Source organism: Lepidochelys olivacea (assembly GCF_965140295.1).
Source record: "Lepidochelys olivacea isolate rLepOli2 genome assembly, chromosome: 4".
Lineage (NCBI taxonomy): Eukaryota > Metazoa > Chordata > Testudines > Cheloniidae > Lepidochelys > Lepidochelys olivacea.
Genome location: NC_140414.1, coordinates 5,504,343 through 5,576,431, shown reverse-complemented (window position 1 = coordinate 5,576,431; position 72,089 = coordinate 5,504,343).

Below are 72,089 nucleotides of genomic sequence, written 5' to 3'. Positions count from 1 at the left end.
CTCAGGGGTGTGAAGAAGCCACCCCCTGAGTGAGACAAGTTACACCGACCTAAGTGCTGGTGTGGACAGTGCTATGTCGCTGGGAGAGTTTCTCCTGCCAACATGGCTACGGCTGCTGGCTGGGGGTGAAGAGCTCCCTCCCGTAGGCTTCCAGCGGCTACCCTAGAGAGCTTCCAGCGGGGCAGCTGCATGGGTGCTGCGAGGCCACTGTAAGCTCCCCAGTGCAGCCACATCCTTAGGGCAGGGACGATGCCCCCCGTGGGACTCTGGGGATACAGTCCGGGCCTGTCACCTCCAGGGCACTGGGGTTCTCTTCTGCCCAAGGCAGGAGTGAAGAGAAGTCTGTATGACGCGATGGCCATTCAGAGACTGGTAAGGAAAGAGCTGGTTTCAGGGAAGTTGATCTCAGTCCAGTTGCAAGTGGGCAGATGTCCACAGAACAAAGACCAGCAGGAACCTTGGAATCTAGTGGTCAAAGCATGGAGGCTGAGGAGTGAATTGCCCACAGGGACTGAACTCCCATCCGGTCCCCAGAGCTGGTCTCAGTCAATCGGGGCTGAAGCACATTGACGGGACACCTTGGGGAAGCTTGCCCAGCCATTGCTGGATCTGGAGCTATTCTGTGGCTGGATGCACAGAAATTCCTTCTCCCAGCCCCTCAATTCAGTGTTTCTTACTGGGAAGAAATTCAGAGTAAAATACAGCAATCAAAGAAATAATGATGAATGGGGAAAAAAATGGATTCTTTCTAGATGTGAAGAAGAGAAGTTCTAGCAACTGGAGGACACGTCTGCTGACCTGGAAATCAGACTTGGTTCTTGGTGCCAACAAAGCAGTGCTCTAAAGGAGACGCTGAGGAAAATCAAAGGTACCGAGAAGGGAGTTAGGTGGGGAAACTGAGATACGCATCTGGGACTTTTGGAAGTGACAGGTTCTGACCAATTAGTTGCAATAGATGCGAACATCAAACTGAAACAAATGAGAGTGAACCAAGAAATCATCATTCCTGACTCAGGGGAAAAGTCTGGGAGGATTTTCCAAGGTCACAACAACAAATGGTTCATAATCTGTAGTCATTTGAATGTGGTTCATTTGACCACTAACAATGATACTTGGCCCTTGCTCGAAATTCTTCCTGTATTTTCTCCATTTCACTCCCTGACTCTGTATCTCTGCCCCTTTCCCACTGTTTGTTCTTCCGAATTAGAATTAGCCCTGGTCTACACTAGGAATTTAGGTCGAATTTAGCAGCGTTAAATTGATGTAAACCTGCACCCGTCCACACGATGAAGCCCTTTTTTTCGACTTAAAGGGCTCTTAAAATCGATTTCCTTACTTCACCCCTGACAAGTGGATTAGCGCTTAAATCAGCCTTGCCAGGTCGAATTTGGGGTACTGTGGACACAATTCGGCGGTATTGGGCTCCGGGAGCTATCCCAGAGTGCTCCATTGTGACCGCTCTGGACAGCACTCTCAACTCTAGGAAAAGAACTGTGAACCTTTGAATCTCATTTCCTGTTTGGCCAGCGTGGCAAGCTGCAGGTGACCATGCAGAGCTCATCAGCAGAGGTGACCATGATGGAGTCCCAGAATCGCAAAAGAGCTCCAGCATGGACCGAACGGGAGGTACGGGATCTGATCGCTGTTTGGGGAGAGGAATCCGTGCTATCAGAACTCCGTTCCAGTTTTCGAAATGCCAAAACCTTTGTCAAAATCTCCCAGGGCATGAAGGACAGAGGCCATAACAGGGACCCAAAGCAGTACCGCGTGAAACTTAAGGAGCTGAGGCAAGCCTACCAGAAAACCAGAGAGGTGAACGGCCGCTCCGCATCAGAGCCCCAAACATGCTGCTTCTATGATGAGCTGCATGCCATTTTAGGGGGTTCAGCCACCACTACCCCAGCCATGTTGTTTGACTCCTTCAATGGAGATGGAGGCAACACGGAAGCAGGTTTTGGGGACGAAGAAGATGATGATAATGATGAGGTTGTAGATAGCTCACAGCAAGCAAGTGGAAAAACTGGTTTTCCCGACAGCCAGGAACTGTTTCTCACCCTGGACCTCGAGCCAGTACCCCCTGAACCCACCCAAGGCTGCCTCCTGGACCCGGCAGGCGGAGAAGGGACCTCCGGTGAGTGTACCTTTTAAAATACTATACATGGTTTAAAAGCAAGCATGTGAAAGGATTAATTTGCCCTGGCATTCCCGGCTCTCCTGGATGTACTCCCAAAGTCTCTGCAAAAGGTTTCTGGGGAGGGCAGCCTTATTGCGTCCTCCATGGTAGGACACTTTACCACTCCAGGCCAGCAGCACGTACTCGGGAATCATTCTACAACAGGTTTCAGAGTAACAGCCGTGTTAGTCGGTATTCGCAAAAAGAAAAGGAGGACTTGTGGCACCTTAGAGACTCACCAATTTATTTGTATGCATCCGATGAAGTGAGCTGTAGCTCACCAAAGCTCATGCTCAAATAAATTGGTTAGTCTCTAAGGTGCCACAAGTCCTCCTTTTCTTACTGTACAACAAAGCATCACAGTGTATGTTTGCTGGTGTTCAAACAACATCCGTTCTTTATCTCTCTGTGTTATCCTCAGGAGAGTGAGATATCATTCATGGTCACCTGGTTGAAATAGGGTGCTTTTCTTCAAGGGCCACTCAGAGGTGCCCGTTCCTACTGGGCTGTTTGCCTGTGGCTGAACAGAAATGTTCCCCGCTGTTAGCCACGGGGAGGGGGGAGGGCTGAGGGGGTAGCCACGCGGTGGGGGGAGGCAAAATGCGACCTTGTAACGAAAGCACATGTGCTATCTATGAAATGTTAACAGCAAGGTTTACCCTGAAAGCGTGTAGCCATTGTTCTAGAAAATGTGTCTTTTTAAATACCACTGTCCCTTTTTTTTTTCTCCACCAGCTGCATGTGTTTCAATGATCACAGGATCTTCTCCTTCCTGAGGCTAGTGAAGATTAGAAAGAAAAAAAACCGCACTCGTGATGAAATGTTCTCTGAGCTCATGCTGTCCTCCTGTTGCCGGCACCCAGTGCCGAGAGGCTGAACAACAGCTTGAGTTGGTTCGTTACCCGGTGTGCTACACCCAATAATCACAACGGGGTGGAGAAGCAGAAAAGTTTATTTGAAGCTTCAAAAAGGTACAGGGAGATTTGAATCTCAAATCCTGTACCACAGAGCAGGAAGTTACACAGGCTTTTATACATCCTTTTTCCCAGCATACTTATCCAATAGCAAGCTGCTTCAAGTATTCATATAGCCAGCCAATCCAGTTCCCAGCTAGTTCCCTGATTCTCTGTATCATTTGTTAAACTATACATAAAGCTGCTTTATTCAGCATTGTTCTTCCATATCTCCCCTGTTTGGCCTTGCTTAGTTTCAGGCAGTCTGACTCTGCAACATACTGTTGCAGATTCTCAGCATAACTGCTGTGTGTGCCTCCAGGCGGGGGGGCCAAGGACACTTGGGCCTAGTACGCAGAGCTGCTGCGAGTGCCTCCAGGCAGGAGGGGGGGCCAAGGACACCTGGGCCTAGTGCGAGGGGGCTTCATCGACACTCGTGGTCTTCCATCCCCTCGAGTTACCTAGTGGCCATGCCCCAGTGTTCCCAACACTCCCACACTGACAGAGCACAGACGAATGCGTGGAGGCAAATAATGTCAGAGTGCAAGAAAGCACAGAATGACTGGGAGGAGAGGTGGCGGGCTGAAGAGAGTAAGTGGCGGGCTGAAGAGAGTAAGTGGCGGGCTGAAGAGAGTAAGTGGCGGGCTGAAGACAGGGCTGAAGCTCCAATGTGGCGGCAGCGTGATGAAAGGAGGCAGGATTCAATGCTGAGGCTGCTGGAGGATCAAACCAATATGTTCCAGTGTATGGTTGAACTGCAGCAAAGGCAGCTGAAGCACAGACTGCCACTACAGCCCCTGTGTAACCAACCGCCCTCCTCCCCAAGTTCCATAGCCTCCACACCCAGACGCCCAAGAACGCGGTGGGGGGGCCTCCAGCCAACCAGCCACTCCACCACAGAGGATTGCCCAGAAACAGAAGGCTGGCATTCAATAAATTTAAAGTTGTAAACTTTTAAAGTGCTGTGTGGCATTTTCCTTCCCTCCTCCACCACCCCTCCTGGGCTACCTTGGTAGTCATCCCCAACAGTTATTTTCTGGTCTGGGAATAAAAGTCCCTCCTGCAGCTTTTGAAACAGACCAGAGTTCCTGAAGACGCGAGCGTTGTGTACCTTTCCCGGCCATCCCACGTTGATGTTGGTGAAACGTCCGTTGTGATCCACCAGTGCTTGCAGCACTATTGAAAAGTACACCTTGCGGTTTATGTACTCGCCGGCTTGGTGCTCCGGTGCCAAGATAGGGATACGGGTTCCGTCTACGGCCCCACCACAGTTAGGGAATCCCATTGCAGGAAAGCCATCCACTATGACCTGCACATTTCCCAGGGTCACTACCCTTGATATCAGCAGATCTTTGATTGCGTTGGCTACTTACATCACAGCAGCCCCCACAGTAGATTTGCCCACTCCAAATTGATTCCCGACTGACCGGTAGATGTCTGGCTTTGCAAGCTTCCACAGGGCTATCATCACTTGCTTCTCAACTGTGAGGGCTGCTCTCATCTTGGTATTCATGAGCTTCAGGGCAGGGGAAAGCAAGTCACAAAGTTCCATGAAAGTGCCCTTACACATGCGAAAGTTTCGCAGCCACTGGGAATCATCCCAGACCTGCCACACTATGCGGTCCCACCAGTCTGTGCTTGTTTCCTGAGCCCAGAATTGGCGTTGCACCACATGAACCTGCCCCATTAGCACCATGATGCCCACATTGCCAGGGCCCGTGCTTTGAGAGAAATCTGTGTCCATGTCCTGATCACTCACGTGACCGCGCTGACGTCGCCTCCTCGCCCGGTATCACTTTCCCAGGTTTTGGTGCTGCATATACTGCTGGAAAAAGGCGTGTGGTGTTTAATGTGCTCTTGATTGCCAAAGTGAGCTGAGCGGCCTCCAGGCTTGCCTTGGTATGGCGTCCGCACAGAAAAAAGGCACGGAATGATTGTCTGCCGTTGCTCTGACGGAGGGAGGGGTGACTGACGACATGGCTTACAGGGTTGGCTTACAGGGAATTAAAATCAACAAGGGGGGTGGCTTTACATCAAGGAATATTTCAGGCAGGACTTCACTGAGGGTTCCAATAAGAAATGGTGCATCTAAGTAATTGTTCTTATTGGAACAAGCAGGTTGGTCTGGCCGCTGATTGAGCTGCCAGTGGAAACTTGATTCAGGGAAATAGTTTACACCCTCCCCCCAAACCCCCTCATCATAACGCAAATGAATACTTTTATAAGTGTTTACCCAGTTTCCAAGAATTTCTGGCCAGTTTCCGACTCTATAAGATGTCTGATTGGAACCTCATAGGAGCTCAAAATTTGTCATATCTGCTGTTCTGATTGCCTGAATTGGTCTCCCTGTCCTGAAACCCCCTGGATTTCTGTCGTTCCGCATCTTTTCATGATTGATTTCTAACAATGTTATTTGGATGACACTGTCCAGTGGAGCAGGAACCCACCGGAGAGGTCGGAATTAGGAAACCCCGGTGATCCAATCCCCCTGGCCCGAGCTCTTTCCTTATTTAGCCTCAGGGAACCAACTTCCACAGGAGCGCGGGAGAGAGCCCCACCACAGCACCGTGCTTCACACACTGACCTGAAACATGGGGACCCTGGTTCAATCCTTCCTCCCCTGCAGACAGTGGGGGGTGATGCTGGCAGCACCAGGTCCTGCTCAGGCCTCCCTGAGCCACAGATTGAGCCCAAAGGCAGGCTTGCCTCGGTGGCAGGACAGAGCAGAGGGCCCAAGGGGAGTGTCTGGGACTCCCTCTTCAGGCTGTTGCCGTGCCTGGGGAGTTAGCTCTTGGTGGGTGAAATCAAACTATCGAGCTCCCAATCCCCATGGGGTGTGTGCCCTGGTGTGTAACACTCTGCCCTGAGGTTGGTACTCACGCCCCGAGCTACGCTAGGCAGCTGGACACAGCCCAGGTGAGTGCTGTGAGAGAAGGGTCGGGCTAGGACACCTCCCCCTCCTCAGTCTCTCCCATTCAAGGGCTTGGCTGGCTCCCTGCCCTGTGAGCTGGCTTTCGGGAGTTGTATTGTAAGGTCCCTGTGTGGCCCATGCGCCGTACGGGGAGTTTCGGCACCTAACTCCGCTGTGTGGATCCGTGTTGTTCCTGTGATTTTCTAGCTGTCTAAACCCATGGCCTGTGACGCTCAGCATTGCCACACCTCCGTCCCGTCCTGGGCTGCGCCCTGTGTCACCAGTCAGCTGTCTGCAGAGCACAGCTGAGCAATTCCTCATTGACAGGGGTGTGTCCAGGAGAAGAGACAGAGCACAGACTAGAAAGTGACACCTCTCAGCAAAGCCCAAACGATGCTCCTAGAGGCTCGCTATTCCCTGTGGGTGCTGGAGGGGGACAATGTGATGGGATCCCCCTGAGGTGCAGCCTGGGACCTAAGGGACCACTGTGCCCCCTGAACCCTCTCCAGCCTGGGCTGTCTCTCCCAATGCCCTGCTAGTGACCAGCAGCACCCCGGCCAGGTGCTGTTATCACCCAGCTTGATTGCATGAATGCTCCCCGAGCCACTCCTGAGTCACACAGGGAGGCACCAGCCGGATCCCCTCAGCTCCCAGCCCTGTATCTCAGGAGTAGGCTCTCTATCGTACGAATTGCTTCCCCACTTCAGCAGTGGAAAGTGGCTCTACGCCAGCCTTTGATGACTGAGGAATTTACCATCCACTTCAGGGAAACTCACTGGTCAAGTTAAACAGGTCAACAAGTTTATTGGCAACAAAATAGAGATTTTCAGTGGTATTAAGTGAAAGGCAAAAAATCCGAGTTAGTTACCAAAGGAAATAAACACCTAAGCGCACAGTGTGAACTCCCAACCCTCCTAGACTGAGCAACAACAAGATGAAGCCGTTTTTCTCCCCCTCCTGGATTTTGCAGTCCAGAGCACCCAGATTTCTCCCTTGAAATCTGGGCCAGTCCCCCCAGTTTCAGTCTCAAGTCTTCAGTGTCCTTCTTGCTTGCAGTGTCGGTGGGGAAAGGAGAAAGGCCAAGCATGGGCCCCAGGTTTGGGTTTGGTTTTTGCACCCTCAGCCCGTGTGCTTGGGAAGCCCCAGTCCAGGCATGTCTGGGGTGGGAACGGGGGCATTGCTCAATCTCCCAGCAAGGTGGAGCAATTCCCTTGCTGTGGCCTCAGGCAGGGGAATCATTGAATGGGAGCTTCCTTGCTGGGCAATGGCTCTTGATGGGTTGTATCACACCCCACCCGGGGGTTGCTGACCTTCCTTGCTGGTATCTCCTAATCTTTCCCCTGATACGTATAAACCATGCCGTGCAAGGCAACATCACAATTCAATACAAGATGAGGAATATGGGGGTTACAGGGCACTGAGAGGAGTAGGATTTTATGTTTTCATTTTGCATAATGAAAGAGAAGGGATAATCATGTATTAAATGGATTGATGTAGGATAGGATTTGACCATGTTCTGCCCGCCACCCTTTCTGAGAGCAGGAAGGAACGGCCTCGAGTGCCATTGGTAAAGGAGCATCAGCCAGATTCTGAGGTCTGTGAAAAGGCCTCACAAATGTCCAGATGGTCAAGAAGACGTGAGAGACTTGGAAAGAGCAGGAGACAATCAGAAAACATCCACTGTATCCGACGCTAAACATGTTAGCAGCATTGATGACCTCAGCGGCGAGGCAGGCACCCTGAATGCAAGACAAAGAAGAGCTAAGGATGGGAAGCCAACAAAACCACCAAATGAAAACAGTGGAAAACCCGGAGATTAACCCCATTTAAGGACTAACGATTGCAGAATGAGATTGCAAAATCCACAGACGAAAGTGGGAATTGACAAGTCTAAAGCTGGGTTGTTTTGCCATAAGACTCTGGGTTCAGTCCTGCAAAGCCTTGGAGCATCGGATCACGACCGACGGAGCCCAGCTCCTCGCTTGTGTTCAATCTAATATTAGATTGACAAGAGCTACAGCAAACTGGTAACTGTAAAACCATCTGCAGGATGTGTGTGTGTGTCTGTGTGATGAAATGCGTATGCTTACAGTTGTATTTTCAATAAATGCGGCGTATTGCCTTTTCCCCTGAAAAGATTCCATGTGCTTCTTATCAGCATAAGACGCTCCCCCAAGGTGTAGAGTGTCACAAACACATCTCATGACTCTGCCCCCAACAACTGGAAGTGGGACATGAATGTGGAAGAAACAAGAAGAATTGTGTAAATGGTTTATTTACAGTAACTGGAAAGCAGGAAATTAAAAGGAGCTGAGAAGGATCTTTCATAAGCACAACATATGGCAAGGAGACCCAGAGATTTTGAGAACACTTTTCTTAATGGCACTAAACTGACAGAAATGGCCAGGAAGTAACCCAGGGAATTAAGGAATTACCAGCTCACTTGAATAAATCTCTCTGTCCCACTCACTGTCTGTTCCTTCTCCTTTTGCTTTGTTGTTGGTCCAGGAGTAGCTTTTTTTTCCCCTGCTCAAGAGCATGATTGCCTGTCGGTTGCCCCATCCTCTTCTGGGAGCATTTGCAGAGAACTTAAAAAGCTTTCAAAGACTGGGCTCTTTCGCTTTTGATTTTCCTTCCACTCTCTGTCAGCCTGTGTCCTTGCTGCCCTTTTGCTGCTGCTTCCAGGTGGTCGGTTTGCGGTTCCTGGGGTCTGTGGTGTCCCGGTTTGGGTGGGTTATTGGAGGAGGGGGAGGACTAGTCTATGGCAACAGCTTGCGATTTGCCTTGCCTGCCCGGCTTGCGCTTTTGGCTTCACTTTTGGGTTTTGATTTTTTACTTCCACTATCATCAGTTCACCACGTAACTGACAAGTGCCTGGCTCGGAGCTGGAGACAGGAGGAGACAGACAAGAGAGAGATTTCAGCATCTCCAGGTAGGGATCACGGCTCCAGGAAGCCCCAACCTACACTGTGGGGTTTTTAATTCATAGATTCATAGATATTAGGGTTAGAAGGGACCATCAAGATCATCTAGTCTGACCTCCTGCACAACCCAAGCCACAGAATCTCACTTCTGCAAAAAACCTGTCACCTATGTCTGAGCCATTGAAGTCCTCAAATCAGGGTTTGAAGACCTCAAGGAGCAGAGAATCCTCCAGCAAGTGACCCGTGACCCATGCTACAGAGGAAGGCAAAAAATGTCCAGGGCCTCTTCCAATCTGCCCTGCAGGAAAATTCCTTCCCGACCCCAATTATGGCAACAGCTAAACCCTGAGCATTTGGGCAAGATTCACCAGCCAGATACCCAGGAAAGAATTCTCTGTGATAACTCAGATCCCAGCCCATCTAACATCCCATCAGAGGTCATTGGGCCTATTAACCATGAATATTTACAGATCAATTAATTGCCAAAATCATGTTATCCCATCATACCATCTCCTCCATAAACTTACCAAGTTTAATCTTGAAGCCAGATAGGTCTTTTGCCCCCACTGCTTCCCTTGGAAGGCTATTCCAAAACTTCAATCCTCTAAGACCTTGCACACTACAGATGTCGAACTAACAGGCCTGTAGTTATCCGGATCACGTTTTTTTCCCCTTTCTTAAAAATAGCAACTATGTCAGCAATTCTCCAATCGTACGGTACAACCCCTGAGTTTACAAATTCATTAAAAATTCTTGCTAATGGGCTTGCAATTTCATGTGCCAGTTCCTTTAATATTCTTGGATGAAGATTATCTGGGACCCCTGATTTAGTCCCATAAAGCTGTTCGAGTTTCGCTTCGACCTCAGATATGGTAATATCTAACTCCATCTTCTCCTTCCCATTTGTCATGCTACCATTATCCCTAAGATCCTCATTAGCCTTATTAAAGACTGAGGCAAAGTATTTGTTTCGATATTGGGCCATGCCTAGATTATCCTTGACCTCCACTCCAACCTCAGTGCTTACCGGTCCCACTTCTTCTTTCTTGGTTTTCTTCTGATTGACATGGCTATAGAACCTTTTACGATTGGTTTTAATTCTCTTTGCAAGGTCCTTCTCACTTTATCCCTTCATGTTCTGACCCCAAGAAGGTAGCTTTCCTTGCTGATCCCTCCCATCTTCTACTCCCTGTATGCTTTCTCCTTTTTCTTAATCACCTCTCCGAGATGCTTGCTTATCCAGCTTGGTCTACAACTCCTGCCTATGAATTTCCCCCCCTTTCTTGGGATGCAGGCTTCTGATAGCTTCTGCAGCTTTGATTTAAAGTAATCCTAGGCCTCCTCTGCCTCACACTCCCAAGCATGGATTGAATGCGCGTAGATAGGGTCTAACATCCAGGCAGAGACGACGCAAAGAGGGATAGGGAGGGTTTTTAGTTCGGTCTACTCACCCATTCCTGTGTCCATCATGGAGTCCCTCCCTGACGTCCAATGTCAAGAGAGCAGCAGCCGTCCATCGCTGTCCCTGCAAGAGAAGGGAGAGACAACAACAACATGACCTCCTGGGTGTAATTGTTTGGGAGACTGGAGCACTTCCAGAGTTCAAGTTTTGTTAATCCCCCACTTCTCTAGCCTAGCCTAGTCCTTTTCCCTCTCGTAAATAAAGTCTTGTTTGTGTGCTTACCACTGCCTGGCGTTATTTTCTTGTGCTAAGGCAAGCTCTGACAGACTGGCTTTACAAAGGGGACCATGTGGGAAGAATTTACTGTAAGATTCCCTGCATCTTCTGAATGGGGTTTGGGTTCTGCCCTTTTGAAAGGAAGGAAAAATCCTTCCAGGTGATCCTACGGGGCTGAAACCCACTGTGATTACTTAAAAAGAAAAGGAGTATTGTGGCCCCTTAGAGACTAACCAATTTATTTGAGCATAAGCTTTCGTGAGCTACAGCTCACTTCATTGGATGCATACTGTGGAAACTGCAGAAGACATGATATACACAGAGACCATGAAACAATACCGCCTCCCACCCCACTCTCCTGCTGGTAATAGCTTATTTAAAGTGATCACTCTCCTTACAATGTAGTGGTCACTTTGGATAAGTTATTACCAGCAGGAGAGTGAGTTTGTGTGTGTGGTTTTTGGAAGGGGGGGATGAGAAAACCTGGATTTGTGCTGGAAATGTCCCACCTTGATTATCCACATTGTAAAGAGAGTGGTCACTTTGGATGGGCTATTACCAGCAGGAGAGTGAGTTTGTGGGGGGGGGGACGGAGGGTGAGAAAACCTGGATTTGTGCTGGAAATGGCCCAACTTGATTATCATTCACATTGTAAGGAGAGTGATCACTTTAGATAAACAATTACCAGCAGGAGAGTGGGGTGGGAGGGGGTATTGTTTCATGGTCTCTGTGTATATAATGTCTTCTGCAGTTTCCACAGTATGCATCCGATGAAGTGAGCTGTAGCTCACGAAAGCTTATGCTCAAATAAATTGGTTAGTGTCTAAGGTGCCACAAGTCCTCCTTTTCTTTTTGCGAATACAGACTAACAAGGCTATTACTCTGAAATATATCTTCCTGCTGTATTTTCCCCTGCATGCATCTGATGAAGTGGGCTTTAGCCCATGAAAGCTTATGCTCAGATAAATTGGTTCGTCTCTAAGGTGCTACAAGTCCTCCTCATTCGCTTTTACTGACTGATTGTGCTGGGGGCTCTGCCTGGCTCCAGGACTCCGGTCCCTCAGCTACCAAGGCCACCTGGGAACCCTGATCGATTCCAGCTTCAAGGAGTGCTGAGATCCATCTGTCTCTTTCTGTGCCTCTGTCTCTCTCTAGGAATAGCCTCCTGACCCTGCCTCCTGTGATCAGTTATAGTTTGCTAGCCCCCCACCCCACCTCCATGGGTGTTTTTGGCTTCTCCATTCACTCTGCAGCAACGCTCCTTGTACCCAAGCTAAAGATCCCTGCAGCCCCAAAAATCCTCGGGGGTTTGCTCAGCAAGTGGGTTACTAGCAGAATGGTTGTGGGGTGAAGGCGGGGATAGGGAGGTGCTGAACCTGGGGGCAGAGGAGGGTGGCAGATGAAGGTGTTGCTCAGCCCAGCCCGCTGAGTCCAAGGACATAAGAGGGGACCAGCTTTAAATTGCTGTTCGATCCAGCCCACTGAGTCCCGGGACACATCAGGGGTCAGCTTGCGAGTGCTAATGACCCAGTCCTCTGTGACATGCTATGTTCATTTGTGTGTGCCTGTGTGTCTATTCATGTTCATCACATTTGGGGGCTGGAAGACCCCAGCCCTGGGGAACCAAGGTCCTGCAGGGTAGCTCCATTGGGAGGGAACTTGCAGAAGGAAGGAGTAGCGATCCATAGGAAAACACAAGTGACAAAAGCAGCACATTGACAGAATTGCAGAATCTCCCCCCACCAGAAGAGTAATCCTAACAAATGGGCGTACCCCAAGGTAAAGGGCAATTCTGGTAACAGCTCATTTGGGGCATGTTTGGAAGGGGGAGGGACGTCATTCTTGCGACAAGGCACCTGCTATGGCCAAAAACAATTTAGCCCTGTGTGCCCTTCCAGACAAGTCTTATGTCCCATATAGTTTGGGTCTTCCGGGATAAGTCCCCGAATAATCAAGGATCTTGACCAAAAAGGTCGTCACGTCTAAAAAGGAAGAAAGATTGTCGTTGTGTACACCATGAAACAAGCCCTGCAACTTTTGGACACGTATCCCGACAGTCCACAGGGTGCACGTCAAGGAACGTTCAAAGCGAGACGGGCGTTCTTTTTGGGGAGACTAACCCCCATTGCGCTGACCAGGAGAAGGGGGAAGCGGGAGCCTGCAGCGCCATCTAGTGGCCAAAGGAGAAATCACCGGCTTCTGGACCTGTGTGCGCCCTTGGTTCGGTTCACATGCAAAGCTGTGTCACACCAGATTGGGAAAATGGGGTTCTGCTGTACGACATCATCCTCTGGAATGACTCAACCCGAAAGGACACCTCCTACGATACACTGCTCCGAGTGACGCTCTCAAATAGGTCCCCACAGCTCCCCAGCCTCCCCTCACCGGGAGGCAGGCGTGAGAGGATTGTTCTCCCCAACTGACAGAGGGAGAAACAAAGGCTGAGAAAGGTGAAGGGCCTTGTCTTCCATCACAAAACCTGTCGGGATAGAGTTGGGAACAGGACCCGGGTGTCCTGACTTTCAAATGAACCATCAGTCTGGAGTTTCACATACTGAATGATCAGAATAAAGGGACCTGCAATGAGCTACAGACCAACAACCATTCACAGTGATTCTTCAGCAAGTGTTTTAGAAGCACGAGAACACCAGCGAGAACCAGGAACGGATCAGAGACAATCAGCAGCGAGAAGGAGAACAATTCACCAAGCAGATGATTGGTTCTGGCTTATTTGCTGGGCCTTAAAGGAGAACAACAAAGTCCTGAGTCTCCTTCCTGCCACGAGACCCCCTGCTCAGCCAATCAGCTTGGAGACTCCGGCGGTGGCTGAGGGTTCCCCAGATGGCCCAGGGATGGCTCAGGTCACCGGTGAGGATCACTCTCAGAGCACGCTTCCTGTCCCATCTCTTTGGGAGGCCTCCCACCATGAGGGCTACAGAGTACCCCCTACTTGCCAGTGGAGGGAGGGAAGCAGGAAAAGGGAAACCAAAAAAGTCAAACCCCAAGGACTCGAAGGGACAAAGGCCTAACTGGGGGAAAATTGTCCCACCTTAATCTCCTGTTTTCCGTGCCGAGAATTTGGCCAGCACCGGGTGGATCAGGCTACCTCGGTACCAAACCTCTCTGGGGCTCTTCCCTTCTCCACAGGGACGTCTGTCTTCTCGCTCAATGAGCAGTGGGAAAGGAGAAAACTCCAGAGAGGCTCCACCTCGCGCTCACATACGAGACCCTGAATTCTCTCTCAGTCCTCAAGGAGACACCTCAAGAAGGAGACTCCCTGCAGCAAAGCCCCGGGGGTCTCTGAGATCCCCCTGCCCTGCAGCCTGTCCTCCCTGGCCGTTGTCGTGGACTCTCTGTGAGGTCACCGCCTCCCAACCTCCTTTCACCAATCAGCTGAGTGCTGCAAGAGGCCCTTGTGATGTCACTGCCACCCCCACCCCTGCCCTGCAGGGCTCATGTCCGGCCCCGAGCCGGCTCCTCTGCGTGTTTGAGCTGCTCCCCCTGGGTCACCCCCACACACTCAGTGGTCGTGCAAGGGTTCACGCAGGCCACACGTGGAACCATCAGAGGATGCTCAATGTGCCGCACTCGGTTTTGCAGAGGTTTGGAGACTTGAAGGCCAGAAGAGACTGTTAGATCATCTCATCTGGCCCCCTACACATCACAGGCCTCCTGTATGGCGCAGTCGCAAGTTGTCATAAATATAAAGGGAAGGGTAAACCCCTTTAAAATCCCTCCTGGCCAGAGGAAAAATCCTCTCACCTGTAAAGGGTTAAGAAGATAAAGGTAACCTCGCTGGCACCTGACCAAAATGACCAATGAGGAGACAAGATACTTTCAAAAGCTGGGGGGAGGGAGAAAAACAAAGGGTCTGTGTCTGTCTGTATGATACTTTTGCCGGAGACAGAACAGGAATGGAGTCTTAGAACTTAGTAAGTAATCTAGCTAGATAGGTGTTAGATTATGATTTCTTTAAATGGCTGAGAAAGGAACTGTGCTGAATAGAATGACTATTCCTGTCTGTGTGTCTTTTTTGTAATTTAAGGTTTTGCATAGAGGGATTCTCTATGTTTGAATCTAATTACCCTGTAAGATATCTACCATCCTGATTTTACAGAGGTGATTCCTTTTTACTTCTATTAAAAGTCTTCTTGTAAGAAAACGGAATGCTTTTTCATTGTTCTCAGATCCAAGGGTTTGGGTCTGTGGTCACCTATGCAAATTGGTGAGGATTTTTACCAAACCTTCCCCAGGAAGTGGAGTGCAAGCGTTGGGAGGATTTGCGGGGGAAAGACGTGTCCAAACTACGTTTTCTCAGGAACCCAGATAAAGTTGTTGGTGGCAGTGGAAGTTCAGGGGCAAAAGGGTAAAATAGTTTGTACCTTGGGGAAGTTTTAACCTAAGCTGGTAAAAGTAAGCTTAGGAGGTTTTCATGCAGGTCCTCACATCTGTACCCTAGAATTCAGAGTGGGGAAGAAACCTTGACAGGAGTGTGGGAGGGGGCTGGGGCAGGGTGTTGAGGGATGTGGGGCGGCTTACCTCGGATGGGGGGGCTCCCCAGCTCCCACCAGCATAGCTCTGCAGTTCCTAGGTGGCAGAAGTGTTGGAGGGGGGTGTCTCCACACCACTCTGCCCGTGCCTGCAGGCCGTGCCCCCCGCAGCTCCCATTGGCTGAGGTTCCTGGCCAATGGGAACTGTGCCCACCCCCCAGGACCAGCAGGGGTCCCACTCCCAGGCTGCGCACTGCAGCCCCCTCCCCAGCACGAGTGGGGTCCCGGGCCTCCTCCCCCAGCACCTGGGATGCCCCAATCTGCCCCTAGTAGTACACACTTAGTAGATTTTAAGCTTTCTAATGATATGTTACATGGGGCATTTAGCATAAAGCATATTCCAGGCATGTTATATTCCTGTTCATAAGCATATTTTCATAAAGCATATGAGTGCAACGTCACAACGGCCTCACAGAGAGTAAAGTTACCATGAGCTTTGGGTTTAGGGAACCCCGGGGAGCAGACCAGGCTTCCTGCAGTGCAGGAATCACTTCATGGGGCGAGGGGAGCTGCGTGGAGTTTACAACATGGCCACTGTGGTCACTGTTGCAGGGAATGGGGTATTGCGGGACAGCTGCTGGAGGATGGTTAGGTAGATGTAGGCCAATGCCATCTGGAGAGGTGGTTTTACTGCATCACCGTAAGGGAGCAATTACATTGGCCAAAGAGAAATTTGAGTGCAGACCTGGGCACAGCGAGATGAATGCAAGGCAATGTATGCCAGCCGAACTGTGGTGTTGACAGGCCTAAGGGGCTTGGTTGCTTGAGGCACAGCTAGCCATACTATGGTGTAGAGGCCACTACCAGCTGTTCTGCCCACACTACCCTTGGGGAGGAGAGGCCTGGCCCGTCCCTCCTCTCCTCTCTGCTCCCTCAGGACCGGCAGGAAACCCAGCCAGACCCAATGGGAGGCGAGGGCAATAGAGCAATGACTGCAGCACTAGGAGAGCCTGGCAAAGAGCAGCCACCAGGGGCTGTCTCCAAGGGACCCACCGAGGGATGTCCCTGTATGGTGACAAACCCCAGAACTGCAGGGCAAATCTAGCCTTGCCAAGAGGCCCTGTCTCTCCCCCTTTCCCCCCTCCCCACACATGTCCCAGCCCCAGGCTCTGCACGGGAAGGACCTGGTCCCAGAGGAGTCAGTTATGGGGCCTCCGCGGCCAGATGGTCTCTGTCCTTATCCCATTGCTGGGCCAAGCCAGCACCTCTGCCCCCTGCCACCCTGCCCTCCCCACAACTGCTCCTGGCTGGGCTAGCTGCTGGTGGTTCCTCGGCCCCCCAGGGGCACCATCAGCCTGGCCTTGGAGATACCCAAGCTCTGGAAACTCCAGTGACAGCTCCTGAGTCTAGCTGGGACCAGGAGCCAGCCAGGAGAGCTTGGGGCCAGCTGCCCCCAGTCTGCAGAGTGGGGCTGCCCATGTCCTGGGCTCCCCTGGTCTGAGGTGCTGGCCCCAAGGGCATCACAGTTACTTTGGTAAATGCACCCTGCTGCCCTGGTAAGAGAATTTTGGGAGAAGGAGGTGATTTTGTGGGGCCCCCTCTAGGGCTTTGGGTGCCTCCCCAGCCATGTGCTGCAGGAGGAGCAGAGACCAGTGGCTGGTGCCAGGGCCTGTGCAGAGCAGCCGCTCTCTGATGGAGCGGGGAGGTGGCCTCTGCCTTCTCTGCGCCCATTTAACAGAACACTGAGGCACGGTGGGGGTCGGCCAAATCCTGTAGGGGATGAGGATGTGAGTGCTTTAAATGTCAGTGTTAGCCTCCAGGGCCTGGATCCCCACAACAGGCCCAATGGCCTCAACGATCAAACCTGGGGCCTCAAAAGAGGCAGCTCATTATGATTTTAAGGGGAGCTGAAAGGGTTGGGGTCTGCTCTGGGCCCTGCCTTAACGGGGAAGGGGGGCACTGAGTGCCCTGTATGGGCCACCCCACAGCCAGAGGTCGATTAAGTTTCCTGGGGCCCTGGGCCAGAAAAAGTGCGGGGCCCTTCCCCACCCCTTCCAACTGTGGTCCTGCCCCCATTCTGCCTCCCTGCCCATGGCCCCACCCCTTTCTGCCCCTTCCCCAGGGCCCTGCCCCTGTTCCAGACGGCCTCCCCCCACCCCCGCTTCCCCCATATTGGAGAAGCTGAGGCCGGGGCAGGCAGCAAGAGGTTTTCCAGTCCCGGGGCTGCAGCACAGGACGGGCTCAGGGGGCACTAGGGGCTTCTCCGGCCCTCCCCCCACGGCTTCCGCCAGGGAGTGGGATCAGAATGTGGGGGCTTCCCTTGCCCTGCCTGCCTGGCAACCCCCGGGCACAGGCTCAGTGGCTAATCTGCCATTGCCCCCGGCACTTCACCCTGGGTTGGGGATGAGACCTGCCCCCGGAGGTACCCGCTCTGCTGGTTCAGCCCTGGCAGGGTTTGGTCTGGGAGCGGGATCTCTGAAGAGCTGCTTGCGATGAGGGGTGCTAGGGTCTTTGTGTGAAATCAGCTGTCGGGGGGGCTCAGCCCTGCAGGATGGGCACTTGTGTCCCAGAAGCCAGCACGATGAGCGGCACCGACAGGGTCCCACAGCAAAGGGGTGAATGTGCCCCTGAGACTGAGCTCCCCTCTCCGGGGCTGCCCCGGCAGGGCACTGGATGAAGATAGAGGCTCGAGGGCAGGATAGCCCTGCCCTTGCCCTGCCAGCGCTGCCGGCCCTCGGGGCTCAGGGGATTGGCTCAGGGCTGCCAAGCCACTAAACACACACCCCACCCCTCAGTTCCTGCAGTTGTGTTTCACTAGTGTTGGGGACCCTGGGGCATGGCCACTAGGTAACTCAAGGGGATGGAAGACCACGAGTGTCGATGAAGCCCCCTCGCATGAGGTCCAGGTGTCCTTGGCCCCCTCTCCCGCCTGGAGGCACTCGCAGCAGCTCTGTGTACTAGGCCCAAGTGTCCTTGGCCCCCCGGCCCGGAGGCAATCACAGCAGTTATGCTGAGGATCTGCAACAATATGCTGCGGAGTCAGACTGCTGAAACTAAACAAGGCCAAACAGGGCAGATATGGAAGAACAATGTTGAATCAAGCAGCTTTATGTATAAGTTAACAAATGATACAGAGAACAAGGGAACTAGCTGGGAACTGGATTGGCTGGCTATATGGATACTTAGGGCAGCTTGCTATTGGATAAGTATACTGAAGAAAGGATGTATAAAAGCCTGTGTAACTTCCTGCTGTGGGTCCAGGATTGGAGATTCTATTCTCCCTGGACCTTTTTGCAGCTGCAAATAAACTTTTCTGCTTCTCCACCCCGTTGTGATGATTGGGTGAAGCACACCGTGTAGCGAACCAACCCCTGCTGTTGTTTTGCCTCTCGGCAGTGGGTGCTGGCAACAGCTTTTGGCTTCCCTGGGTGGGCGACGAGGCTGCTATTTAGCCTTGCCCGGACCCCTCCTGGAGGTCAAGGATTGCGGCGAGAACCGACGCCCAGCGCACACCGGTGAGTTCATTGGGGGCCTCGGAGGAGACGCAATTTGATCGACCCCGGAGGGCACAATGGTGCAACGCACTCATATAGTGGAGAAGCAGCTGCGGGTGACGGTGAGGAACCGATCCCTTGGATAAGGTAGGAACCTTTTGAAATCCGGATTGTATGCTCTGTTGGAACCTGGGGACGCCCAGAGTTACCCTGTAGGTATGGGACAGGGACAGAGCTCGGGGGTTAGGGCACGGTGTACGGCCCTAGAGTGCATTCTAGCAAACTTGAAGGTATTTGGTGCGGATCCGATGACTAAGAGCCAATTAAAACGATTCTGTACAGTTGACTGGCCTCAATATCAACCAGAGGACCAGGAGTGGTGGCCACCAGGAGGGTCAATTAATTACAACACGATCCCCCAATTAGTTTTGTTTTGTCAGTGAATGGGTAAATGGAATGAACATTTGTATGCACAAGCGTTTATGGCTTTAAGAAACAGAACAGAGCTGTAATTCTGCAGAGCTGTAATTTGACTCCGCCTGGTTCGGTAGTAGCTAATGTTAGTCCCCAGACCCCCACCCCTACTGTAATGGCAGAGCCAATGTCCCCTTCGGCCCCCAACCCCCACCTTATAAGGGTGGGATGCCTCGGGTTACAGAGATTGCCCCCTCAGTGGGACTCTATTCTTTGCTAACCAAGACTGTTGTGGCTTGCCCAGGGGCAGACGGACGTCAGGCTACAACTATGCAAGTTTACACCCATGTGCCATTCAATCCAATAGACCTAGCAGCTTTTAAAACACAGGCTGGGGAATTCTCAACGAACCCAAGCCAGTTTATTTCAGTCTTTGAGGGGTGCGTCAGTAGTCACAAGCCGAACTGAGATGACTGTAATATCCTCCTGAGAACCCTGTTGTCTGAGGTGAAGAGGAATCAGGTTACAGCTAAGGCAAGGGGAGCATCAGCTTTCAAGCGAAAAAAAAAAAAGAAAGAAAGGAAGCTATCTATCAAGTTCCTACCCCAAGTAATCATAAGTGGCTCAGGGCATTTCTGGGTATGGCAGGCTTTTGCAGGATATGGATCCCAGAGTCTGGACTGTGGGCTAAACCCCTGTACGACTGTGTAAAAGGAGCAGATCATGACCCCTTCTATTGGACCCTAGAGGCTGACAGGGCATTTAAAATCTTGAAAAGGAAGCTGATGGAAGCTCCAACCCTGGGTCTGCCAGATCTCTAACGAAACGGGGTGGCCCTAGGAGTGCTCACACTGCTGTTAGGAGCATGGAGACATCCCGTGGCTTATTTTTCTAAGCAACTGGATCAGGTTGCAAAGGGTTGGCCGGCATGTTTGCGGGCAGTCGCAGCTACTGCCCTAGTGCTTGAGGAAGCCGAGAAGCTAACATTGGGAGGGGTTATGCAAATCTATACTCCCTTTATGGTCCGAGCCTTATTGGATGCAAAGGGAGGGCTTTGGCTCACCCAGGCTCAGATTGCTCGGTACCAGGCTAAGCTGTTAGAGAACTCTGAAGTCACCTTACAGCCTTGCCCCTCCCTTAACCCAGCCACCCTCTTGCCAGAAACAGAGGAACAGGAACATGACTGTTTAGAGATCATAGATGCCCAGTACTCCAGCCGTCCGGATTTAAAGGATGCACCCCTCCCAAATGCAGATTATGAGTGGTACACTGATGGTAGCAGTACTGTAATAGATGGGCAAAGGAGGGTGGGTTATGCTGTCGTGACCCTCCATGACACTGTGGAAGCTGATGGTTTGCCTGCTGGGACCTCTGCCCAGCTTGCCGAAATAATAGCCCTGACCCGTGCACTTGAACTGTCAAAAGGAAAGCGGGTCAACATTTTTACTGATTCAAAGTAAGCTTTTGGGGTGCTGCATGCTCATGCTGGCCTATGGAAGCAAAGGGGAATGCTGACAGCCCAAGGCTCCCCAGTCAAGTACGGGCCCCAAATCCTCCGGCTCCTAGAAGCCGTACAACTCCCCTCGGAAGTGGCGGTGGTACACTGTAAAGTCCATCAAAGGGAAGATCGAGATGTGGCCAGCGGTAACGCCCGGGCAGATAGAGAGGCTAAGCATGCTGCCACCCTGCCATCCCCTCAGGCTGAGAACGCCCATATGCATGCCCTTATCCCATCAGGAGGGGAGCTTCCAACCCCTCAGTACTCTGGGGAGGAGAGACAGCTAACTGACAAACTCGGTCTCCGGGAAAAGGAAGGATGGCTCCATTCCCCAGAAGGGAAGGTCCTCTTACCAAAGGGCCTGATCCGGCCGGTGCTGCAGAAACTACATCAAACCACTCATGCTGGCAGGGAAGCACTTATCCAGCTAATGGGAAAATACTTTATCACTTCCTGACTCCGACCCCTGGCTGCCCAGGTACAAGCGGACTGCTTAGTCTGCCAAAAGAATAACCCCCGACCAGGACATCCTGTGCCACCAGCTGCCCTAGAACCCACTCCGGGCCCCGGACAAGTGTGGCAAATAGACTTTACTGAGTTTCCCCGGACCCAAGGGTTCAAATATCTGCTTGTCATAGTGGATCGGTTCAGCGGATGGCCAGAAGCCTTCCCATGCCGTAATTGCACTGCCAGGACAGTGGCCCTCAAGTTTGTTAAGGAGATCGTTCCTCGCTTTGGACTCCCCCAGTGGATGGAATCTGACAACGGGACACACTTCACGTCAAAAATCATCCAAAGCATCTCACATGCCTTACAGATCCCCTGGAAACTCCATACGCCCTGGAGACCGCAAGCCAGTGGGGTAGTGGAGCGTATCAATCAGACCCTTAAACGGCATCTCTCAAAAGTGTGTCAAGAAGCCTCACTGCGATGGCCTGATGCTTTGCCCCTCGTCCTGCTCCGTGTCCGCGCTCTCCCAAAGGGTAGATTAGGGCTTAGTCTTTTTGAAATTATGTTTGGAAGGGCATGGCCTATGAATGGCACCCCGGTTCTGTCAGGGGAATGGGAGCTGGGTAATGGTTTTTTGTCACAGTATATGTGTTCCCTGTCTGCTGTTCTCTTGTCTCTTCACAGGTATACCAAGGATTCCCAGCCTCTCCCCTTGGACTCTCCCGTCCACTCCTTACAGCTGGTGACTCCGTGCTTGTTCGCACCTGGAAAGACGAGCCTCTCCAGGAAAAGTGGAAAGGACCCTATACCGTCCTGCTGATCTCCCATACAGCGGCAAAGATCGAGGGACACAAGAACTGGATCCATCACTCTCGTCTGAAGGCAGTACCCGCCCCCTCGTCAGCAGGACAGTGGACCGTCCAACCTGCTGACTCCTCATCTAGTGACGACCTCGGGCTAAAGCTACTGTTTAAAAGACACAAATAGTGGACACCTTAACGCTAAAATGGGCCCACGCAGGTACTGGAGATGCTGGCTTGGGAAGACTCTGGTGATAATTAATTGGGTAACATTGTTATTCTCTGTATTGGTATTTCCAAACTGTGCATATCGGGAGCATAACTCCTTTGTTTCGCTTGCACACCATGTTACTACTTTAACAAACCAGACTGATTGCTGGGTATGTGCTCCGGCTCCACTGTCCCCAGGCTGAGGCCCATGCCCGAGCCGGAGCACAGGTTGCCTATACTGCCCCCGAAAGCGATTGGTTGCAAACCTTGTTTTCAGGCTGGGGTTTGTCGTCTTGGCTGGGTGGTTTATTTAGCCTGTTATTGAGACTTCTCTTTCCTGTATTGCTTGTATTACTGGTATTATGCTGTGCAGTCTCATGTGTCAGGGCCCTTTTGCAAAAGTTAATAAGTCATTCTCTTCAGGGCTATCACAAAGTGCTTATGCAAAGTCCTATTGTAAAGAAATAAGTAGCCCAAGTGAGAAAACTCAGAGCCAAGGCTGTTGAGTGTTCTCAAAGCAGGGAGTTGTTGGGGACACTGGGGCATGGCCAGTAGGTAACTCGAGGGGATGGAAGACCACGAGTGTCGATGAAACCCCCTCGCACTAGGCCCAAGTGTCCTTGGCCCCCCCGCCTGGAGGCACTCGCAGCAGTTATGTTGAGGATCTGCAACAATAAGTTGCAAAGTCAGATTGCCTGAAACTAAACAAGGCCAAACAGGGCAGATATGGAAGAACAATGCTGAATAAAGCAGCTTTATGTATAGCTTAACAAATGATACAGAGAACAAGGGAACTAGCTGGGAAAGGGATTGGCTGGCTATATGGATACTTAGGGCAGCTTGCTATTGGATAGGTATGCTGGGGAAAAGAATGTATAAAAGCCTGTGTAACTTCCTGCTCTGTGTGCAGGATTTGAGATTCTATTCTCCCTGGATCTTTTTGCAGCTGCAAATAAACTTTTCTGCTTCTCCACCCGGTTGTGATTATTGGGTGTAGCACACTGGGTAGCGAACCAACCCCAGCTGTTGTTTAGCCTCTCGGCACTGCGCGCCGGCAACAATAACAATTATCAAAAAGTGTCATGTTTTCTCTAGTGACGTGCTAACATATTTTGCCACCAGGATAAATATGGAATAATTCTAATGAATTACCACAGATTTACATTGGTGTAACGGAAATTATGCATTCAATATCCTGTTTCAGGTTAGTAAAAATAAAAGAATGCTGTGGGTTTTGCGGACGTGTACAAGATACAGATTTATAAAAACAACATGAAAACAGGTAGTTACGCTGGGGAAAGGGGAAGCCTTATTGAAGCTGGTGGGCATACCAGTTGTCCTTTGTTCAGGATCAATGTAAAACAATCAAGCTCTTTTGTGGAATAGATGGCTGACTTAATAGAAGTCACCATCAAGTAAAGCTGGAATAGGAGTTGAGGCATACAGTGGAAGGGGCTTTCACTAGGGTCTGAATGCAAATGCAGGGGGATGGGGTTCGGGGCGGGGGGGAGGAAGAGAGGGAGTGTGACACCGCAGAAGCACAAAGGAGCCCCAGAGAAGTATTTGTAGTGTGATCTCAGAAAAAGTTGAGAGAGAGAGTGAGCTTTAGGGTAGACTGCTGGATAGAAAGAGGCTTGGAATTGTGAGCCAAGAAACTATTCCTGCTGTCGTTAGGGAAATAGAACTTTGGGGACATTCTTTGTAAATAAGCAGGATTGTGTCAAAAAAATATCTGACTCCATCATCCATTTCTCCCCCTAATGGAAACAACTCACAAGACCCAAAATAGTCACTAATTGCTCAGGTCAAAAGGGATAACAATATTGTGAATTCTTTTGTTTTCCTGTTCTTAGATAAAGAATAGACCTGCTTCAGTAAAGAACCATAAACACTGAAAATACTGTTTTGTTCTCTCAGAGCTAGCTCTCCGTAGATCTAGAAAATAAGAGTGTTTGTTGTTACACAATCCTTAGAATTCAATTATTTGCACAAATCATTTTAATTTTTCTCTGATTAGGATTTAAAAATAAGCAATTAGATATTCTGTATAGTGTTTAGGAAATTTGTAGGATTAAAATCAGCATGTATTCTGTATACATGGCTTTACCATATATGCAACCTCACATCTACACTTGTAAGAGGACCACATTTCCTGAAGCAGTTTCAAACCACTTCAAGCTAGGACAGTTTTAAGCTACTTTATGTTTCAAATGTGAATGGTGTCCAGCTGTGTCAATTAATTTTTTAAATTATGACCATGATCTAAGATCCACATTTTCAGAATTTTCTTACATCATTCATATGCTCGGATGAATAAGGCTGCTTTCCTGAACTGCGGTCCATATTTGGAAATGTCTTTATAGTTTAGACTCAAACACCCTTCTTAAACAGTTTGGAAGTTGTTCGATACTCCCTCAGGACCAAATTTACTCTTCTTTACACAGATTTGGGCCCTAGTCGGGGAGCGACGTACTCATGTAACCGAGGAGCAGAATTTGGCCCTCATATGGGTTCAGTCTCTCAGTTAGGCCTGTCTTTTTATCTTATCTATTGATATGGCATCCATCCCGAGAGTAGAAGAGCAGCTGTCCCATTTCAGACAAGATACACCAATACCGATATTGATTATTCACAATGGGATTTTTATCTTTGTTGTACTGTTCTTTTTGAGAAATAAGAAAATAAAGTAAAAGTAAAATGTACTTTTTCTCCCAAATCTATGTGCCATTCCTGATCTTGATTGAACAGGAGAGAGCGTCTTTCCTCTGGATTAAGAATCCATCTGAGACAACTACCCCAGCCCCACACATTCTACAAGGGAATCCAAAGTCAGAGCAGTGGCGTTCAGTGAAGGGTAGCTGCTCTCTTTGAACATCCTGATAGATGAAATAAAGGACAGGGGATCATCATTAAATGGGAGCTCAATCCCCAGAGCTATGATTGCTGAACCAGGAAAAAACAAGAAAGTATGTCCTCTCAGGAATTGGCACATTCAAGTTTACAAGAGAGACGATAAAGACTGGCCATGACATAGAAAAATCAAAATTCAAGTTCGCCAGTAAGAAAAGAGCCTGAGTAATAGTCAGCTAAAGAATGGAAGGGACAATTTACCCAGAAGTTACAAGAGCCTTTATTAAAATGGAGAGCTACTTTTGTCCTTCTGTCTGCTTGCTTCTGGCAAAGGTTGACTCAGGAATAGAGGGGGAATCTCTTGGGGTCCAGCAATTTTGCTGGCTTGGGAAAGTGTGCACTGCATCACCCACTCCTCCCTGTGTGAGACAATCTCTGGGCCTCTGTTTCAACAGTTCAAAACCCTTAAAAATATCTTTCTTTACAGCTCAATACAGAAATTGCCAGAACCTAGTCCTGTACTTTTTTCTTTAAAAACAAACAATAAAATGGGGATGTTTGCACGACAATGATATGAATCGATGTCTGTATTTTTATATCTTTAGACGCCCAACAAATATATAAAAATCTGCATTAAAATAACAATTAGTAAGTTTGCAAAACTGAGCAATGGAAAGTTCGGAAACGCCAGGATTCAGGGAGTCTGAGTACTGTGCATGTGCATTTTGACACAGTCTTTAATTGCACAATTGTACTATTTTTTTCCACAGTACCCTCATTCAGTGACCATTGAAGTGCTGTTGGGCCTAAGGTGGGAGTGAAACCCTCGCCAACTGCTAAAGGGTGGTGTGGGGACGTTTTAGAGGGACCACGGGATCCTGTTGCGGGCAGGTCACTCCACTGCAGCATTTCCCTTCTTTGGTCAAATCCCCTCTCGGGGTGGTCCTACGGGGCTGACGCCCACTTCAATTGATAGAGGACACAGGGAGGAGTTCTCAGAGGGGATATACAACCCACTTCTGCGTGGGTCACCCTGCCCCGCAACGTCCCCTGATTGGTCAAATCCAGTCTCCGGGTGTGTAAAATGCTGCTTGCCCCTGCCAAATTTTCCTAAAAGAAGGGAAGAAAGGCATGTACCTTTTGGGTTATCTGTCAGGTGGCCATCTTGGACTTGGGAAAAGAAGCTGGTGACCTTTAGCCATTTCCTATATTAGTTTGGGTTGGGAAGCACACTCCCACGCGCGGATTGAATCCGCGTAGATAGGGTCTAACATCCAGGCAGAGACGACACAAAGAGGGATAGGGAGGGTTTTTAGTGAGGTCTACTCACCTATTCCTGTGTCCATCATGGAGTCCCTCCCTGACGTCCAATGTCAAGAGAGCAGCAGCCGTCCATCGCTGTCCCTGCAAGAGAAGGGAGAGAGAACATCAGCATGATCTCCTGGGTGTAATTGTTTGGGAGACTGGAGCACTTCCAGAATTCAAGTTTTGTTAATCCACCCCTTCTCTAGCCTAGCCTAGTCCTTTTCCCTCTCGTAAATAAAGTCTTGTTTGTGTGCTTACCACTGCCTGGTGTTATTTTCTTGTGCTAAGGCATTCTCTGATGGACTGGCTTTACAAAGAGGACCATGTGGGAAGAATGTATTGTAAGGTTCCCTGCAGCTTGTGAATAGGGTTTGAGTTCTGCCATTTTTAAAGGAAGGAAAAATCCTTCCAGGTGATCCTACGGGGCTGAAACCCACTGTGATTACTTAGTAATCTGTCCTCTTCACTACCATGTTTGTGACCCTCTGTGTCATAGGGAAGTAGCCCATGGCTCATTATGCATCTTTTGATTTAAAATGGACACGTGTGGTGTACAGACAAAGAAGGACAACTATTCAAGTCCAGTGTGCACAGAAATGGGATGGACACTTCAAGGATTGAATACAATGCTTTGATCTTCCATCTGTTCATTAAAGAAAGACAAAGGTGCAGATTTGGGAGGCTCATCACTGACTTCCCCATGATCATTCCTCTCTGCGTAATTCCTATGATAAATCTCCTCTCAAGGAAGAGCCTGAGGAAGTGTGATCAGGGGAACTACCCAGAGCACCAGATAAATCAGGGCCCTGAGCTGAGAAAAACCAAGCCTCAGCCAGTTCACATTAATTCAGCTGTCCTCAGCACAGACACCCCTGAAGCACCCGAGGATTCCTTGAAAGGCTTTGAGAGGCTTGGCTCTGCAGAGCGAGAGATGAAGCCTATTACTGCAGGGAAATCAATGACAGAGCACTGTCCACACCAGCACTTAGGTCGGTGTAACTTGTCTCACTCGGGGGGTGGCTTCTTCACATCCCTGAGCGACATACGTTCTACTGACACAAAGGGGAGTGTAGATGCAGCCTTAGCAGAGAAGCGACTTAGAAAACAGGTTTTGTTTTGGAGGAAATGCAGGAACCCTGGGTTTGTAATAATGCAAAGGAGAGTCCGACCCCACCAGTCACCTTCCCCACTTTGCACTTGGCCCTGGGATAGTTGTTTTCTCTCAGCCTGTGCCCACTATCATGCCATGTGAAGGGGAAGGAGCCATGCACCTGTCTAGGGGGCTTCTGACATCCAAGAGGGGAGAAAGGAAAAAAGAGGCTCACTCCCACATGCTACTCACACAGGGGGTGGGAACTTTTGTGGTCATTTCAATAGACTCAAGGGGCTCCAAAAGAGTGAAAGGTGCTCACGTGACCCTGTCCCTGTCCAACATTAAAGAGGTGAAACGAGGCTGGCAGTTTGGGCTGCTGGACAGAACAAGCCTTCAGGCCGAAAAGCCAACAACCTTTCTCTCCATTTCAGCAAAAGCAACATTCAACAAACCCCCACAAAAACAGGCACCTGAAAATGTCCTGCTCCTGACTTCACCTTTCCAAGGTCTTCTCCGCACTCTCTCCCGCCCCGAGTGAGAATCTGACCCCTTGACCAACACACCACAGTGAGACCCGAATGCAGCTCTCCCTCTGCAGGCAGGATGGTGGAGAAAAACACAGGTGAGAAAACCCTCCCGGCTCAGCTGCGCAGGGAGCCTTGGCAAGGACGTGGTGGAAAGGTGACGCCGGGATCTCTCGCACAGGAAAGGAGACTCGTGCCCGAGTCCAACCAACCCTTTGGGAACTCGAAGGAAGCCGCATCCCACAGGCGTTTCCACAGACCAGCCACCAGCCACACACCCAGGCCGGAGGGGCCGGGACACGGGAAGGGGCAGCAGCCAACGCCCCCGGGGGGAGGGCTGGGGCGGGAGCTGCAGCCAGGCCCCTGGACCCGCAAGGAGACGCAGACCCTGACAGCAACCAGCCACGTTTGCCCACGTGTGTGTGAGAGACACGTCTGTGTGTGTGTGATGTCTTGTGTGTGTGCTGTGTGTCGTGCAGAGTCTTGTGTTCAGTGTGTGTGTGATGTCTTGTGTTTCGTGTTGTGTGTTGTGTGACATCTAGAGTGTTGTGTGACCTGTTGTGTGTCTGTGATGTGTTGTGTGTCATGTTGTGTGTGTGTGTTGACTTGTGTGCCGTGTTGTGTGTCATGTTGAGTGTGTGTTGTGTGGTTGTGGTGTCATGAGACGTGTTGTGTGTGACGTGTGTGTCGCACGCACAGACACAACACATTGCATGTCACATACGCAACATGACACATGTGCACATCACACACACAAAACATCACACCTCACACGCACACACACAACACGTTAGCTGTCGCACGATGCACATCACATAATTGCATGGACACACACAACACGTCGCATCAAACGTTATACACGCAGCACATCGCACTTCAGACATACAACACGTTGCGCGTCGCACGCACGCGCAGCACGTCGCACGTCACAGTCACAAACACGTCTCACACACGCACGATACGACACACACCACGTCACACAGACAGCACAACACACAAAACGGCACACAACACAACACAGGCACACAACCTTATAAACAACACATCACAGACACCCATACAGACACACACACAACACGACACACAAAACATCACACACACTCAACACAACATTCTAGATGACACCCAACACATACAACACATCACACAATGCGTCACACACACATACGTCACACACACAAACAAACACAAGACGATACACAACACAACACACACACACACTGCACACACCATGTCACAGAAAACATGTAACATGACAGCACACGCACAACACCACACACACACTGAATATGACACACAAAATGGCCTACATTACACACACACAACACATCACACACACACCAGACCACAAAGACACACACACAACATGTCACACACACAGCACACCACACGTCGCACAGACACAAAACACTACACCCATGTCACACACACAATAAAACACACATGTCACACAGACAGACACAAACACGCACAACATGACACACACCACATCTCACACACACACACACACACACACACACAATGTCACACACAACACCAAAACCACAACACCACACACACACTCAACACATCACACAACATGACACACAGATAGACACAAAGAAACACGACACACAACACGTCACACACACAACACTACACAAAACACGTCACACACACACACCCCACTTCACATGTCACCACAAACATACCACCACACACGCAATCCACACAACACTCTAGACGACACACAACACGACACACAAGACGTCACACACACACACAACCCGTCACACACACACATATCACGATGCACACAAGACGAGACACAAAACAGCTCACACACACAAACACAGACAACACGACTGTCAAAGGAAAAATGAGTTAGCCGGTCTCTCACCAATTTCGGTGTTAGATTCGACTCTAGGATCCCACGAACTTCTCAACTCTGAGTCCAATTTCTACCAGCGTCCTGTATTAGGCCACCGAAATACAGCCCGAGCTGGGTGCCTCCGGAGAGGGACCCCGCCCCCCAGACACTGCAAGCGTGTGTACCCTCGACGGTTGGTAACACCGCCCTCGCCCACCTCCAAAGTCCGACCCCCTCATCTGAGTCGGGGTCTCTGCTCTTCCTGACCGGGCAGTTCTGCTGCTGAGTGGACAGGCCGTTGCGGGTGCCAGACGCCCCCTGAGGACGATGAGTTCTTCTTTTTGCCTTTCTCCCTTAGCTCCAGGGATAACGGGCGGCCCCGCCTGGTTTGGCAGCTGCTTCTCCAGCCTTCCTCGCAGGTCAGCTCGACCTCGGCCGAAGGCTTCAACTACTTTACTCACGTATGCGGAGTTAGTAACTCCTGCGAAGTCACAAGAGCAAACTTATTAAACAAACAATTATATAAAATAGCATGAATATCTATATCTTCCTGCTGTATTTTGCCCTGCATGCATCTGATGAACTGGGCTTTAGCCCATGAAAGCTTATGCTGAGATAAATTGGTTAGTCTCTAAGGTGCTACAAGTCCTCCTCATTCGCTTTTCCCGACTGATTGTGCTGGGGACTCTGCCTGGCTCCAGCGCTCCGGTCCCTCAGCTACCAAGGCCACCTGGGATCCCTGATCGAATCCAGCTTCAAGGAGTGCTGAGATCCATCTGTCTCTTTCTGTGCCTCTGTCTCTCTCTAGGTATGGCCTCCTGACCCTGCCTCCTGTGATCAGTTATAGTTTGCTAGCCCCCCACCCCACCTCCATGGGTGTTTTTGGCTTCTCCATTCACTCTGCAGCAACGCTCCTTGTACCCAAGCTAAAGATCCCTGCAGCCCCAAAAATCCTCGGGGGTTTGCTCAGCAAGTGGGTTACTAGCAGAATGGTTGTGGGGTGAAGGTGGGGATAGGGAGGTGCTGAACCTGGGGACAAAGGAGGGTGGCAGATTAAGGTGTCACTCAGCCCAGCCCGCTGAGTCCAAGGACATATGAGGGGACCGGCTTTAAATTGCTGTTCGATCCAGCCGACTGAGTCCCGGGACACACCAGGGGTCAGCTTGCGAGTGCTGATGACCCAGTCCTCTCTGACATGCTATGTTCATGTGTGTGTGCCTGTGTGTCTGTTCACGTTCATCACATTTGGGGGCTGGAAGACCCCAGCCCTGGGGAACCGAGGTCCTGCAGGGTAGCTCCATTGGGAGGGAACTTGCAGAAGGAAGGAGTAGCGATCCATAGGAAAACACAAGTGACAAAAGCAGCACATTGACAGAATTGCAGAATCTCCCCCCACCAGAAGAGTAACCCTAACAAATGGGCGTACCCCAAGGTAAAGGGCAATTCTGGTAACAGCTCATTTGGAGCTTGTTTGGAAGGGGGATGGATGTTATTCTTGCGACAAGTCACCTGCTATGGCCAAAAACACTTTGCACTGTGCACCCTTCAAGACAAGTCTTGTGTCCCAAATACTTTGGGTCTTCCGGGATAATTCCCTGAATAATCAAGGATCTTGACCAAAAAGGTCGTCACGTCTAAAAAGGAAGAAAGATTGTCGTTGTGGAGACCATGAAACAAGCCCTGCAACTTTTGGACACGTATCCCGACAGTCCACAGGGTGCACATCAAGGAACGTTCAAAGCGAGACGGGCGTTCTTTTTGGGGAGACTAACCTGCATTGCGCTGACCAGGAGAAGGGGGAAGTGGGAGCCTGCAGCACCATCTAGCGGCCAAAGGAGAAATCGCCGGCTTCTGGACCTGTGTGCGCCCTTGATTCGGTTCCCATGCAAAGCTGTGTCACGCCAGGTTGGGAAAACGGGCTTCTGCTGCACGACATCATCCTCTGGAATGACTCAACCCGATGGGACACCTCCTGCGATACACTGCTCCGAGTGACGCTCTCAAATAGGTCCCCACAGCTCCCCAGCCTCCCCACACCGGGAGGCAGGTGCGAAAGGATTGTTCTCCCCAACTGACAGAAGGAGAAACAAAGGCTGAGAAGGGTGAAGGGCCTTGTCTTCCCTCACACAACCTGTCGGGATAGAGTTGGGAACAGGACCCGGGTGTCCTGACTTTCAAACGAACCATCAGTCTGGAGTTTCACACACTGAATGATCAGAATAAAGGGACCTGCAATGAGCTACAGACTAATAACCATTCACACTGATTCTTCAGCAAGTGTTTCAGAAGCACGAGAACACCAGAGAGAACCAGGAACGGCTCAGAGACAATCAGCAGCGAGAGGGAGAACAATTCACCAAGCAGATGATTGGTTCTGGCTTATTTCCTGGGCCTTAAAAGAGAACAACAAAGTCCTGAGTCTCCTCCCTGCCATGACACCCCCTGCTCAGCCAATCAGCGTGGAGACTCTGGCGGTGGGCTGAGGGTTCCCCAGATGGCCCAGGGATGGCTCAGGTCACCGGTGAGGATCACTCTCAGAACACGCTTCCTGTCCCATCTCTTTGGGAGGCCTCCCACCATGAGGGCTACAGAGCAGCCCCCTCCTCACCAGTGGAGGGAGGGAAGCAGGAAAAGGGAAACCAAAAAAGACAAACCCCAAGGAGTCGAAGGGACAAAGGCCAAGCTGGGGGAAAATTGTCGCACCTTAACCTCCTGTTTTCCGTGCCGAGAATTTGGCCAGCACCGGGCGGATCAGGCTGCCTCGGTACCAAACCTCTCTGGGGCTCTTCCCTTCTCCACAGGGACGTCTGTCTTCTCGCTCAGTGAGCAGTGGGAAAGGAGAAAACTCCAGAGAGGCTCCACCTCGCGCTCACATACGAGACCCTGAATTCTCTCTCAGTCCTCAAGGAGACACCTCCAGAAGGAGACTCCCTGCAGCAAAGCCCCGGGGGTCTCTGAGATCCCCCTGCCCTGCAGCCTGTCCTCCCTGGCCGTTGTCGTGGACTCTCTGTGAGGTCACCGCCTCCCAACCGCCTTTCACCAATCAGCTGAGTGCTGCAAACGGCCCTTGTGATGTCACTGCCACCCCCACCCCTGCCCTGCAGGGCTCATGTCCTGCCCCGAGCCGGCTCCTGTGCGTGTTTGAGCTGCTCCCCCTGGGTCACCCCCACACACTCAGTGGTCGTGCAAGGGTTCACGCAGGCCACACGTGGAACCATCAGAGGATGCTCAATGTGCCGCACTCGGTTTTGCAGAGGTTTGGAGACTTGAAGGCCAGAAGAGACTCTTAGATCATCTCATCTGGCCCCCTACACATCACAGGCCTCCTGCATGGCGCAGTTGTGAGTTTTGGACCAAAGCAGACTCGAGAAAGGCATCTCATCAAGGGATGGAGGAAGCACCACTTCCCTTGGGAGTCTGGAGGAAATTTATGCTGTGGGGGGCAGGGAATTGACCCCAAGGCCACACTTGTGAGTCTGTATCATAACACACATGAACAACAGCACTGCGCGAAGTATGTACACGTCACCTTAACTCAGATCTTTCCTAACGTTTAAAGGCCTGGTCTCCAGGGTTTTCTTTGTGCTTACAGATCGATTTTGGGGAAAGATGCAATCATTTAGCTCAGAGTGGGAGCCATGTTAGTCTGTATCAGCAAAAAAAAACCAACCAAACAAACAAAAAAACAAAACAAGGAGTAGTTCTGGCACCTTAGAGACTAACAAATGTATTTGGGCACATTTGATGGTGTGGCTGATGTGATTAGGTCCGAGGATGGTGTCCCTAGACTAGATATGTGCAGTGGGTTTGTTGCAAGGATAGGTTCCTGGGTTAGTGTTTTTGTTGTCTGGTTGCTGGTGAGTATTTGCTTCAGATTGTGGGGCTGTCTGTAAGTGGGGACTGGCCTGTGAGATTGAGGGATCATCCTTAAGAATAGATTGTAGATCCTCGATTCTGCCCTGGAGATCTTTTAGTTGGGGGCTGAAGCTGATGGCTGGTGGCGTTCTGTTCCTTTCTTTGTTGGGCCTGTCCTGGAGTAGGTGACTTCTGAGTATTCTTCCTTTCAGCAGGTGGGGATTGTAGTTTGAAGAATGCTGTCATAAATATAAAGGGAAGGGTAAACCCCTTTAAAATCCCTCCTGGCCAGAGGAAAAATCCTCTCACCTGTAAAGGGTTAAGAAGCTAAAGGTAACCTCGCTGGCACCTGACCAAAATGACCAATGAGGAGACAAGATACTTTCAAAAGCTGGGGGGAGGGAGAAAAACAAAGGGTCTGTGTCTGTCTGTATGCTGCTTTTGCCGGGGATAGAACAGGAATGGAGTCTTAGAACTTTTAGTAAGTAATCTCGCTAGGTATGTGTTAGATTATGATTTCTTTAAATGGCTGAGAAAGGAACTGTGCTGAATGGAATGACTATTCCTGTCTGTGTGTCCTTTTTGTAACTTAAGGTTTTGCCTAGAGGGATTCTCTATGTTTTGAATCTAATTACCCTGTGAGGTATCTACCATCCTGATTTTACAGAGGGGATTTCTTTACTTCTATTAAAAGTCTTCTTGTAAGAAAACTGAATGCTTTTTCATCATTCTCAGATCCAAGGGTTTGGGTCTGTGGTCACCTATGCAAATTGGTGAGGATTTTTACCAAACCTTTCCCAGGAAGTGGGGTGCAAGGGTTGGCAGGATTTTGGGGGGAAAGACGTGTCCAAACTACGTTTCCCAGTAAACCCAGTTAGAGTTTGGTGGTGGCAGTGGAGATCCAGGGACAAAGGATAAAATTTATTTGTACCTTGGGGAAGTTTTAACCTAAGTTGGTGAAAGTAAGCTTAGGAGGTTTTCATGCAGGTCCCCACATCTGTACCCTAGAGTTCAGAGTGGGGGAGGAACCTTGACAAATGCTTGATAGAGATCCTGTCGGTGTTTGTCTCTGTCTGAGGGATTGGAGCAAATGCGGTTGTATCTTAGAACTTGGCTGTAGACAACGGATCGTGTGATGTGGTCTGTATGAAAGCTGGAGGCATGTAGGTAAGTATAGCGGTCCAGGATAGGGTGGTGTTTATGTGACCATTGCTTATTAGCACTGTAGTGTCTAGGAAGTGGGTGTCCTGGGTGGCCTCTCCTTCTGCCCCTCCACCCCCACCAACATGATACAGTTCTGCGGTGACCTGGAATGCGACTTTCCACGTCTCCGACGGAAGCAATATTTCCAACACACCTCTGAACAACACACTAATCCACAGAGACCTTCCGACCAACACGACAAAAAGAAGGATTCTGCCTGAAGGTCGAAACAGCAGACTGGACTTAAACTTGAGTGCTTCAGCCGACAAGCACGGGCTCAAGTGGTCGAAAAGCAGCATCACTTGGCCCATAACCTCAGCTGTGCAGAACACAACACCGTCCACAGCCTCAGGAACAACTCTGACATCAGAATCAAAAAGGCTGACAAAGGAGGTGCTGTCGTCATCCTGAATAGGTTGGAATATGAACAAGAGGCTGCTCAGCAGCTCTCCAACTCCACATTCTCCAGCCCATTCCCCTCTGATCCCACTCAGGGTGACCAAGAGAAACTGCATCATCTGCTCAAGAAACTCCCTGAAAAAGCACAAGAACAAATCTGCACAGACCCACCCCTAGAACCCCGACCAGGGGTCTTCTATCTGCTACCCAAGATCCATAAACCTGGAAATCCTGGACGCCCCGTCATCTCAGGTATATCTGGCTAGGGATGCTGGTCGCGCAGGGCCTGAGGAGAGAGTCGACACAGCCAGATACTCCTGCTGTCAGGATGCCCAGGCCTGAGAGGATTTCATCGCAGTCTCTCACGAGGGGGTTCAGGCTCCAGTGCTCTGCTCTGTTTTCCCAGCCCTGTGCAGGGGGTTGTTTCCAGTTTCAGAAATGGGGCAATGTTCACACACTCCCAATGGGTCTTTGCATGAATCAGGCCCTAAGCCAGGGGCAGGCAAACTTTGGCCTGATGCCGGATCGGGTTTCAGAAATTGTACAGAGGGACAGTTAGGGGAGGCTGGGCCTCCTCAAAGAGCAAGACATGGCCCGGCCCCCGCCCCCATCTGACCCCCGCTTCTCGCCCCCGGACGGCCGCCCCGGGCCTCCGGCCCCATCCAACCCTTCTGTTCTCTGAGGGGCTCCAGATCCCCCTCCCCTAACAGCCCCCCACCACTCCATCCAACCCCCCCTCCTTCCTGTCTGCCACCCGGACCTTCTGCCCCATCCAACCAGCCCTTCTCCCTGACCGCCCCGGGACCTCCTGCTGCCATTCAACCCCCTGTTCCCCGCCCTCTCACCACCCCGACCCCATCCACCCCCGAGCCCCTGACCCCCCCCCGAACTCCCCTGCCCTCTACCCCACCCCTCCCTTGCTCCCTGCCCCCTGACCGCGCAGCCTGGAGCCCCAGGACCAGCCGCCGGGCCGCACTGCAGAGAGCCCCGGGGTCGGCCAGGCTCGTTGCCCCGCTGCCCGGAGCATGGGCCGGCGGCGCTGGGAGCGGAGGCTGCGGGGGGGGGAACGGCAGGGACGCGGCCGGGGGCTCTCCAGAACGGCTCAGAGCCCCCGGCCCCGCTTCTGCCCCCCCCGCTCCCCACATGTCACAGCCACCCCACCCAGCTGAGACACCCCACCCCACAGACCCCTCCCCTACCTACAGCCCCCCATAGCCATGCTGTGTCTCCATGGGAGCTGCCATGGTGCTGCCCCTCCCAACCCAACCCAACAGCCGCAGCCATGCCATTGACCCAAGTCCCCAATCCAGGTCCCCTATAGCCTCTCCCTCCCCCACATCCCTCCCAGACCCAGTCCCCATCCCTACAACCCAATTGCCACCTGTCCACAACCCCCCTTTCCTCCTCCCACAGCACCAATCCATCCCCTACCCTCCCACAGCTCCCACCACACAGACCCCTCCACCTCCCAGCTGGGCCCCCTCCCCGCCCCCCTCCACCCCACCCACCCCGTCAGACACCCGCGCCCGCTGGTGCACCAGGGTTTCCCCAAGACCCACCAACAGCTGTGAATGGTGTGGGGGAGAAGGTGTTGGCATTTGGTTGTGTATTGGGATTATGTGTACGTGTCGAGGCTTGTGGGGGCTTTGTGCTGGGGGAGAAACTGAGCCCTGATTCGGGGCCAGGGCTTCTCTGACTCGGGGTCCTATGAAGGGAGCCAGCCAGTCAGGCCGTGGAACAGGAGCCAGCAAACAGGGCTGTAAACAGGGGAGTCTGAGGGGGAGTTTGTCTTGTGGTGCTTGTTTGGGGTTTGTTGTTCCTGTGGGGGGTGGGATTTGGGTGTTTCCCAGGTGAACAGGATTTAGGTGGGAAGGCGATGACAGACACAGAGGCAGCGGTGGGAGTGACTCATGTCGTGGAAGACACAATGGAGATGACTGGCTGTGGAAGCTGCCGTATGTCCATGATCCTGGAGGGGGGACCTGGTAAGAGTTTTGTCTGCATGAAATGCCGTCTGCTCGAGCTGATGGAGGAGAAGATCTGAGGTTTGGAGATGCAGGTGGAAAGTCTGGTTGAGTTTAGAAAGGGGTTTGAGCAGATGATGGAGCAAAGACATGAGGTATCTGAAGGGAAAAGCTCTGACTTGCAGATGGAAGCAGGACTGGGGAATTCTGAGGGGAGACTGCTGGGTGAGGAAAGTGGTCAGTGAAAGCATGTGACTAAAAAAAAACCAGGCAGAGGAAAAGACGGGCTAGTGAAGGAGAAATAGAGTTCAGGAATAGTTTTTGAGAGTTGGAAAATGAAGAAGGGGCTCAGCAGGTAGTCACTGAAGCTGGAGGGGCAAGGAAGAAGAGAAGAGCGGCTAGTCCTATAGGAAAAGGGGAAGAGTCAATGGAGACTACACCAAATATGAGCCGCAGGAGGATACAGGATGGGTTGAAGAGGATTACAAGGGAGAATAGGAATGGAAAGAACTTGCAGCCAGAGGGAACAGGGGATAGACTGGAGAATAGCATTGTCACCAGGGAAAGGCAGGGCTACGTGATCGGGGACTCTTTACTGAGAAGACTAGACAGGCCTGTAACCAGAGCTGATCCAGAGAATAGAAGGGTGTGCTGTCTTCCAGGTGCTAATATACGGGATGTAGATCTGAGGTTGAAAAGGACCCTAAAGGGAACGGGAAAGAATCCCCTAATTATCCTTCATGTGGGAACAAATGATACAGCTAGATTCTCGCTGGAAAGGATTAAGGGAGACTGTGCTTGGCTGGGGAAGACGCTTAAGGAAATTGAGGCTCAGGTGATCTGTGGTGGGATTTTGCCTGTTCCTGGAGAAGGTCAACAAAGGCGTGACAAGATTATGACTATCAACAGATGGCTCAGGCAGTGGTGCTAGAAGGAGGGCTTTGGGATGAATGGCCACTGGGAGGCATTCCTGGACAGAGGACAGTTCTCTCGGGATGGACTTCATCTGAGTAGGGAAGGAAACAGACTTCTAGGATGGAGGCTGGCACAACTGATTAAGGGAGCTTTAATCTAGGAATCTGGGGGAGATGATTGGTTGGGGAATGTCCAGGTAATCTCCATGCCGGATTTTAGCCTTGAGAGGGAAGAAAAGAAAGTAAGAAAGGATACAGCCGTGGGCAGGAGAATGCTATAAGGAGGAAGGGCAGTGTGGACACCAGTCTAGTAGGTTCTGCTGGCTGTGGAATGACCGTGCCTCATTGGGTAAAGAATGTGAGCGAGGCCAAACAGCAAAAATGAAGATGTTTGTACACCAATGCGAGGAGCCTATGTGACAAAATGGAGGAATTAGAGGTACTGGTGCAGGAAGTGAAACCAGATATTCTCGGGATAACAGAAACAGGGTGGAATAGTCGTCATGACTGGACTACGGGTGTTGAAGGGTATGTGCTGTTTAGGAAAGACCGAAATAAAGGTCAAGGTGGTGGAGTAGCATTGTCTATCAATGAGGAGGTCGAATGTAAAGAAATCAGCGAGGGAATGGATAAGACAGAGTCCATCTGGGCAAAAATGACATTGGGGAAGCAAACGACTCGAGCCTCCCCTGGGATAGTGCTTGGAGTGAGCTAGAGACCGCCGGGATCTCATGTGGATATGGATCGAGCCCTCTTTAATGTTTTTAATGAAGTAAATACGAATGGAAACTGCGTGATCATGGGAGACGTCGCATGCGCTCACAACACGACACACAACCCGTCACACACACACACAAATCACACACAACACATCACACACTGAACAAAACACTCAAGACAACACACACACAACCACGTCTCACACACACACGACACACAACGTCTCACACACAGAGACACGTCTCTCACACACGCCGACACACACACGCAAGGCACACGACGGCTCTCACACACGTCCACACACACACACACGACACATGAGGTCGCACACACGCCGACACAAACACACATGCCGACACACGATGTCTCTCACAGATGCCGTCACAAACACACACGCCAACACACGACGTCTCACACACACACATCGACAGACACAGACCACACACATGCCGACACACGATACTGACACACATGAAACCGACACACACCACAGACGACGACTGACACACACACACACACAAGACACACAATGTCTCACACACACACACACAACTTCTCTCACATACGCCCACACATGCCCACACAACACACGCAGAACACACACCCACCCACACGACACACGCGACACGACACGCCCACACACCACACACAACACACGCCCACGCCAAAAGACATACACCACACACAACACACACCCACTCCCACACACGCCCACACACTCACCCGCCCACACCCACTGACACACACACACGCCGACTCACGACGACTCACACACAGAGAGACGGCAAACACACTGACACACACGACGTCTCACACGCCCACGACACGTCACACGACACACAAGACGGCAGAGGACACGACACCGAAATCACACCCCGGAGACGACCCCCCGCGGGGGCGAGAGCGGAGCGGGGACGGTTGGGGGAACTCGGTCTCTGGGCGGCGCGTGGGGCCGGTGTGGGCGGGAGGGAAGAGGGCGGCAGGGCCGAGGGCGAGATTCCCAGCCCCCGTCGAGCGCTGTGGAGCGAGGGCTCCGGCTCGGCTCTCGCAGCGGCTCTGGCGAGGAATGGTGCCGGAGCTCTCGCCGGAGGGGAACGCGGCAGGAGGGGCCTGAGCCGCTTGGGCCTCTTTCCAAGGAGGCGGAACCAGGCCTCCGCTCTCTGCCCGCTGCAGACCCGGCTGCCAGGTCGGCGCTGCCAGTTCCTCGTCCGCACTCGCCGTCTTCTCGTGTGTTCGCCAACTCGCTCTCTCCCCTCTGCTCTCCTGGTGCCGTCTCCCTTTGTAGGACACGGGTAGGTGTGCATTCCCACAGGTGAGGTCTCGGGAGCCATGGAGACGTTGGAGCGGACGAAGATCATGCAGGGCAGTAGAAAGGCTGCTGAAAGTACCTGAAGAGACAAAGGGAATGAGAAGGGGGGAGTCCAGACTAAGACAGGAGTCTAGTCTGTAAAGAGAAACAAGGGAAGTCTAAGGTACAGAAACTCTTCAAGTTGCCAAAAGACCTTTAGGATGGGAAATTACTTCTTGAATCCAGTCTCTTTAAGATTTTAGGCTTAGTATGTGTGTGTATTTGTATTTGCTTAGCAATCTGCCTTCTTCTGTTTGCTATCCCTTATAATCACTGAAAATCTGCCTTTTCTAGTGAAACTATTTTTTGTTTGTTATTATTATTAAACTCAGTTTGCGCAACGGGTGCTCCGGGAGGAAATGATTTGTGTGTTACTCCAAGGGGCCGCCCGGTGACACTCTTGCTCCATGAGGGAAATGATTTAAGCATGACCTGAATTGGCCACCCACTGTCACTGTTGGGCCAGGAGGTAAATGATTTGTGCATTACACTGACTGGCCACCCGGTGTCACTGTTGCTCCGTGAGGGAAATGCTTTGTGCAGTACCTGGATAATCCACCGGTGTCACTGTTGCTCCAGGAGGGAAATTGTTGGTGCATTATCTGGATTGGCCACCTGGTGTCACTCTTTCTCCATGATGGAAATGGTTTGTGCAGTACCCTGAGGGGCCACCCGGGGTCACTGTTGCTCCATAAGGGAAATGCTTTGTGCAATACCTGGTTTAGCCACCCACTGTCACTGTTGGGCCAGGAGGGAAATGATTTGTGCAATACCTGAATTGGCCACGCAGTGTCCCCATTGCTCCGTGAGGAAATGCTTTCTGCATTACTCCAAGTGGCCACCCGGTGTCACTGTTGGTCCAGGAGGGAAATGATTTGTGCATTGCACTGACTGGCCACCCGGTGTCACTGTTGCTCCGTTAAGGAAATTATTTGTGCATTACCCAGAGTGGCCACCGAGTGTCACTGTTGCTCCATGAGGGAAATGCTTTGTGCAATACCTGGATTAGCCACCCGGTGACACTGTTGCTCTGTGAGGGAAATGGTTTGTACATTATCTGGATTGGCCACCTGGTGTCACTGTTTCTCCACGATGGAAATGGTTTGTGCAGTACCCTGAGGGGCCACCCAAGACAACACACAGAAAACACGACAGACAACACTGACACACACACACACAACACGACACCGACACACACAGAGAGAACACTCTCACACACACACAACACAGGACACCGAAAGACACAAACAACATGACACACAAATAAACTGACACACAAAACAGCACACAACACGACACACAAAAATCACACACAACACACGACACCGACACACACACACAATATGACACACAACACCTCACATGACACACAAAACGGCACACGTGACACACACACACAACACGATGCACAAAACTTCGCACACAAAATATCACACACCCACACACAACACGACACACGATACCGACACACGACACACAAAACGGCACACAACACGAGACACAAAAATCTCACACAACACATGACACCGACACACACAACATGCACACAAAACGGCACACACCGTCACATGCACACAACACGGTATACAACATGGCACACACACACACTCAACACGGACCACAACACGCACACATAAACACATCTCACACACACAAAACAACACACAAGTCACACACACAACACGTCACACGACACACGCAACACGACACACACAACACGGCACACAGCAGAAGGTTTCATCGAGGAGGAGGATGTCCCGGGGTCCCCGGGCGATGCTCTGGGACTGCTCCCCAGGAAGCCAGGCAGGACTCTGGGGAAGTCTCCTCTCGGGGAGCAGCCTGTCTGCAGGACACACAGCTCCCCCGGCTCCACCTTCCTGGCTCTGACCTCGGAGCCTTCAGCCTCCTCTGCCCCTCCCTGCGCTTCCCACAGCCAGTCCGCCCAGGCGGGGTCCTGGGGGGGCAGAGGGTCCTGCCCCACAACTCCGCAGTCAGACGGGACTCTCAGCCAGCCAGGAAAACAGAGGTTTATTAGACGACAGGGACATCGTCTAACACAGAGCTTGTAGGTGCAGAGAACCGGACCCCTCAGCCGGGTCCATTTTTTGGGGGGGGGGGGCAGTGAGCCAGACAACCCCGTCTGCCCTTCACTCCATGTCTCCAGCCAGCCCCCAACTGAAACTCCCCCCAGCCCCTCCTCCTCTGGGCTTTGTCCCTGTCCCCGGCCAGGAGGGCACCCGATTCCTTTGTTCTCCAACCCTTTAGCTCTCACCTTGCGGGGGGAAGGGCCCAGGGCATCAGGTGCCAGGAAAGAGGGTGTCGGCCATTCTCTGTGTCCAGACCCCTGCACACACATGCCCTCCAGAGCTCTGCAACGATCATACACCCTTACCCCACCCCCTAGATCCTTAAGAACTGCATAGGGGAAACTGAGGCACCCCCACACAATTCAGAGGAAACATGAAGTCCCGCTTCATCACAGATGACTCCAGGAGGTGAGTTGCTTGCTATCCTACCATGTTTTTCTCTGTCTCTCCTCCAGTATGTTGGCCAACACACACATTCTGTCTCTGTCTCTCTCCTCTCCTGGTGCCAATGATGACCAGACCCCAGGTGCCTGGGCCCCAGTGCCCCGCCTGTGCTCCATCTCTTCCTGTATCTGCCTCACCCCTTCTCCCAGCCCACACTGCCCACCGCTGCCTGGATGATTTCCCCCTCTCCTCCACTGCACCCCCCTCTGTGGGGTCCCTGCCACTCACCGTCTGCCTCCTCTCCTCCACCCCCTCCCCCGCTTCCCCACGGGTCACTCTGGGGGCCGGTTTTCTTCACCATCTTCGTGCATGATATGGAGGACGGGATGGATTGCACCCTCAGCAAGTTCGCAGATGACACTAAGCTGGGGGGAGAGGGAGATACGCTGGAGGGTCGGGATAGGGTTCAGAGTGACCCAGACCAATTAGAGGATTGGGCCAAAAGAAATCTGATGAGGTTCAGCAAGGACAAGTGCTGAGCCCTGCACTTAGGAGAGAAGAATCCCATGCAGTGCCCCAAGTGTGCCATGTCCCCGCCCCGAACCGACCCTCCCGGAGCATCCTCAATTCCATGAAACAGCTGTTCTGGGGTGGGCAGGAAGTGCTGGGAGGGAGAGTGGGGAGTTGCTCAGTGGGGGTGTGTCTCTCTGGGTGGGGTCTGTGTGTGTTTATGCACAAGCTGATTGTGATGTCACGGAGGCCAACAGCAAAGAGTGTTGGGCGTCAGCATTCTTGCCCTGCCGTCAGTCTGCCAACTGGCTTGGTTGACAACGGCTGGTGACCCAAGGAGCTGCTGAGAGACGCGGACCATCCCTCTGTCAACCACTTCTTGAATCAGCTATTTCCACAGGTGTTTGAGGAACAAAAGGATGAGTTTTTACAGAAGGTAATTCCCAGATTCTTTCCCTGCTCATTAGATCGCACACGACAGGTCGGCGCCTCCTTCTCCTGGGGACGGGTGGGGGCGGGTGTGGCAACAGGCAGGTCTCAGCGTTCCCTTTTGATTTGAAAGTGGCCATCTCTCAGGTCTCCTCCTGCTTCAGCCGGTCAGGTTCTTTGGAGGCAGATTTAGATGATTTTATCTTTCAGCAGACTAGTCGGGGGGAATTTCCAGGGATAGAACCAAAAGGGAAGATAACAAAACTCGTGTAGAATTTAGATTGAGATCTCCATCAATAGTCTTTCCCTTGGAGTTGCCCCTAATGCACTCCTTGCCTTCAAGTTGGGAATAGAAACCCTTTGTCTCCTGTCATGACTGCCAAAGAAATGTGTAAATGAGGATATTCTATGATTCTATGATTTACACCCATCAGGGGACACTATCTTTTTGAGGCGGGTGCAGCTGGCTTGGGATGGTGCTGATGATGGATAGAAAACAGGCTGGAGTCAATGACAGATGGGACCACAGAAGGGGAAGGGGAAGGGGAAGGGCATCTCCATAGAAGGTCCTGGGTGCTCAGATACCCCAGTTCTAGGTACCCTGGCCTGTCCCAGAGAGAAAAGACAAAGAGGGGCCCAGCCCCCCGACAGTCATCCCATGGACAAGAATCTGGTTGGGAGTGGGCTGAAGGTTCCCGCTGGACAAAGGGGAGCTGAAGTCCCCCAGCGTCCTGGAATTTAAGCAATGCAAGGTTCAAACCCTGCACGAGTGGGGCCTGAGGGGCACCTGCAGAAGGTTGGGCTGGACAGGGGCGGCAGGTTTCTACAATTTTTGGTGGTTTCCAGAATGGGACCAAGTCCTGCCTCCCCGTCCACCTCCCCCCACATCTGCCTAAGGCTCTGGGAGTTTGGGTATGGGAGGCAGAGGGAAAGGGGTTGGGCTCTGGGAGGGAGTTTGGGTGTGGGCTGTGGGTTGCGGCAGGGTGTTGGGGTGCAGGAGGGAATGAAGGGTGCGGGGTCTGGGCTGGGGCAGGGGGTTGGGGTGCAGGAGCAGGTGTGGGGGCAGGCTCTGGGAGGGAATTGGATGTGTGGTGTGGGCTCTGGGCTGGGGCAGGGGGTTAGGGTGTGGGAGGGGGTGAGGGGTACAGGCTCTGGGAGGCAGTTTGGGTGCAGGTGTGGGGTCTTGGCTGGGGCAGGGCATTGGGTGCAGGAATGGGTGGGGTGGCCAGGTTCTGGGAGGGAGTTCAGGTGTGGGCTCTGGGCTGGGGGAGGGGGTTGGGGTGCAGGAGAGGGTGCAGGTCGGGCTCTGGGAGGGAGTTGGGTGTAAGGGGTGGGCTCTGGACTGGGGAAGAGGGTTGGGGTGCGAGAGCAGGTGTGGGGGGAGGCCTGTGGGAGGAAGTTTGGGTGCGGGATCTGGGTTGGGGTTGGGGGTTGGGGTGCAGGAGGGGGTGCGGGCGCAGGCTCTGGGAGGGAGTTTGGGTGTGGGGTGTGGGCTCTGGGCTGGGGCATGGGGGTAGGGTGGAGGAGGGAGTGCAGGGGGTGGACTCTGGGAGGGAGTTTGGGTACAGGGGTCTGGGGTCTGGGCTGGGGCTTGGGGTGCGGGAGAGAATGAGGGTGCAGCTCTTACCTCAGGGATCTCCCAAAAGCGACCCACACCCCCCTCTGGCAGCAGCTCCTAGGTGGGGGGTCTCTGCCCATCGCTGCCCACGGACACCACCCCAGCAGCTCCCATTGCCACAGATGGCAGAGTCGGCCCTCGGGGCGGGGGCAGCGTGTGGAGATCCCCCCACCCCCGGGGCTGCAGGGACGCGCCAGCCGCTTCCGAGACTGGCAGGCCACACGGAGTGTAAGCAGTGTCAGGGTGAGCCTCACCCTGACATCTGGTGGTGAGGTCTGGCAAGTTGTGGAAAAGAACTTCAGGGGCCGATCTCATTTGCATAGGCACACCCACCCCGCCTAGAACGAGGCCATAGCTGCCCAAATGCTCACTTTGGCTGCTGTGGGATCCCCAGTGTCTCTGTTATTGGGGCAGGAAGAATAAATTGTTATTACCCTGATTATGGGAACTGTGCTGGGAACTGTACTTGGCCTTTTGTTATGATGGAGGGACTCACCATCAACTAAGTAGCACTCGCTAGGCAAGGGTCATGGGTTCCAAAACGCTGTGAATTGAGAGAGGGTGGGGACAAGTATTAATACTTGGTGCCATGGGTCCTTTGGTGATGGACTTACATGCTAATTGCTCTTCCTTTTCTCTCCACTGTGGAATCTCAGAGCTAATTTTGATTCCGTTAGGACTCTAGTTACAGGCTGCGAAGCTCATTTTGGGCTAATGGTGTCCCAGCACTGAGGCTACCCTACTACAAGCTGACTTCACCAAAGAGCTGAACTGAGTAAGAGCCGAAATCACTGAGCGTTGTGTTCAGTAGTGGGGGAGCCTGAAGATCTATTGTGGAGAAGTTTGCGGGACGGCTGGAGTGCCTCATGGACAGGCTGGTGGAGCAGTTCGTGGGACGGCGGGAGCTGCTGGTGGGCTGCGGAGCGGAGCTGAGCGAAGCAGTTCGTGGGGCGGCTGGTGGAGCGGAGGCCTATGGAGCTGTGGGGCGGTCAGCTTCAGATCATGTAAGGTGCCTTTTACCCCCACCCCCATCTCCACCCAGGTTGGGAGGTGAAACTCTGCCGATAAACTTTTGAACTTTGGGGCTGCCCTGACCAGGGACAGAGACTTTTGGGTCATTGGACTTTTGGGACTTTGGGTGATTTGGGGTTGCTGGACTTAAGAACCAAAGGGAAAGGGCATGCCCCAATTTGCTTGGGGTGGGTTTTTTTTTTGCTCGTGAGTTGTGTTATGAATCCTGTTGGTGGTGTTTCCCCAACATAATGCCACATTGTTTCTCTCTGTTATTAAAAGGCTTTTTGCTACACTCAGACTAGGTGCTTACGAGAGGGGAAGTATTGCCTCTGGGAGGTGCCCAGCGGGGGTGGTACATATTTGTCCCAGGTCACTGGGTGGGGGCTCGAGCCAGTTTGCATTGTGTTATTGGAATGGATCCCCTAGATATTGAACCCGGTCCTTGTTGCTGCCAACTCTGACGGGCAGAAGGGTTACACGGAGCGAGGGTGGGCAGGAAGCCGCCTTAGCCCCCTTGTACTGCCGGTGATGGCGGTGGGGGTTTCCGGGCCCTTTTAAATTGCCCGGGGGCAGCAGGTGGGGCTGGGGGAGACACCGGCCCCCGGACTTGGGTGGAGCCAGGCCCCCGTGGTCTTATGTTGCTGGAGCATGGTCACCAGGGGCCCAGATGAGGCGCCTCCCCTGCGGCTGGAGGAGCATGGGTGCTAATCCACGTTTCGGCGGGTTGGTTTTTGGAGGGTTAAATGAAGGCAGCCTCTGCTCTGGGCTCATCCAGTTTCAGGGCCTGACGCTGCTTTGCACAACGATGAATCTCGGAACAGGCCAGCACTGAAATGACGGCAGAACCTGAGGAAGGAAAAGCCTCTGGGTTGGTGTGTGAGCCTTGACGCCGAACGGGAGCCGTAATTTGACTCGCTTTGTGGCTGCGGCCGGTAAAATGTCAGGACAAAGTCGTCCCAGTGACTGTGACACTGGGTTTGAGGCGGCTTTGGTCTTATTCAAATGTAACTAGCATGGAACACTTGTGTTTTTAAAGGTGGGTTCCCCAAGCAATCCCAAGTTGTTCTTCCCAGAGCTGGGTGATGGTGGGCAGCAGGGGATCTCCCCAGTCTGTGGGGGAATCTCTCTGGGCCCCACTGTTAGTTCTCCAGACTTTCTCCCCCTAACCACGCACACCCCTCCCCCACCCATTATCAATGCTTTACAGCGACCCCTCCCTCCCCTTATGGGATACAGCCTCTCGGTGCCAGAGACTGACTGGGGCTCCCCTCTGCATGGCCCCAATGGGGAAGGAAAGGGACCAATGGGGGAGGAAGAAGACGGGCAAAAGGAGTCAAATGGGGCTAAACCAGAATAGAGGAGATTTTCTTCCTGTTAAAATGGACTGGAGTCTCATTGCTGGAAAGCCACAGCTTGAGTGAGGTTTGAACCGGCAGCCTTTCAATTGCCAGGCAAAGGTGCGAACCACAGAGACGGATCACGGCCGACTTCCCAGCGCTGTCCAAGGAGCCCCTGCAGGGGTGCAAGTGGTTAGTGCAAAGGGCAATATTGCTGGGGTTGTGAGTTCAAACCTTCCCTGCAGCCCTGGTTTCTATTACCCCATGGAGCTTCCCCAGCTTGCTTGTCCTAATTCACATGGAAAGTGCCATGAGAGGAAGGTCTGAAATGTGGACGTTGGTGCAAAGCTTGGGACCCCCCACCAATGCTGCCATTAGCTGTGGGTGGGTTGCTCAGGGGCAGGGAGAATTGATTTCTTTGCTGCTGAGAAAGCTGCCAGGACAGGTCTGTGGGCACCAGAGCTCCCCGCTTCTTCCAGCACATGCCAGGCTCTGTCACTCCTGGAGGAGGGTCATCGAATCATAGAAGATCAGGGTTGGAAGGGTCCTCAGGAGGAATCTAGTCCTACCCCCTGCCCAAAGCAGGACCAACCCCAACTAAATCATCCCAGCCAGGGCTTTGTCAAGCCTGTCCTTAGAAACTTCTAAGAAAGGGGATTCCACCACTTCCCTAGGTAATGCATTCCAGTGTTTCACCACCCTCCTAGTGAAAAGGTTTTTCCTAATATCCAACCTAAATCTCCCCCACTGCAACTTGAGACCATTCCTCCTTGTCCTGTCATCTGCTATCACTGAGAATAGTCTAGATCCATCCTCTTTGGATCCACCTTTCAGGTAGTTAAAAGCAGCTATCAAATCCCCCTTCGTTCTTCTCTTCCGTAGACTAAACAATCCCAGTTCCCTCAGCCTCTCCTCATAACTCATGTGTTCCAGTCCCCTAATCATTTTTGTTGCCCTTTGCTGGACTCTCTCCAATTTATCCACATCCTTCTTGAAGTGTGGGGCCCAAAACTGGACAGTGCTCAAATAAATCGGTTAGCCTCTAAGGTGCCACAAGTCCTCCTGTTCTTTTTTTTTAGTTATTAAAGAAGTGTCAGTAAAAGGTCAGAATGCGATCGTCTCAGTCCTTCTCTTGAAAAGTGTAAGCTCATTCATTAGTTCGCCACTTCATCAAAAATAAAGGGGACATGCACCAGCCTTTGTCATGTGAGCAACTTTCCCAAGCACTTTGGACAAACTCAGGAGTAAGTATAAAATAGTAAAATAAGTTTATTAACTCCAGAAAGTTAGATTTTAACTGAGTATAAGTATTGGCCACAGAGGTCAAAAGTGGTTACATAACAAATGAAAACAGACTCCCAGTCTAAACTCTAATTTGAATATACTAAGCAAGAATTGGATCAAACAGCTTTTCTCACTCACTGGTTGCTCCAGGCCATGTTGAGTTCTTAATACACAGACTGAATTCCCTCTCAGCCTGAGACCAATCTCTGCAGTTCAAATTCTGAGTCTTCCAGACAATCTTCCAGGTGTTGAGATTGGGGAAGAGACAGGCCACGTGGAGGTGTCTTTGACTCTCATTCATATTTTTTCTCCAGCTGCTGGGTAGATTCTTGCCGTGATGCTGGGGTTAGTTAGCCCCCAATATGGAGCAGCAGTTTGCCTCCTGCACCTTGTGGTAGGCATGTCACAGCTCCTTCATTTTGACCCCGCACGGCAGTGTGTCCCTGTCATGGCCCCTTCCTATCATGCATCACGAAATCTGAGTGCGCACCTCGGGAGTTACACCGCAGAAAGCTGCTTTCCTGTGCAGAAACTTGCCCGTGTAGACAAGCCCGCAGAGGACTTCCATAAGAACGCACGACAGGTCATAGACTGGGTCAGACCAATGGTCCGTCAAGCCCAGTGTGCTACCTGAGAGCGACCAGTGCCAGATGCATTGGAGGGAAAGAACAGAACAGGCTTGTTGACCTGCAAGGTGAGGGTCTTTCACCTTTATATTTAACTTAATTGTTGTCAATTCCTACTTATCCTATATCTAACTACCCCTCCTCTGAGGTCTCTGGGCAAATCAGGTGTGAACCACTCCTTTGACACAGACGTGTCCCAATCCAGCTGAATTGAGGCAGAATTTGGGCCAATGTCAGTTTGGAAAAGGCCTGCTTCACCCAGCAGGTTTCTCAAAGAATCCGTTGCTGTGAACCGCATGTCGTGTGGATGTGCGAACTCCAAAGATAGCAAACATGAAAAAAAAAAAAAACGCAAAGCCGGTTCTGAGGTTTCCAGAGCCAGGCCTGAGGGTTAAAGAGCTGTGCTCAAAAGGACAAGGGGGCTCAGCAGCTATAAAAAGAACTAGTTACAAAAACAAAACAAAAATTACATGGAAAAAAACCAACCAAACAACAACCACCCAGAAAAGCTCCCATCACTCGCCCATCACCATTGTAGATCTTGACATCTCCTGCCTAATGTGACATCTTTGCTTTGCGAACAAGAGCCCTGGGGAACTCTCTGGCTCTTTCCCTCTCACTGCGGAAAAGGTTCCACATCTTCTCTCAAGTAGTTTTCCTCCCAACAGAAGATTTATTTTAAAATTTACCAAATAAATTCCATTTGAAACAGAAATCATTCCAGTCTATACTGGGTCTCTATTCTCGTACATGCTATTTCTCTCACATTTTCCCCCAAACCTGATTCCTTTGGAGTCAGGTTTTTATTGCAGGATTAGCCACCATTTGCTATTTTGTAGGAGGGGGCTAGAAGAAAACCTGAATTATACTGTAACACTGAAAGTGATCACAGAATCAGCCTCTTACCTTACACTAATAAACTTCATGTGCAATTTTCTTGTTGCTGGTAACAATTTCTTCAAAGATTACAAACTATAAACCTTTAGGGCAGTTTTCTCTTAATTCCCATTTTCACCCAGTGAGCTCTGTGTGAAATCACATTCTCCCATAACCTAGGAGCCTTCCATTTCTGAGGGTTCATTTCTCCCTGGGTCTTCTCCCAGAAGTGTGGGTGGAAGGGGTCTCACACTACGTGGGAAGGCTGCATCATGAGAAAAACTACCTGTGCTCTACTTTCACACTTTCTAATCTTTCAGAGTAGCAGGAGGCGGAACAGTGAGACACATGCATTAGACTCAAGAGCAAAACTAAGAGACCAAACCACAGACTCTGGACTCAGCATTCATGTATCCTGCAGTCTGAACTTGGAATCTGTTACATTCCCTCACTGGCTACCATCATTTAACCAACACAGAAGTGCTTCTTGTCCAGCAAGGCAGCCAGTTTGGGACCCATAGGCATGGCATGGCTCTGAAGGAATCAGCTGTTTCTCTCTGTGCTTCAGGAAACTTGGGATCCAAATGGTAAAAGACAGTTGTTCCCAGTTTCATCATGGCATCCTTTAGAAGTGTGAGCAATTCTAAAAACAGTTTACCTTGGCCACAGGTCACCATAGCGTCCATCTCTGGGGTGAAAATCAACCACTCGTACCTCTCATTTCTACCTGAGTTCTTGTCAAATCTTTGACCTTAGTTGTAGCAATTTTACACGGCTCTGGCGTAGAATTCTTCACCAACCACACAACATACCAGTAGCGATACTGAGGTAGAACTCCCCCAAATATGCCCTTTTGTTTCTTTAATCTGGTGCAACAGATTTAAATAAGGGACTAAATTCAGGTGCGCCTTAGAATCCCTCTAAGACACCAAATGTCAGGTATCTACTCAAAATGGGTGTCTTTCTGCAGCTCTATCACATTCCTCATGGATGTCATTTCCTACACATTTACAGCATCTCCCAGGAGTGAGCTGAACAGAAATGTCACTTCCATTTTTCCCATCTCTACCTAGGAAGGGATTGCATTTCCCAAATAAGAGGCAACATGCACCTGATTAGGAAGGGAAGATCTTCAGGAGCAACCTCCTGAAGGGCATGGGCCACAACTGCTTTGGGAGGCAAATGAATGGGTCTTTTGCTTAGTTCCAAATCATTTACTAGAGAATCCTCTTCCCAGCCCCTTCGGGAAATATTGACCTTAGCAATTGAAGAACAGGGGGATAGAGATGGTGATGGAGAATCCCTCTGATTTACCCTATGTTCTTCTGTTGTTACAGAGGGGAAAAGACATTTTTCCCTATCCCTTCCCTATTCCTGCTCTTTGTTATACTTCAATATATTTTAAGGGAGGAAAACGGGAGGAAAAATATCTGCTTTCAGGAAAACGTGAAGCAACAGCGCTCTGAACTGTGACAACTGGGAATGAAACAATATGATCCTGGTGGGGGAACTTGATGACTAACAATTGTTTTTAAATGGGGGAACAGTATAACTGTGATGCTCAGGCTTTGTTTAGACTAGGACATGTGATGGAGTTTAGGTCAGGTCAAGGGGAAAGCTAATGCCAACCACTGCACCTCGCCTGCATCTGCACGACAACTGTAATTGTCTTTTAACACCAAGATCACTAACTTGAGCAGCCAACGCCATGTACAGTCCTAGTGGATGTAAGGCACGGGTAGTTTTTGCCTCAGTGTAGCTTGTTGGGAACAAACCTCTCTCCCCCACCTGGAGCTGATGAACATTCCTGGCTGGAGGGACACACGCTCCTTTGACCCAAAAGGAAAGGAGTTGATAGAAAACATCACAGGACTGACCCCAAAGAAGGGTGAGCTGCAAAAGGCAGGAGCAGGCAACTCATCTGGGGGAGCTGAGTAACCACGGTGAAGATGGGGCACAGATCACTAAGTGGGAATTAGCAAATGTGATTTAAAAGAAAAAAATACCTTTGGCCAGCCCTAGTCAAGGCATTTGTTACAGATCACTCCCATGTGGATTTTCTGATGTCTAATAAGGGTTGAGCTCCGATTGAAGCGTTTCCCACACTCAGAGCACATGTAGGGCCTCTCTCCGGTGTGCGTTCTCTGATGTGTGATTAGGGTAGAGCTGTGATTGAAGCTTTTCCCGCACTCAGAGCATATGTAGGGCCTCTCACCAGTGTGGATTCTCTGATGTGTGGTAAGGGCTGAGCTTTGATTGAAGTGTTTGCCACACTCACGGCATCCATAAGGTTTCTCACCCGTATGGATTCGCCGATGTATGATAAGGTATGAGATCCGACTGAAGCGTTTCCCACACTCAGAGCATCCATAAGGCTTCTCACCTGTGTGGATTCTTCTATGTGTGGTCAGTACAGAGCTCCGATTAAAGCTTTTCCCGCACTCAGAGCACATGTAGGGGGTCTCTCCTGTGTGCGTTCTCTGATGTGTGATTAGGGTAGAGCTGTGATTGAAGCTTTTCCCGCACTCAGACCATGTGTAGGGCCTCTCCCCTGTGTGGATTCGCTGATGTGAGAGGAGGGATGAACTGTCAATGAAGTGCTTCCCACACTCAGGGCATTCGTAAGGTTTCTCACCCGTGTGGATTTTCCAATGTGTAATAAGGTGTGAGCTCCGCTTGAAGTGTTTCCCACACTCAGGGCATCCATAAGGTTTCTCACCCGTGTGAATTTTCCGATGTGTAATAAGGTGTGAGCTCTGCTTGAAGTGTTTCCCACACTCAGGGCATCCATAAGGTTTCTCACCCGTGTGGATTCTCTTATGTGCAATGAGATGCGAGCTCCGCTTGAAGCATTTCCCACACACACAGCATGCATAAGGTTTCTCACCCGTGTGGATTCTCTGATGTGTGAGAAGGTCCAAGCTCCCTTTGAAGCTTTTCCCACACTCGAGGCATGTGTAGCGTGTTCCTTCCAAGTTCATTCTCTCACGTGTAATAAGGTCTGACTGGCTACCGAAGTTTTCCTCTGGCCTCTGCTGACTCTCACAGGCTTTTGTTTTTTCTGGGCGTGCACAGCTCCCAGAATCATTCCCTTTGGACCTTCCTGACAACATCCCATGGGCTTCTACTCGCTCAGCGTCTTCCTGCTGGGGTTCCTCCTCGTTTTCACTCACCATCCCAACACCTGACGGGAGACCGAGAGAATCCAGACGTAAGTCTCTGCCTGCGCCAGAGAGAAGAATGGAAAAAGGGATGAAGGAACGAAAACATGTACAGGACAGATCAAACCTATCAGGAGCTGATTTTCCCTTCAACCTTCCCCAGAGGAGAGAAAGGAAGGGATCATTTCTGGGTCCGTATCTCAGAAGAAATCTCAGGGGACAGCGAGATTGGGGAGGGACCTGCTGCCAGTTGTCAGTCAGGATAGGTGGGAAGCCATGAGTGACCTCTGCCTAACGATTCCACATCTGCAGGGAACAATCCTGAACTTGGAGAGCTCACAAGCTCTTTGTAGGGCATCCCAAATGTTTCCTGTATTCACCGACAGTTTTGGGGTTGGTTTAACCAATGCCTCACCTATGAAGGCAGCTCTCGGGAGCACTTTTTTCTCAGAACCATGAAGGTCTGGGACGCACGACTCCTCCCCTCGTTCCAGCTGCGAGATCACATCAGTTCTGGAAACTGGAAACCCTGCTCAAGGCAAAGAAAACAAGGGAGGTCAGTGGAATTTGTGGGATACTTGTCACAAAGAATATTCCATGCTTTTAAACCCAGCTCACTTTTAAGTAGTAACGTCCCAAGGCCGGCTTCCTTGGCTCAAAGTGCCAGGAGATGATTATTATAAATCATATTCATTACCTTAGTGCCTAAGGGCCAACTAACAGTGGGTCCTCATTTTGCTTGGCACAGTACAAACCGAGAAGCGTTGATGGCCCGTGTCCTGAAGAAGTTACAATCTAAATAGACAAGGCAGACACAGAATGGGGGAAGGGGTACAACCCACCAGCAGAGTGAACTCCGTGAAGGCAGAGTGACAGATCTAATCAACACAGGCCTAGATCTTGAGACTATCAGATTTAATGTTACAACCAGGGCCAGTGTTTTCCGGAAATTGTCGCTAGGACTGCATTTTTTCCCAAAATTACTCTTTGTTTCTGGAATCACCGTTAATATCCGGAATTGCTGATCAGAGGGTGGGTGGGGCATGCAGGGTCACAATCCCCCAGATTTCTCCCTGGAGACACCCGTCTCCTCCCCAGGGCACAGGCTGGCTGCGGTTGAGACTTGCTGCCAATTTCTTCCCTCCTCATACAAGTCTGGGATCGGCAGTGGGACGCCAGGCTCTCTCATCATGCTGCAGAGAGGACGGCACTCACAGCTGCTCGCGACCGTGTCCACAGCACCTCTCCCCTGCTCATCTCCCTGCACACAGCTGGTTCATGCCCCGTCTCTCCAGCGCACAGCTGGCTCTAGGCTCTCAATGCCCAGTATCTGAGCCCCACCGCCCCCACACAGCCGGCTCCTGTCCCCTCCCCCCAAGGCACTTTCAGGCTTTAAAGGATTAGATATTGCTTACGTTTGTCAATTACTCTCTTTTCATTGCCTGCAAACTCTTGCCCTAATTATGACTGTTATCTGTATATCTAAGCCAGCCCTTGAAAGCATGAATTCTTCACAGACTATGATGCCGAGATGCGCCACATGATACCAGGAAGGGCTGCGGGATGGGTTTCCTGTGCAAGCTGGTATCGCTACAGGGTGATGAATGCCAGATCTCAAGGCTGGTTATGCAGAGCTCCACCTTTTGAAGCTTTACCCAACGCAGAAAGGGGTAGTGACGGATTTCCCCTCATTCAGAAGACTGAAGACGACAGACTTTTGGGGGATAAACAGCTGAGTTTGAGCTGACTGAGGGGGGTCTTTCTGGGCTACAAACTCACAGGACCTGATAACCACCAGGAGGTAACCCTTTAACAAAGGTTTTAATGCACTTTGGAACCGATCAGGGATTCGCATGAGGACTGCTGAGGGAATGAAGGTAAACACGCATTTGGATGCTCTTCTTCTTTTATGAGAACGGGAACAGGAAGGGCAGGGATATCACTGAATGCAGGATCTCAGCAGGACTAGGTGTCAGGATAGCACCATATTGCAGCCCATTGAAAAACAAAATCCCAACTACACATATAAAATGATGGGCTCTAAATGAGCTGTTTCCACTCAACAGAGGGATCTTGGAGTCACTGCGCACAGTTTTCTGAAAACATCAACACAGTGTGCCATGGCAGTCAAAAAGCAAAGAGAATGTTGGGAATCATTCTGAAATGGATAGATAAGAAGACAGAAAATATCCTATCGCCTCTATATAAACCCATGGTACACCCACATCTCGAATACTGCCTGCAGATGTGGTTGCCCCATCTCAAAAAAAGATATATTGGAATTGGAAAAGGTTCAGAAAAGGGCAACCCAAATGATTACAGGTATGAAACTCTTCTGTACGGGGAAAGATTAAAAAGACCGGGACTATTCAGCTTGGAAAAGAGACAAAGGGGGGATATGAGAGAGGTCTATAAAATCAAAAGTGCCGTGGAGAAAGTAAATAAGGACGTGTCATTTACTCCTTCTCATAACACAAGGACTAGGAATCACCCAATCAAATTAATAGGCAGCAGGTTTATAAGAAACAAAAGGAAGTATTTCTTCACACAATGCACAGTCAACCTGGGGAACTCCTTGCCAGAGGACGTTGTGAAGGCCAAGATTATAATAGGGTTACAAAAAAAAAAACAAAAAACACCATGAGAAATCTATTGAGGACAGGTCCGTGAATGGTTATTAGCCAGGATGGGCAGGGATGGTGTCCCTAACTTCTGTTTGTCATAAGCTGTGAATGGGTGACAGGAGATGAATCACTTCATGATTCCCTGTTCTGTTCATTCCCTCTGGGACACCCGGCGCTGGTCACTGTTGGAAGACAGGACACTGGGCTAGATGGACCTTTGGTCTGTCCCAGTGTGGCCATTCTTAAATACCAGGGAACCTAGTGAGTCCAGTGCAATGGGAGGGAGTAGGAAAATCCCTGGGTGTGGAGAACACTGGGAAATTAGAAACTATCATTCAGAAGCAACAGACTCTAAATAGTCTAGAAAAGCAGAATGTGAAAAATAAGAATCGGGGTCATGTGACTTCAGGAATGAGGGACTCAAAAAACCAAGTCTGCAGAGAAGGTAGATTGTGGCTAGTGCACATGCGGATGGGGGAGCAACTCTCCAGGTCTCAAGGATTTTCACCAGCAACCGAGGCCATTGTCCCATGCACGGGGCAATCCGGAGCAGTGAGGAGTTGTGTCATCTGTAATCCTGGCTGAGTTTCAATGTTCTGCTGCTGGAGCTCCCTTGTCTGGATTCCCCCAGCCAGCATTCAAGGTCTGTGTGATCAGTAACCCTGGACCAGCCCATCTGACCCCAGCAGCCTGCTTCTTACACGCCAAGCACATTCTGGTCTGGGTGGAGAAGGCTCAGGGTTTGAGAGAAGGCCAGGGGTAGGAAGCTTCTGTTCGTTATGCTGGACCTAACCCCCCGTTTTACTTGTGCAAACAGGAGATATTTGACACTGTGCGATTCTGCTCCTGTGCTCTCTTCCCACAGCGTTCAGCAGCAGGGGAAGGTCTCTGGTCGTGTGTGTGTCACTGGCATGCTGGGGTGATGCTGGAACAGGACAGAGCAGAGGTGGCATTGTGGGGGTGGCGTGAACCTCATCACTTCCGTTCCCCTTCCAAGAACCGAGGGGACAGGAACCCTTACCCAGCGAGGTCACATTCTCATAGGTCTCCTGCATGACGTCTCTGTAGAGGGCTCTCTGAGTGGGGTCCAGCAGAGCCCACTCTTCCCTGGTGAAATACACAGCTACCTCCTCGAAGGTCACCGGCCCCTGAAAGAGCCAGAGCCCCACACTCAGGACCTGCTGCCCCACTCACAGCCCCACTATTCGTGGGGGAGAGGAGACAATCAAACGGAAACTCTGGGTAGACCGCAGCCAACAGAGTCCCACCCCCACCCCACTCAGAGCACCCAGGAAATACCAGGGTGAGGGGGCGAAGAGACACCCCTCCTCTCTCCCAGCAGATCCATCACACACCTACTAGCCACAGACTGATACCGGAGATGCTGCCCCGAGCAGGGTCTAGGGAGAGATCTCTTGTAGGAAGCCCAACACCCTCCTCCTTGTGAAAAGAAAAGGAGGACTTGTGGCACCTTAGAGACTATCCAATTTATTTGAGCATAAGCTTTCGTGAGCTACAGCTCACTTCATCCGATGCAAACTGTGGAAAGTGTAGAAGAGCTTTTTATATACACACAAATCATGAAAAAAATACCTCCTCCCACCCCACTCTCCTGCTGATAATAGCTTATCTAAAGTGATCACTCTCCTTACAATGTGTATGATAATCAAGGTGGCCCATTTCCAGCACAAACCCAGGGTTTAACAAGAACATCGGGGGGATGGGGGGGCAGGAAAAAACAAGGGGAAATAGGTTACCTTGCATAATGACTTAGCCACTCCTAGAGCTGGATATGAAGCAGGGGAATCTCTCCTAAGCCTGACTGGTGGCTTCCCCCTTCGTATTTCAAGGCACCCGCTGGTTAGTTGGGTCAGGCTCCAGCACTACGAGTCTGGTCCTTTTTCCCAGCCCCATCTAGGTAGGTTATTTTCTGTTCACCAGATTGGAGCATTTCCACCTCCGAACCTCATGGGTCTCTTCCTAGAATCTAGGCCACTTATTAAACAACTCCCAGCAGGTCTGCCACCCCCTGGCCTCCTCCCTTTCTCCACCCTGTGCATTTCCTGCCCCACTCCAACCTCCAAACCAGATGGTGCAAACCTTCCCCTCTTCCGTGTATTTCCTGTCCCTCTCCCTCCTGCAGGAACAGATCAGAACCCCCCACAATAATCCCTACCTGAGCTGGCTCCTCTGCAGCCATGTCGCTGCCTTGTCCCATGGGAGGACGGGATGAACCGGAAAGAAACATGAGCGTCGTTCTGCAACCTAGCCGGGCAAGAAGGGCTGTTGCAGAAGTTTAGGAACGGGCATTAGTTCATTTCACATCACGCTTCCCCTGGGCTCTTTCCCTGCAGAGCGAGATCCGAGATTCTGCCGTGCTGAGAAAATGCTCAATCTCTGGATTACAGCAGAGACCTGGCCCCTCCTGCCAGGCTAGGCCCACAGACACACTTTTAACCTCCTTTCTCCCTCCCGCATCCCAAAACAAAGTCTCTGAACGCAATCCCAGAAAAAAGCAGAACCAAAGGAGTCCCTTTCGAGGATTCCCTCTGACACTGACCCCATGACAGCCACACCCCAGCAGGAGGGACATGGAGTCAGGAACTGGGTTTTCCTCTGTCTGATCCTCGTCTCGTCCACAGGAAAGTGATTCTCCCCACAGTGCAGTAATACATCTGTCTGGGCAGATGAGGGAGCTGGAAATCTCTTTCAAAACTCTTATCCCACGGACCCTGTCAGTCTCTCTCTCTCCTTTTCCCTGTGCCCTCTCCATGCCTGTCTGCTCAGAAACTCTCATTCCTGGGTTGTTTGCTCCCCCATGGCTGGATTTGCTCCTGCAGATGGCAGGAGAAATGGGGTGGGGGGCTGTTACTGTAGAGTCATTTTATAGTCCTTCACTGCCTGCCTGGGATTTCCCCATTGTCTGCCTAGGACCCCCACCTGCCCTCCACCAGGATCTGCCAGCCCATTTGCCTGGGACCCCCTCCTCCTCCCAGCAGGACCCCCTGACGCTTTACAGGAGGACTCCTCACTCTGCACCAGGGACCGCCCCACCACAGCTCTCTGCACTGGGCATGGCAATGGTCCCAGGAGCCAGCTGGGCAATCCCAGACAGAGCCCCTGGCACAGCACCAGGCAGTGTCTAATCCCCTGCCCCACCTGCCCAAGAGACACCCACCCCCACTGGTCTGCAGCCAACAGGCCCCCAGCCATACCCACCTCCAGGACCCATAGCCTTAGGGCTGGGCACATCAGAACTACTCCCCGAAACCCCAAACCCTCCAGAACCCACCAACCTGACTAGGGTCCCCCCTGCCCAGCCACCCAGAGGCCTCCCCCTACCACAATGCCCCTTCAGCTCCCGCTGCAATCTCCCCGCACAGACACTTGCCCCCCCCCAGCAACAGTGTTCCCTCACAGTGTCTGACAAGTGGATAGAAAGTTATCACCACCCCCTGCTGGCCAGTCACACAGGCAGAGGGAGCCCGGGGGGACGCCTCTTTAACAGGAGAAGGGAAGCCATGGAGGGCCAAAATAAGTAAGACATTTCCATACTCTGTCACTAGCAAATAATGGCCACCGTGGATCCACCCCAGAGTTGGCTACAGCTTTGCACTGCGGGAAGCCCCCCCTCACGGAGACCCTTTGTCATGGGGTTTGGGATACTTCTGGACCACGCTGCACTCAGAGGGACCTCCTCATCCCGTGCCAGCTGGAGAAAAGAAAAGGGTCGAGCCAACTCTCCTGTTACCAACTGGGAACCACCCATCCCCCAAACAGGGGGAGGCCCCTGGCTTTGATGGGTATTGAATATATGGCTAGTCTCTTTTATCAGCAAACATTTTTAACAGAGAGAAAGGAGGGAACAAATGATTCTCAAAGGAGAGGGAAAGATGATCATTGTTGCAGGGGGGTTAATTTCCCAACCAGGATGGAGAAGGACTCAGGGTGACAGGTTCCCCCCAAGGAAGGACAAGTTGCTGGGATTTAGAGACATGGGGAACAGCCCCTAACCCAAGAGGATTTTTAATTGACATTTGATCATGACATCGTAAGAGGGAAACCTGAGATTTGTGATCAGTGTTCAGAAATGAAAGAGAAAGGGTGGAAATCTGAGGGATTTTGGATCCATTTATGCAAATTATAGAGAGGAAAGTGGAAAATGAGAGGGATTTTATAGCAGTTGTTGATAGGAGGTAAAAGCTGAGTGTATTTCCCACCACTATTTGGTCAATGAATAGAGTGGAAATGGGCAACATTGGCAAACGTTTGAGATCCATATTCAGGAATCTGAGAAACGGTGTAAATCTGAGATTTTTGTCGTAATTTATAATTACAGAGACAGGGAAAGCTCTCAGGGGCATATTCAATTAGAAGTAGACAACTAGAGTAAAAGTGGGGCAAACGTTGAGGGTATTTTTGAGGAATCTTTGAGACGTACAGAGAAAACGTGTCACAAACTACGCAACTGAGAACATGGGATAAACGCCAAGACCGGGGGGGCTTTTATGTGGCTATTAAAGAACTATCTGGAAAAGGGGGGACCGTTTGTCATATAAAATCCAGCCTGTCCAATACAGAAGCAGAAAGTGATGGTCCCCCCCCCACGGCCCCCGTTCACCTGGGCAGCAGGGAGCCCTCTGAGGGGCTGACTGGAGGGGGCGGGGGGGGAGCTGGAGGGCTCCCTGGGGGCGGGGAGGGGGCGGCAGTGGGGGATGGGCAGGTAGGGGGCAGAGAGTCACTTTCCTGCCCCCCTCGCCCAGCGCTCCCCCCCCGGGGTCTCCCACTCACCGGAGCACGGGGGGGTTAATGACGGGCCCCACCCCGCACAGACCCCGGAAGGGAGCCGCAGCTGCTCCTCCTACAGATCCGACACGAGGCAGCGCCTGGTCTGCTCCGGGCTCCGCCCCCAGACGCTGCCCCGCCCCCGGTCTGCTCCAGGCCCCGCCCCCCGACGCTGCCCCGCCCCGGTCTGCTCCAGGCCCCGCCCCCAGGCCCTGCCTCGTGTCGGGTCTCTCGGAGGAGCAGCTGCGGCTCCGCTCCGGGGTCTGTGCTGGGGGGGCCCGTCATTAACCCCCCCGTGACCGTCCGGGGGGGGCTTTGTCCAGCTGGGACCAGCCCCTGGCTCTGCCCGCCCCCGACCCGGTGAGTGGGAGACCCCGCGGGGGGGGGCAGGAAAGTGACTCTCTGCCCCCGGCACGGCTGGGATTGGGGGGGGCAGAGACTGGGGCCCGGCGGGCGGGGTCCCTTGGGGGGTGTTGGGGGGAGAAGCCGGAGTTGCGGGGGGGGGGTTGAACTGTCTCTGTGCAGCCAGGAAATTCCCGGGGGGGAAGTGGGGGGCGGCGGGGGAGTTAATTGGATCCCCTCCCCCCCCACGGGCACAAATGCCCCCCAGTTTTCCCCTTTTCCCTCTCGGTAGCTCCCACCTGGTTGTAAACTCCCCCCCACCCCCCCATTGATCCGCTCTCTGGTCTCCCCTGATCCCCCCCCCCCGTCTCTCCCTCCTCCTCACATGTCCATTGAAACTCCCCTCCCGTGGGGGGGGGGCGGGATTTCCTTCCCCCCGTTTTATCTGCAGCGATTTGTCCCGGTGTCGGTGGGAAGTTGGAGCCCGGAGCCATCCCCCAACCTAGCTGCCCCGGCGTGGGGGTGGGAGGAGACGCCGGGTCTCTGCCGGGGCGGGGAAGGGAGGGGACGTGTCCCCCATGGGACTGCCCCCGATCCCGGCTTCCCAGTCCCACTTGATGCCCCCAACTCCGCACCGTTGTCCCCAGCCCCCACCTGCCCATCCCCCACTACCGCCCCCTCCCCTCCCCCAGGGAGCCCTCCAGCTCCCCCCCCGCCCCCTTCAGTCAGCCCCTCAGAGAGCTCATTGCTGCCCAGGTGAACGGGGGCCGGGGAGGGGAACATCACTTTCTGTTTATGTATTGGACAGGCTGGATTTTATATGACAAACGGTCCCCCTTTTCCAGCTCATTATTTAATAGCCACATAAAATTCCCGCCCCCCCCGGTCTTGGCGTTTATCCCATGTTCTCAGTTGCGTAGTTTGTGACACGTTTTCTCTGTACGTCTCAAAGATTGATAAAAAAAAGTTTGCCCCACTTTTACTCTAGTTGTCTACTTCTAATTGAATATGCCCCTGAGAGCTTTCCCTGTCTCTGTAATTATAAATTACGACGAAAATCTCAGATTTACACCTTTTCTCAGATTCCTGAATATGGATCTCAAACGTTTGCCAATGTTGCCCATTTCCGCTCTATTCATTGACCAAATAGTGGTGGGAAATACACTCACCTTTTACCTCCTATCAACAACTGCTATAAAATCCCTCTCATTTTCCACTTTCCTCTCTATAATTTGCATAAATGGATCCAAAATCCCTCAGATTTCCACCCTTTCTCTTTCATTTCTGAACACTGATCTCAAATGTCAGGTTTCCCTCTTACGATGTCATCATCAAATGTCAATTAAAAATCCTCTTGGGTTAGGGGCTGTTCCCCATGTCTCTAAATCCCAGCAACTTGTCTTTCTTTGGGGGGAACCTGTTGCCCTGAGTCCTTCTCCATCCTGGTTGGGAAATTAACCCCCCTGCAACAATGATCATCTTTCCCTCGCCTTTGAGAATCATTTGTTCCCTCCTTTCTCTCTGTTAAAAATGTTTGCTGATAAAAGAGACTCGCCATATATTCAATACCCATCAAAGCCAGGGGCCTCCCCCTGTTTGGGGGATGGGTGGTTCCCAGTTGGTAACAGGAGAGTTGGCTCGACCCTTTTCTTTTCTCCAGCTGGCACGGGATGAGGAGGTCCCTCTGAGTGCAGCGTGGTTCAGAATTATCCCAAACCCCATGACAAAGGGTCTCCGTGAGGGGGCGCTTCCCGCAGTGCAAAGCTGTAGCCAACTCTGGGGTGGATCCACGGTGGCCATTATTTGCTAGTGACAGAGTATGGAAATGTCTTACTTATTTTGGCCCTCCATGGCTTCCCTTCTCCTGTTAAAGAGGCGTCCCCCCGGGCTCCCTCTGCCTGTGTGACTGGCCAGCAGGGGGCGGTGATAACTTTCTATCCACTTACCAGACACTGTGAGGGAACACTGTTGCTGGGGGGGGCAGGTGTCTGTGTGGGGAGATTGCAGCGGGAGCTGAAGGGGCATTGTGGTAGGGGGAGGCCTCTGGGTGGCTGGGCAGGGGGAGCCCTAGTCAGGTAGGTGGGTTCTGGAGGGTTTGGGGTTTTGGGGGGTAGTTCTGATGTGCCCAGCCCTAAGGCTATGGGTCCTGGAGGTGGGTATGGCTGGGGGCCTGTTGGCTGCAGACCAGTGGGGGTGGGGGTCTGTTGGGCAGGTGGGGCAGGGGATTAGACGCTGCCTGGTGCTGTGCCAGGGGCTCTGTCTGGGATTGCCCAGCTGGCTCCTGGGACCATTGCCATGCCCAGTGCACAGCGCTGTGGTGGGGCGGTCCCTGGCGCAGAGTGAGGGGTCCTCCTGTAAAGCGTCAGGGGGTCCTGCTGGGAGGAGGAGGGGGTCCCAGGCAAATGGGCTGGCAGATCCTGGTGGAGGGCAGGTGGGGGTCCTAGGCAGGCAATGGGGAAATCCCAGGCAGGCAGTGAAGGCCTATAAAATGACTCTACACAAACAGCCCCCCACCCCATTTCTCCTGCCATTTGCAGGAGCAAATCCAGCTATGGGGGAGCAAACAACCCAGGAATGAGAGTTTCCTAGCAGACAGGCATGGAGAGGGCAGAGGGAAAAGGAGAAAGAGAGACTGACAGGGTCCGTGGGATAAAAGAGTTTTGAAAGAGATTTCCAGCTCTCTCATCTGCCCAGACAGATGTATTAGTGCACTGTGGGGAGAATCACTTTCCTGTGGACAAGACGAGGATCAGACAGAGGAAAACCCAGTTCCTGACTCGATGTCCCTCCTGCTGGGGTGTGGCTGCCGTGGGGTCAGTGTCAGAGGGAATCCTCGAAAGGAACTCCTTTGGTTCTGCTTTTTTCTAGGATTGCATTCAGAGACTTTGTTTTGGGATGCGGGAGAGAGAAAAGAGGTTAAAAGTGTGTCTGTGGGCCTAGCCTGGCAGGAGGGGCCAGGTCTCTGCTGTAATCCAGAGATTGAGTAGAGAGTTGTCACTTTGGATGGGCTATCACCAGCAGGAGAGTGAATTTGTGTTGGAGGCGGAGGGTGAGAAAACCTGGATTTGTGCTGGAAATGGCCCAACTTGATGATCACTTTAGATAAGCTATTACCAGCAGGACAGTGGGGTGGGAGGAGGTATTGTTTCATATTCTCTGTGTGTATATAAAGTCTGCTGCAGTTTCCACGGTATGCATCCGATGAAGTGAGCTGTAGATCACGAAAGCTCATGCTCAAATAAATTGGTTAGTCTCTAAGGTCCCAGAAGTACTCCTTTTCTTTTAGCATTTTCTCAGCACGGCAGAATCTCGGATCTCGCTCTGCAAGGAAAGAGCCTGGGGAACCGTGATGTGAAATGAACTAATGCCCGTTCCCAAACCTCCACAACGGCCCTTCTCGCCCGATCAGGCTGCAGAACGACGCTCACGTTTCGTTCCGGTTCATCCCGTCCTCCCATGGGACAGGGGAGCGACATAGCTGCAGGGGAGCCAGCTCAGGTAGGGATTATTGGGGGGGTTCTGATCTGTTCCTGCAGGAGGGAGAGGGACAGCAAATACACGGGAGAGGGGAAGGTTTGCACCATCTGGTTTGGAGGTTGGAGCGGGGACAGGAAATGCACAGGGTGGAGAAAGGGAGGAGACCAGGGGGTGGCAGACCTGCTGGGAGTTGTTTAATAAGTGGCCTAGATTCTTGGAACAGACCCATGAGGTTCGGAGGTGGAAATGCTCCAATCTGGTGAACAGAAAATAACGCACGTAGATGGGGCTGGGAAAAAGGACCAGACTCCTAGTGCTGGAGCCTGACCCAACTAACCAGTGGGTGCCTTTAAATATGAAGGGGGAAGCCACCAGTCAGGCTTAGGGGAGATTCCCCTGCCTCATATCCAGCTCCTCACAAGGAGGAGGGTGTTGGGCTTCCTACAAGAGATCTCTCCCTAGACTCTGCTCGGGGCAGCATCTCCGGTATCAGTCTGTGGCTAGTAGGTGTGTGATGGATCTGCTGGGAGAGAGGAGGGGTGTCTCTTCGCCCCCTCACCCTGGTGTTTCCTGGGTGCTCTGAGTGGGGTGGGGGTGGGACTCTGTTGGCTGCGGTCCACCCAGAGTTTCCGTTGGATTGGCTCCTCTCCCCCGTGAATAGTGGGGCTGTGAGTGGGGCAGCAGGTCCTGAGTGTGGGGCTCTGGCTCTTTCAGGGGCCGGTGACCTTCGAGGAGGTGGCTGTGTATTTCACCAGGGAAGAGGGGGCTCTGCTGGACCCCGCTCAGAGAGCCCTCTCCAGAGATGTCATGCAGGAGACCTATGAGACTGTGACCTCGCTGGGTAAGGGTTCCTGTCCCCTTGGTTCTTGGAAGGGGAACTGAAGAGATGAGGTTCACGCCACCCCCACAATGCCACCTCTGCTCTGTCCTGTTCCAGCATCACCCCAGCATGCCAGTGACACACACACGACCAGCGACCCTCCCCTGCTGCAGAACGCTGTGGGAAGAGAGCACAGGAGCAGAATCGCACAGTGTCAAATATCTCCTGTTTGCACAAGTAAAACGGGGGGTTAGGTCCAGCATAACAAGCAGAAGCTTCCTACCCCTGGCCTTCTCTCAAACCCTGAGCCTTTCCACCCAGACCAGAAAGTGCTTGGGGTGTAAGAAGCAGGCTGCTGGAGTCAGAGCGGCTGGTCCAGGGTTACTGATCACACAGACCTTGAATGCTGGCTGGGGGAATCCAGACAAGGGAGCTCCAGCAGCAGAGCATTGAAACTCAGCCAGGATTACAGATGACACAACTCCTCACTGCTCCGGATTGCCCCGTGCATGGGACAATGGCCTCGGTTGCTGGTGAAAATCCTTGAGACCTGGAGAGTTGCTCCCCCCATCCCCATGTGCACTAACCACAATCTACCTTCTCTGCAGACTTGGTTTTTTGAGTCCCTCATTCCTGAAGTCACATGACCCCGATTCTTATTTTTCACATTCTGCTTTTCTAGACTATTTAGAGTCTGTTGCTTGTGAATGATAGTTTCTAATTTCCCAGTGTTCTCCACAGCCAGGGATTTTCCTACTCCCTCCCATTGCACTGAACTCACTAGGTTCCCTGGTATTTCAGAATGGCCACACTGGGACAGACCAAAGGTGCATCTAGCCCAGTGTCCTGTCTTCCGACAGTGACCAGCGCTGGGTGTCCCAGAGGGAATGAACAGAACAGGGAATCATGAAGTGATTCATCTCCTGTCACCCATTCACAGCTTATGACAAACAGAAGTTAGGGACACCATCCCTGCCCATCCTGGCTAATAACCATTCACGGACCTGTCCTCGATAGATTTCTCATGATGTTTTTTGTAACCCTATTATAATCTTGGCCTTCACAACGTCCTCTGGCAAGGAGTTCAGGCAGGCTAATCAGGGCATCTGGGTTTTAAAAAGGAGCTCACCTCAGTTAGTGAGGTGCGTGTGAGGAGCTGGGAACAAGGGGCGCGAGGAGCTGAGAGTGAGAACACGGACTGTTGGAGGACTGAGGAGTACAAGCATTGTCAGACACCAGGAGGAAGGTCCTATGGTGAGGATAAAGAAGGGGTTGGGAGGAGGCCATGGGGAAGTAGCCCAGGGAGTTGTCGCTGTCGCAGAGCTGTTCCAGGAGGCACTCTAGACAGGTGCATTCCACAGGGCCCTGGGCTGGAGCCCGGAGTAGAGGGCGGGCCCGGGTTCCCCCCAAATCCTCCCAACTCCTGGTCAGACGCAGGAGTCGTCAGCCTGGACTGTGGGTTCAGAAAAACGGCCAAGCTGAGGGCTGCCGTGAAGCTCCAAGGCGAGCAAACCCGCCAATAAGCGCAAGACCCACCAAGGTAGAGCAGGAACTTCGTCACAGGGTACAGACTGTGCCTGTCTGTGTGTGTCCCCAGCAGATATGTGGGTATTTCAATCCCTCATAAGCAGAGTGCTCAGCATCTTCAGGGACCCAGGGAGCTGGTCCTGGGAATTCACTGGTTTACTAGGCGTGACACTGTAGGGAATTGTGAGACACTTCAATAATAATAATTAATAATAAAATACCAATATGATGAAATTGCAATGAATCATGCTAGATATGCCGTGTAAGGTGTCAGTGAAAATGCTATGATTTTCCAAGTATGATCATTTTGTTTCTATGTTTTGTACCACCTTTGTGTTGTGAGTTATAGAGATGTAGGGTATATCTGTATTTCCAGACTTGTGCAGTGTTTCTGGGTGACACCCCCGGACAGACTGGCATCAGCACTGCCGAGCCTCTTCACTGGCCTGTCAAGGGTCATCAGCTGTACAATGAGCCCATGAAAAGAACCAAGGGGATATGCCTATTGAGTCAGCAAGACATGCAGGGGTATGCCTGTGTACTGAGAACTCCAGGGCTTTTCCATGCCATGTGCTGTGAAGCTTGTGTTTGGGACACAGGAAGTACAAGCCACAAGGCAAAGGGAATAGAAAGGGCAGCTGCATCATCTTCATTTTCTCTTCAATCCCTCTTCCTACCTCTGGAGCAACTTCTCTGCAAACTGAAGCCTTGAACAAAGGACTGAATGACCCATCCAAGCTGTGGATGTGTTCCAGACGGACTTTCAAGCCAGGAACTCACCAATACTGTGAAGAACCCGATATATAGATTTCTGAATGTATCTGACCTTTCCTTCTTTCCTTTAGTTTAGAGGCTAAAGGATTGGCTGGCAGCCTGGTATTTTGGGTAAGATCCAAACCTTTTTTTTAAGGTCAGGCTTGACAAAGCCCTGGCTGGGATGATTTAATTGGGGATTGGTCCTGCTTTGAGCAGGGGGTTGGACTAGATGACCTCCTGAGGTCCCTTCCAACCCTGAGATTCTATGATTCAAACCTGTGCTGACCTGGTAATATGGCTGACCCTTTGGGGTCAGAACATTGTGTTTCTGTGACCAGAATTTTTAAATAAGCTCTCACTGTACCGAACATAGGTGCTGATTGGGAGTCAGAGAACTGGAATGCAATAAAGGGGGCTGTGTGATCTTTTTCAGCTTCTCAATAACCAGTGTGGGGGATCAGAAGCATAGTTTGTGAGTGGTCGGTGATTTTAACTTCAGTGTTAGCCATCAGTTCTGGGAGCATCTTCTCTCCCTTTTTTAGCCTGCCCTGACCTTAGCGTTTTCAGTCAGGACTCCCCAAGGCACACCAGGTCACACTAAGCACTGAAGTGAAATTAATAGAATGTTTTGTTTTTTTATGACAAAGTCTTATGCAATCACCTGAACTCCTTTGTTTTCTTTCATCTGAGCAGGGTTTCCCATTTCCAAACCTGATGTTTTTCCCAGCTGGAAGAAGGGGAAGAGCCATGGGTCTCAGAGCTCCAGGGTTCAGAGGAAAGACAGACCCTGAGAGCTCCCTGCAAAGGTGAGGAAACATGAAACCAACTCAGAATCTGTAAGTGCCTGAAGGAAACATCTGGGCTGCCCTACGAAGCCCTTGGGAGGTCACTCAGTTCATTATTGTCCCGAGCAGGGGTCATAACCTCAGGGTAACTATAGCTCATGGCTTCCTGTAGATCCGAGCAGACATCAGGCAGTAGCTTCCTCCCTTCCCCCCATGAATTTGATGGGATGTGAAGGCTGAATTGATCCCCTCCTCTCTCCCAGTTAGGGGAAGTGTTTGGAGGAGTTCAGTTCCTGCTTTTATTTGACCTCTCTCCAGCACTTTTTTTTCGTTGGCCTTCCCCTTTCCATCCCTGTTTGAGGTTTCTGTCTCTACCGCAGCAGGTGATGCGATGGCATGTGAGAAAGAGGAGCAGAATTCTCAGCAGGAAGATGCTGGGCAAGTGGATAAACACAGAGCATTATCACAAAGATCGGAAAGGAACGTGTCCAGGAGTCATGAGCAGGGAAAATCCTGTGAGATTCAGCACAGACCAGAGAGCGAGCAGGGAAATCGGCCAAGGGATAAAGTGGGTAAATTAATTTCCTGTCGGGGAACTCAGAAGGAGCTCAAGGAAAGCACAACACAGCAGGAAATCCTCAGGGGAAAGACAAAAAATGCATGCACTGAGTGTGGGAAAAACGTATATGACCAGTCAGCCCTTATAAAGCATCAGAGAATCCGCGCAGGAGAGAGGCCCTATGAATGCCGTGAGTGTGAGAACCTTCAATCGCAGCTCAAACCTTGTTACTCATCAGAGAACCACACAGGGGAGAGGCCCTATGAATGCCGTGAGTGTGGGAAAACCTTCTCTTGGCACTCAGCCCATGTTAGCCATCCAAGAATCTGCACAGGAGATCAACACCATAAAAACCTCTAGGGCTATCCGTACTTTTTTTTCTTTAATACTTTTCCTGATTCCCACATAGTAGCTTTTAAAGTTGTTTGAACTGTTTGCAGCACCGTTATCCCTCAGCGTGTCCAAATGAGTGGCCCATTTTTGCCTTTTGCAGTTCACCCTGTTTTGAGGTGGACCCATTTGTCCTTCCTATCTACTTCATTGTCTCAGGAATAATTGGAGTGTGCCCTTCCTATCAGGAACCAGGGAGCATCACATCTATACCATTCCTCCTATTGCAAAATTATTGTTCGGAATCACCAGTGATTCAGATTATATCATTGCCAGTTGTTCTCACGTTGCTCTGGGTTGTGCTGAAGAGCAGTTATATTGGGAACTTTCCCAATTATATTTAAAGGAAGAGGATCAGGGGCAGGAAAAGAAGTGTCATTTCAGCCTCTGTGACACTGGAAGGAGATGGGGTGACTCAGAGATTCCCTCCTTCCCCATCACTCCAGACCTGTTAACTCTGCATGGCTCAGACAGGAGGGATCTTCATCACATTCTATCCCTCCACTTCTCAAAGTGTCACGTGATGAAGCGTTCTCAGCTGTCTGTGCTTGGAGACGATGCTTTGACTTCTTTAATCCTATATCAGAGTCGCTATGCCTGGAGATGAAAGTGTCAAAAACCTGGAAGGGGAATTCAGATGGATCCCAAGCACCGTGTGATCATTTGGAGTTTAAATCCCAGGTTCCATCAATTGGTAAAGCCACTTCTGGCAAGGGGGCTGTTTTGTCCCCCATTATGGGGGATGCTAGGTTACTAAAAAGTTTTTAAATAACCTAACTAATTCTATGGCATGGGGAATGGTCCCCTTCATGATGCAGATGTTGAGGAAATAGAAGTGGGTTTTTTATTGAATTTATCCTTTGTAGGTGCTAAAAAAAAGTGTATGAAATGAAATCAGTGTTGGAAATCTAATAGCTGCAGAAAAATAGCTAGTTTTGAATAGAAACTCCAGCTCTGATAACTAACAGGCCTGTATCCAGTCCCTTGCCTGGAATTGTGCCACCAAATTAAAGAAAAGCTGGGCATGTTTCAGGAAGCCATTCCTCACTAACACTGCTGAGATTTTGAGTGCTTTTGTAAAGGATTCTGAAGTGTACATTTACCCTAAGCAAGGCCAAGGATTTGGAAAGAACTGGGGTTGAATGAGTACACGCTCCGTTCTTGGTTTCCATCCCAGTAAAAGAAGCTATGGTGACCAAAGCCCCAAGGAAAATTGTTTGTTTGTACAACTCACTGATTACAGATCCAAAGCATGCCAGGGTTAGATTGAGAACAATCATCCTTCACCATTTGGATCCAAAGAGAGAGAGTGCTTCATAGGACATTCCCTCCTCGTGGATTCCAAACTTGGTGCCTGATCGGGTAATGTCAAAGTCAGCTTCAGGACTCACATAATTTGTCAGACCATTCTGTTTATTAGCAAAGCACTTTGCCAGTGCCCCCGGATATGTGAGCCCCCTGCAAAGGCTCAAGCTAACTTATTTATACAGATAACCCAATTTAACATAAGAGACAAAAGGAAGCAGAAACTGACAAATATACATACATATCTTACTTCCATACTAATGTTTACCAATCTCCCAGCTCAGTAGGAGCTCTAAGTTAATTAGTTTGAGGACCCATTGTCTCACACTCCTTAATGTTTCTCTTCTTGACAACTATATTTCAACAAACCCTTCAAGTAGCATTTCTTTAATGAATTATAATTTCAATATAATTCATTCTATTTTCACAGAAACAAGGACTTTCAGGCTGTGGAAATGATGGCAACCAATGAGGCAACGAATGTGTCCGGTTCCAGTTTCAGACTTCCAGATACTCGCATGTTGAGTCCTGATTCTCTGGTTTTGTGTCTGATGCTCCGGCTTCACAATAAAGCTAATGTTGGCACAGCTGCCCCCATGTAGCTGCACTGGTGTAGCATGCTATTACAGATGCTCTAAGCCAATGGGAGAGATCTCTCCCGTCGGACTTCATTAGTCCAGCCCCCTCAAGCTATATGTCCTGCTGACGTAGCGCTATCTACACAGGGCGTTAGGGCTGTGTAACTACATTGCTCAACTCTGGATTTTTCACACCCCTGAGCAATATAGTTATACCGATAAATGCCTTTTAGAAGAACCAGCGATATATGAACTCAGAGAATTGGTTGGGACCTACGTTGGGACAAACCAGAACTAGAGCCAAGGTTCAGTTGTTGGCAACGGGGATTAAAAGAAAATGAACTCATATGACAAGAATTTGAGCTCTTTGAATATGTTATTGTTTCCAATGAAAAAGAATTTATTGGTTAAAGAGTAGGAGACTAATTGTGTGATAATCTGAATCACTTTGTAAAACAAAGTGTCTTGTTTTTTTTGTTTTGTTAGTCATACAGGAAGTGACAGCTGATCTTGAAAAGTTAATTTGCTTTAATTTACCCCCTGTAGTGTAAGGAGTTCTGGTAGAAAACCTCACTCCAATGGTTGGGGTGGAAGAATGTGTGTGAGAGTGTATAAGTGAATATTGGCCCAGTATAGATTTTAAATTTTTGTGTTTCAAATAGAACTTATTTTGCTTAGTTTCAAAGTCTATTTCTAGTGAAAGCAAAAGTATTCGAAGAGACAATTTGTAGAAGTTTTTACAAGTTCTTACACTTAGACTGTAAGGGTCACTGACTTCCCCACTTCTCTAATTTGC